This window comes from Chaetodon trifascialis, chromosome 21 (genome assembly GCF_039877785.1).
Source record: "Chaetodon trifascialis isolate fChaTrf1 chromosome 21, fChaTrf1.hap1, whole genome shotgun sequence".
Taxonomy (NCBI): domain Eukaryota; kingdom Metazoa; phylum Chordata; class Actinopteri; order Chaetodontiformes; family Chaetodontidae; genus Chaetodon; species Chaetodon trifascialis.
In genome coordinates this window covers 9,234,023-9,304,879 of record NC_092076.1, presented here as the reverse complement: position 1 = coordinate 9,304,879, position 70,857 = coordinate 9,234,023, and the positions used below count along the sequence as shown (strand labels likewise).

Below are 70,857 nucleotides of genomic sequence, written 5' to 3'. Positions count from 1 at the left end.
TCTACAGTGTTCCGACTGCTGTTTCATGTTTCTGCGCCTGTTGTTTGCAGGTCCCCGGTGTACGCCGGCTTTCTTGCCATGGCGGAAAAGCCTGTAGCTTTCCTGAACATGGCCTGTATGTTGCAACATGTTCTGCGCAGTTTTCTTGAATTATTGAACGGCCATTGTGGCAATGAAATGAGAGAGAGACAAGATTTATAGGAATGGGCCATGTGAATGGCCTCTGTGTGTGTGTGTGCTGTTTCAAGCTTTTCATGTACCTGAAAATGATAAAATGCTTATAAGATAAGGCCATATTAAAATATTGCGGTAGAATATAATGTAGCTGTTACACTTTTTTGTGTGCAGTGGTAAAGGTACATAAAATATTTGATGATTTGGTGAAACAGTCCCTCTTGAATAGAATGTAATGGTGTCGCAGTTCGACCTGCAAATCAAACCTCAAAGCTCAACATGTTTTGTTCAATGTGCTTCTTTTATCCTTTAACCAAAAAGCCTTTTATGCAGAAACCAAAAGATGCCACATACATACATTAAAATGCAGCAAGTCCTCACAGGTGAGAAACTGAAAGTAGGGTAATATTAGTCTGCAAAGTGACTTGAAAATTGTTGTTAATTTTCTGTTGATTGACTCATTAACTCTTCAAACTAATTGTTTCACATGCGTTTGACATTTTGGGCACCAATCAGGACCAAGCTCGCGGTGGTTTTCCGTGTGCTCACAGTATGAGGATGATGTGTTTATAATGTCAAAATGGAAATTAAATCTAGGCACCACTCCTCAGAAAAGTACTGTTGTCAAAATGTTAGAAACAACAAAGCACTTTCATATAATCCCAAATACTTTCCACAATTACACGCTTATGGCAAATTGTGAGTTTTAGTCTGTAAAGAAACAAAAAGAACATTTGAGTTTCATTACATGCTCCTGCTTTTAATATATGGGTAAGAAATCAATGGCTGGCTGTGAAGCTTTGAGAGAAATAACAAGGTAATAAACAGAATTCGGTCGTCTCGTTCTGTATAATTCTTCACTAACAAAAACACATTTCGCTCTAACGAAACGCTGGAAGCAGCACAGATATGCTTCTGAGGAGACGATCTACACATCTCATCCCATTGTAAACTCAGTTTGTGTAAGTTCCACTGCCTCCTCTTCCAACGTTCACTGCTTTCAACTCTTGCCTCACCGGCTCCTATCCATCTCTATCTTCTATATTTTATTGGAGGATCATTTTCCAGGCGAAAGATTCAGTCTAACTTAGAATGTGGTATTCAAGCTCTGTGACATTGTGTAGTTAGGCAGCAGAGTCATGCTGTTTCAGTACAGTTCATTATACACCGAAACTGTCGGGGCTTTAGCTGTTATTATCTATCTGTGTACACTGAAATAGCATGCAATGACCAGACTCTTGGCTCGATTGATAATACAATACGAAGGTATTTCTTACTTCATTGCAGACCTCGTACAAGTTTGAGACAGTGATAGTGGTAAAAGGGGGATAGATGACTTGCCAGTTATGTATTCTCATCTATGTACAGCTCTGAACATTTGTTTGATAAAATGGGAAATATATTTACTTGCTTTCTTGAAGAGAAGTACATGATACAGCTGCAGCTCGATACAGCTAGGAGAGTGTTAGCATAGCTTAGCATAGGGGCTAAATGGGGAAACAGCTCGCCTGGCTCTGTCCAAAGGTCTAATAATCTACCTCCCAGCACCTCCAAAGCTCAGGATTTCACGTTTTATCTTTTGTTTCTTTTTGTTATCTCTATCTTTTGTTTAATCTGTACAAAAACATGTGTAGCATGTTAATCATTGAGCTTTACAGGTGCTGGTAGGCAAATGAATCAAACTAGACCTAGATGTAAATGTCACTGTTTCATTCATGACTTCAGATCTTCTCTTCCACTTCCATGAAACATGAGACCACTTACACTGTGTCAACCGTGTTTTTTTGCATGCGGAGAACATGCCACCTAAATAATATATGTTTCTAATTATAGCGCTAACTCAATATCCCCGCGTATGCGTTGGTGGTTTGCACAGCGGTGATTATAATCTATGCAATAACCAGAACTGATGCTGAGGGGAAATCATATCTGCAAAACCATAACCGATTGAAACAATGTGGAAATGAGTGAGTGAGTGTTTGAAGGGCAGAGAAACATATTGGTCCTGCAGCTGCGCTCAACTTTTCTAACAGAATGAGCTTGGAACAATTATGCCTCAAGGACATGAGTCAACTTGAATGACTGCACCCTATATCAACCCTATAGAGCAGATATTTGCTTGAAGGCCAAAGTGGTGATTATAACCTCTTATGTTTTGTTATAGTGCTGAAAGAGTTGGTCATTTTAAATACATCTGCTACAGATAAGGTTCTTTACCATAGCACAAATGTCCCTCCAGATACACGAACACATTATTTGCAAGACTTTGTTCGTTAACTGCAGATTTTATTCATTTGAACTCCTCGAGAGAGCATTTTTATGCTTTCTACGAGTTAATATCAATGGCTGTTTTGTGTGTCAGTGGCATTTGGTTGCAGGGTAAATACAAATGCTGCATCCAGTGTCATTCATTGCTATGACACAACAGATAGCAAAAAGCAGGTGGCTGAAAATAGAGAAAGAGCCCACACGAAACAGTAATGTCAGCACGTTTGCTTCGAGGCCTTTTGAATGCCAGATGTGTGGTGCCAGACGCCGGAGTGTCAGGACGCTGCTTTCCTCCAGTCAGCTGATTTTTCAGTGCTGAGCTGCAGCGGGGCGTACATTCAGCTCGGTTAGTCTGTATGGGAGCTGTGGTTACAGCATGATACGGAGCAGAGGCGCACAATGCAACACTGTCTTTTAATGTACAATTAGCTGAATGGTATTAGCCTGAGTGCTTTGTTGGTTTAATAAAGACACAAGGGCTCGTGACCCTGGGAGATGACAAAAGACTTGTCAGCACAGTGTCAACAGTGACCTGAACCCATGTCTAACAGTAATTATAACTTAGATTTTGTCACTTAAAAGTCAGACTTCTGTTCACATGACAAGACTAATATTCTACAGCAATGCTTGCAGCTCTGTGAGCTAAATGCTAATGTTTGACTTGAAGTTAGGATGCGTCCTATGGGTGCCATGAATGTTTGTACCAAAATTCTTAGTAATCCAACCTAAGGTTTCCAAGATGTTTCAACCTCATAGGTGAGGAAAAGCTAAGTGAATCATCAAAGCTGATAGCTTTCATCCTCAGGGGAAAATGGATGTCTGTACAGGATTTCATGGCACTTCATCCAAACATTGAGATATTTCAGTCCAGACCGAAGTGGTGGACCGACCGACTGACTGACAGCCTGACATCCGTATAGTAATGGCACCAGCATGGCTGAAAATAAAAGCTAAAACTTTTTAGTGGCACATTTTAGCCTCTTCATAAAGGCAGAAGATTGGTATCAGAACTGATCCAACAAAAGTGTCCGTAATCACTGAGGGTATTTGCAGTACTGGAATAGCCAGTTTAAATGTAATTTACTGGTCACAAGGTGTACTTCCTCTGCTAAAGACACATCTCTGTTAAGGCTCTTCACCAGTAGCAGATTTATGGCTGCATCCCTGTGTAGATCTTTGTGTGAAAAGTAGGTTACTTGTTAGATGTCTGCAGTTGTTGAGTCTTAATGCCTCAGCATGGACTGGGTTATCCCTTCGTGTATGATATTTCTGTTCAAACGTTTCACTTGGGAAATTAGCACAAAACAATCTGCTTGGCCATCTGGAATGTTTCGACGCGGTTGCCTGTTTGCAAAGCTACACATCTGCGTACGTGTATGCAAACATGTACAAGCAGATTGGCATTTGCTTCAAACACCTGAGGGCAGTCATTTACCCCCCAGATAAATTGGGGATAAGCAGAAGGATCGGTATTGTTTTTTTTACAGTGGTACAAGAATGTGTTTGCTGGGGATTGTTCCACACCTGCAAGAGCTGAAACAACACTCACAGACTGTGCTGAGGGAAACTATCAGAGCAAAAGCACTGGAAAGACCCAGATGTCGTGTTGTCCTTTCTCTTCTTAGCATAATCATTCCAATAAAACTGCAGTAATTAGTCCATTCGACGGAAAATTAGCCTACAGGGACTTTGATAATCAATTCTTTAAGTAATTTTTAGCCACATTAGCAGTTTGGCTCTATGCTTGGCAACATCCAAAACTCTGGTCCCGACTGAAATATCTCGATAGCTATTGGATGGATTGGCTTGAGTTGTTTTACAACCCTGACTCCAAAAAAAGTTGGGACGCTGCGTAAAATGGAAATAAAACAGAATGTAATCATTAGCAAATGAACTATGTTTACTGACAGCAGTTTTACAAAGTGCTCCTGAGTCCATGTTGTAACATCTTTTATACAATCATGTGTTCACAAAGTGGTGAACCTCGCTCTATCCTTTCCAGGATGCCCCTTTCATACCCAATCATGATACTATCACCTGTTACTAATGAGCCTGTTTACCTCTTTAGTTGCTCCTGTCCCAACTTGTTTGAAATGTGTAGTTAGCATCAAATTCAAAATAAGCTGAAGCTGATGTTTTTACTTATTTAATCTTTAATTGGGGTTCTAAGTTTGGTCATCAAATGTAGTATCAAACAAATAACTCCCAAACTAATGACATTCCCATTACCTTTTTATTATTGCTAAATTCTAAAGCTAGTCAGCAAGTTTACATGCTAAAATAAGATGGTGACCACAGTAAAGGTCATACCTGCTAAACATCAGCATACTCGCGTTGTCAGTGCAAGCATGTTTGCATGCTTACATTAATATTTAGCTCTGCTGTGCCTTAGTGCAGCCTCACCGAGCTGCCGGTGTGGCTGTAGACTCTTCAGGCAAAACATGCCAAAAATTCCCTGTTATGGCATCTCTAATGTGAAGATTTGCTGCTTTTCTTTGTCTTTTATGGCAGAAAAGTGAATGTCTTTGAGTTTTGAACTGACTCGTTTCTCACTGTTTTCTGACTTTTCATGAGCCAAACGACTAATCAAGAAGCTGAAAAGATATATGGCAGATTTACTGATAGTGGAAATATCTGTTAGTCCTAGGCCTACAGTTCAACCCTTATAGTTTATTGATATGTTAGGGTCATCACAGGTCACTATTGTACAGTGGTGGAAATGCTAAAACTGACAGTGTGAGAGTCTTTATTCTAAATTCAGAATTATGTGTTTTTTGCAAGAGAAAAAAAATAGTGTTACACTTGGAAAAGCTAACAGATAAGAAGGCACCAGCTTTGTTGGGTAGAGGAAGACTTAAGCTTTTGTTCAGATCTTGTTGCTAACCATCATTCAGCTATTTTAGATATTTTTGATTGTTCGTGTGCACATCACATACAAGCACATGTCAGCTCTCTGTGGTCGAGCTGCTGTGAAAAATGAGTCCACTTGCTCATGATGACCCCAACTGCTCTCACACTTTGCTGCTGTGATCCTCATTAGCTGCTGGCCTGAAGCCTCCAAAAGTATTTTAACAGTATTTTGGTCGCACCCTTTGGCTGCAACCCAAACACTGTCAACAAGTGTCTCTTCAACAAAGTCCTTAAAGCCGGGTCACGAACTTCACAGTGAAACTATCTAGAAAATGAACCGGTTAGGTTTCCTCACAAGCATCGTGCCTTCAAAACTTTCTCCCTTGTAGAAAGAAGGGCACTGAATTAACATAGTTGGAACAAACTGTATTTTTAACAAGTCAGGCCCTCCAGTACAAGCGTTGTTTACTCCTGGTTAAATTTGCAAGAGTTCCACCGCAGTAAAAATCCAATTTCAGAAACATGCATGCTTGTATGCGCAGCTGCGTTTTGTTTTGTGCATGCGCTCCCTCTCGTCTTGGCCCCACAAATTTGCCGCCTTCATTGTTGCGCAGAGAGAACAGAAGGAGAAGCCTTAGCCCTCATGGACACAGGGCACATATATTTTTAATCTGCTCAATTTTACATACTGTTTAAATGGGTCCTGCATTTTTAATGACTCACTCTCTCCCACTGACACGGCAACCATTATCATGACATTGCTATTGTGTTGCTTGTATTGGGTGGTTGATGCTTGTTGCCAGCATTATTTCACTTAATTCCCTTTCCTTGTGATGTTAAAAGCGGGGATTTGAGTAAAACTGAACTGATAATAGAGCAGTGCTGTCAGCCATCTTCCACCCTCAGAGCATTAGGGTGCAGTTTTATGGCTGCTGACACTGTGCAAGCAGGAAGGGCATTAAAGATGCAGAAGGGTTGAGCCTCGGTGGTCACTGATCAGTGCTGCTTTATAGTGGAATTAAAATGAAAAATGGACCCCCTGCATAGTGTGTTTGTATCAAGATAATGGTGCATATAATAATAATGCAGGAAAAGCAGTACATTCAGATAGACTCCTGTCTCCCTCCAAAGTACATAAACAACGTCTCGTCCTTTGCAGGAAAAAAGCACAATAAATTTTACATATCCGAATTTCCATAATTGCATGTGAACTTTTCACATGACCCTGCGTGACTTCACATTATTTTACACGTGGCCGGCCTGTCTCACAGGGGACTTATGATGCAGGTCGCACACTGGATTCGAAACCCCGAAGTTGTTGCTGGAGTTGATTGTCACTTCTCTGTAAGACATTCATTTCGTATTCCAGGTAAATGCTTTGTGATTAGATGTTTAGATTGAAGAGCAGCAGGGCTCTGAATCCTGAGGAACAAGTCTGAGAACCGCTTCTCTAGTTGTTGCTGGCGTCGTCCTCTCACCTGAGAGCTGTGATTCAAATCCCGCTGAAGCCGTAATTGCTGAAGTGCCCCAGAGAAAGCTACTTAGGTCTTAGCCAACATCCTAACCACAGGCAAAAGGAGAATATGCCCCTCGGGGAATAAGGCATGCATTAATGAGGTACATTCAAGTGCCTTTATTTAGGAGATGCACATGTCACATGGTAACAAGTCATTTGCTGGATTATACAGACTGTCACCATTATGTTGGTCTTCAGTACTCTTCTGAAGATACAAACCACAGTATTGCTATCATGAGACCCTTTAATTTTTTTTAATTTTTTTTTTGAGACATGCATGTCTACTTGCCTTGCTGATATTTTCGGGCAAATGTCTCAGACAGGCTGCTATGCTACTTTCATGGCTCCAGAAATGGCAAAATCAATCTTACAGACACTCATGTGTCCCGGAGGATGGAGTATACTGACTTTACTCCAGCAGCACAGTGAGGGTGAGATTTTTAGTGAAATGTCTCAACATGCTGCAGCTGGGACTGATAGGGTGAATCAAAAATTTGACCTAACGATGCTGGAAAAGTTATGGGACCACTGAAGTTACCGCAATTCATCCTGGGGGGAGCACGGATGTCACTACCAAATTTCATGGCAGTTCATCCAATAGTTGTGGAGATATTTCACTAAACTTCAAAAATGTCTGCCTTGTGGTGGCGGTAGAGGAAAAGTCAAGGCATCACCAAAATCAGTAGCATCGATCCTCTGGGATCCATGAATATTTGTACAAACTTACATGACAGTCAGTCCAATAGTTGAGATATTTCAGTCAGGTCCAAAGTGGTGGACTGTCATCTGTAAAGCTACACTATTACTTTGACTAAGAATGCAAATGCTCAGTCATTCACATGTTCACCATATTGTGAACACATGATTGTATAATGGATATGACTACGTGGGCTTCATAAAACCGTTGTCGGTCAACACAGTTTCTTCACAAATAGTTTTTATTCACTTTTTGCACAGCGACCCAACTTTTTTCCATCACGGTTGTACTTTAAGGCCCTTCAGTGTTTTGAATTGTTGTCTCACTTCAGACAGTAAAGTGATGTCACCCACCCACCCTGCTTTATTGACTCAACCCTTTTCAAGGACTTCATCACACTAACTTTTTCCGAGTTGCAAAATTCTCTCTTTCATCTTCCTCCTCCATTTGCTCTTATTTTGAATCCACTCTGCTTCTCAGGACTCATCCCTGGTTGCTTTTATGCCAGAACCGCACTATATTTTTCTGAATGTCAGCGCCTCTGGCTAAAAGTGATATCTAAATGTGGAAAACACTATAACCTATCCTGTCTTATTTAAACTGACCAAACTTTGAACACTCTTGGCTGTACTTTGGTGGTAATACCGGTACTGTACACGATACATAACCTGTACACACAAAGATAAAATGTAAAGCTGTGGTCCTTTGTGGTCCTTGACAATTGAAAAAAATAGAACAAAATAGCAGAGCGTTGTGCATGTGGGAGTCTAATGGTCTTTTTCTCTCTGTGGTCTTACATCTTATACCTTCTGGCCCATTCGGAGTTCATTTTTCCACATATCCACTTATACTGGCTGCTTTTCTCACACAAATCCCCTCGACTAAATGGGAAGCATCTGACAACCGCTGAAAAATTGTCCCCATTAATACACTAGAAAGCTTTAGCTGTAGCATGCTCTGCAGTCGCTCCACAGCCTTACTTAGCTGTTGAGTGGAATGCCATTGAGCCAGGTGAGGCTGCAAGGACAAGAGCGATGACTGTTTGCCAAATATGTTTGCTCACTTCAGCCGGAGGCCAAAGAGACCGCAAAGTGACATCTTTCACATTCTCTGTAGCATCAACAAACATTTCTTCCACCACAGCAGAGGCTGACCCAGTGCCTGAGGCTGAGGTTATGCAAGTTTCTCCCCTAACTGGATGTCAGTGGTCCTTTACAGGGCTGCGGCGGATGTGGAGTATCAAAGTTGCAATTTCAATTTCAAGTCTAATTCAATTCAAGTCTAATAATTTGCTCCTATTATGTCAGCAGAGCTAGCCAAAAGGCTTATTCTTTCTATGATAATGATAAACGAGAATTTGACTCTGTATGTGAATAACAAACTAGTGTTTCATGCAGTGTGTTCAGAATAACACCACCCTACTGGGAGTCATTATCCGTGCATCTGACCAGCCATTATTAACCACCAGTAGCACTTGTGATAAAATTACTATGCAGACGTTGTCATATACTGTTACGGAATTGTTGCTTCTCCCTGTGTGCGGACGTCCTCCCCCCCCCCCCCCCCCCCCCCCCGACTGCAGGCCTGCCTCGGTCTCTCCTCAGGCATGTGGTGCGACCTCGCACTGCCTGCATGGCAACGTGGCAGCGATGCTGTGAAATGTCACTTTGCCGTTGCTCACAGAGGCAGCGAGTTGCCGCAGGGCCTCATCCATGCTGGTGGGAAACAAATGGAACAAGAGTCACAGTTAAAGGTCAGACTGCAAGGCTCATGAATACAGTCCACGGCAGCTGTATTCGTTTTAAATATGAGGGGAACATATTCATCATATATGTGATGTCACTGAATAGTTTTGAAGTGTGAAAATAACAGCAATGTGAAGTTGATCATTTTTGTTCCTTTGCTGACAAATGTCGGCTGGTTCTGTGGACATCAAAGACAGGAATGCAGAGAGCCTTTTGAAGAGGCATGGTTATAAAGCATCCTCCTCCCTTCGCCAATTCAATAACAAAAATATGCGAGTGTTATAAGTTCCAACACAACATGCCCGATATATTACCGCTGGCCCCCTTTCAAAAACAATTACTCAGATGATCTTCTGAACGGTGAAAGAGAATAGGTCAGGGCAGATGCCTCAAACAGATGGAATACACTGCCAGCTTCAGAGCTGCATTGTATTATAAGCCCATAGATCTAGAAGACTTCACAGGACTGAAAATCAGCTTGAAAATCTTATTGCATCGCAGACATTTTGATCGGTGACTGATAAATTGTAGGATTAAATAAAGTTTAAGTAAATCAGCTGTATGTGCAGCTAATCTGCCGCAGCCAGGCAGTGGCCAACAGTTGCAGGTGGGAGAGACGTTTATTGATACACAGTGAGACGTGCCAAGAGTGTGATGAGCGTTCCTATGGAAGCCCGGTACTAATGTGAAATGATGTTTTGATATATCATCAGGTCCTGCGGTGGGTGTCAGACTGTGCCATCATAAATCTACTCCGCCTTTTTAACTGTCTTTGAATCCTACCCTTGCTGAAGCAAAGAACAGACACCCAGCTCATTTAACCAGGCCCTCTAGTGTATCCACACTGTCTGCTTTTATAGGCCGTTTCATCATAAAACTTAACCTTTGAAGTGCAACCTTTTGCTGAAAAGGTGTATGGACATTTTGTTATTTCCATGTCATCTTCCTTATAGTCACAAATCATACAGGTGTGAGCACGCTGATGTGGCACCACGAGTTGCCAAAGAGACATTAGATGACCTGTAGGCGTACATCCCAGCTTACTGTGATGTAGGCAGAGCCGTACCTGTCCAAGCATTCACGCAGAGTAATAAGGAGCGAATGTCTTGTTTTCTTTCATACTTGAAATTCATAACTTACATAACAAACATGCTGTTTGTGTTCATTAACAGACTCTTTTTTTCTTTATCTGTGATAATCCAGTTGTCTTCTTCATGTAGAGCCGAGTCAGTTCCTCATTGCTTTGACGCAGTTTAGCAGTTCCAGATGTGTTATTTTGTCTTCTTTTAGTCTCTGTCTCAAACACTTCAGTGACTTTAATGGTGTATCTCAACAACTACTGGATGAGTTGCCATGAAATTTGTTTTACACGTGCATGGTCCCCAGTGGATGAATTGCAGTAACTTTGGTGATAGATTTCATCTAGCACCATCCATGATGTCAGATTTTTTATTCGTCCAATATTGTGGTTTATGACCAAATACCTGGAAAGCTTAACCCTACCAACTCAACCCTAACCCTGTACCTTGTGTTTAGTGCTAATCAGCAACTTTTGCAATTCTAAAATGCTAAACTTAAAGGACTAAAATGATAAATATGCTAAACAGCATGTTAGCATTTAGCTCCAAAGTGTCACTGTGCCTATGTGCAGCCTCACCGCCGTGCTACAGCTGCAGCTCTACTTAAAGAGGCAAGAGCGTGACATGTAAGATTCACAAGTTCAGAGTGTGTGTTTCTGTTTACCATTATATCCTATTGGCCATCTACTTTATTTGTGATAATGTGTCATTTTGTCTGAAGGTGGGCTGTCTAGTGCACAATGCTGATTTACAGCAAAGTTATTTGCTGTCACTATTTCTGTGCTTTTGAGATTGGAAAACTTCTTCAAGTAGAAAGTGATATCTTCTGTTGTGTTCAGAGCTCAAACTGCTTTGCTTTCAGCTCCACTGAATTCAGACGCAGAGAGAAAAATTCTGGCTAAGACAAAAATCTAACAAATCAAAGATTTCTCATTAATACGCTTCACTTTTGCGAGCGCAGTGATTCAGGATCAAGGCAAAATTGAATCCCATACGAAAGATGTTCCAACACTCAGCAGATGAAGTTTTTTTTATTTCATTATCACATGTACAACATACTGTAACAGTCACCCTCTTTGCTCCCCTGTGACTTTCCTTCCCAGTGAGGATTATTAGAACAATATTAATTTCACAACACTTCAGTAGTATGTGGTGAGTGATTATTCACTTTTCAATATTTAAAGCACTTGTGGTTTAAGAAAATTAGTGTCATCTCAGCCCACGAGTTTTTTTGTTTTGTTTTGTTTTGTTTTGTTTTTTTTTGTCTGTCTAGATTTTCTTTTCAGCTTGTCATATGAAGTGGAACAGCAAAGTTCATTTCCTGGCATTTGCGAATGACTCAGAGCAGTTTGCGTGCATCGTATTGTGCTTCAATTTACTTACACTTAAAGAGAGAATAGCATTTCAAAACAGGAAACAACACAAAAGAGGTCAGGACCAGCACTGTTGCTGCTGGTTCCTGCAAGGTGATCTTTCCAGTTATTTTTTTCCCTTTAATCTCCAAACTCACTTTTTTCTGTCCTTGCGTTTTATTTGCTAACCAGCCTGTTTGTGTCCATGACCATTGTTGTCCACTTGGTCAGGTAAAAGCGTTAAAGAAAAATAGCTTTTGCCACAACAATGACCTCCCCTGATGAGAACACGGCCACAGAGAAAAATAACAAGGAGAGTTTTGCTAAAGAAGGACAAACAATTCCTCAAAGAAACTCCACAGGATAGCATTCATTCTTGTTTTCATCATATTGTCCTTTATGCAGTGCAAAGATCTGACAAGAATTCACCAATAAATTAAGTTCATGTGCAGTATGGTTTCATGTCCATCAGCACACGCCGGTCAGGTGGCTCGCAGACTCTGGTCCTACATGAGCACGCAGCTTTTGGCCCGGTCCTTTCTAATGGCAGGTGGGTGCTCATGAATCTCAGTCCGGGGCGGCTGCTGGGAGACCCGCTTGAGGCCACGACGTGAGCCAGCACGTTTGAGCTGCGGCCGATGGATGCGGGACACAGATGAGAGGGTGGTGACGTGGAAAACGTCGCGGACGCTGTTCTCCGAATACTTCGAGGTGCACTCTGCGTAGGCCACGGCACCAATCTGCCTTGCCAAATTAGTGCCCTGGGAACAGAGAAATAGAGAAAAAGGGCCCGTTAAGAGGACAAATAAACAACGAGGACTTAAACCTGCATTCATTTATTTTAGGGGGGGAGTTGGAGGCAGTGGACCAAGTTGTAAACACGACACTGACAAGTTATGACCTCATACAGGTAGCAAACATGCCTGTTTACACATTATTCATTTGGCACAGTGTTTTCAATGTAACACCAGTATTTACTCCCCTTTTGAGCTCTATTTTTGGTCTCCACCAACTCCTGAGGGAAACTAGCACTCCACTGTGTTCACCAGCTAGATGCTAACTGTCTGTACTGTCTGCACAGCTGTGTGCTGCAGCAGGAAAAAAGGTTGATGAGAACACTGAGACTGAACCAAAACACTAAATTTGTGGGTTGTAAAACCAAAACAATTAGCTTAACAACCCTAAAATGCTTCACAGGGAGGAAAATTGCTGCCTGTTAGTAATTCTGGCCATGACCACCTTCTGAGTTTTCAGTTGTTAGCATAAAAAAAGATTAGTGCTGCCTTAAAATTCAAACATTTATCCACCTGTATGCTTCAGTTTCTGTTTGTAGTCCAAAAGCAGGTGACTCACAGAGAGAGCGAGCTGCTGAGAGCTGGTACTTAGAGTGTGTGTGTGTGTGTGTGTGTGTGTGTGTGTGTGTGTGTGTGTGTGTGTGTGTGTGTGTGTGTGTGTGTGTGTGTGTGTGTGTGTGTGTGTGTGTGTGTGTGTGTGTGTGTGTGTGTGTGTGTGTGTGTGTGTGTGTGTGTGTGTGTCGTGGTGGAGGGTCGTGTGGTGGAAATGATGCTTTTTGCATTCTTAAATGTCATGTCAAACCCCTGGAACACTGTTGACGCCTCCTGTAATCCAGCAAAGTCAAAGTTAAGCGTTTATACAGCATTACATTTGGTTTTTGAAAGCAGCACTATGAGCACATTAACGCACAAACAGTGGACTCTCATCACTGTTTGTTACATGCTGTTATATCATCCCTACCTTGTCCTTTTGTGTATATCAGACCACTGGTCTCAGTCATGGACAGTAAAGATTTCCCACTTAATAAAAGCCTACGCCATCAGAGGCATAATAGCTAGCTGGTGCATACAGAAAGCTGAGATCCTCCACAGAGCTATGAAATATTCAAGGCCTATCTGTGCAACTGTAAAACTTAAGCGTAAAAGCTCAGCTTATTCCCAGTAGTAGTTGGCACCATCTTAAATCTCGGCTGGTTGAACCTATATGAATATGTTGCTTTCATTTTGCTTACCTGTCCTTCTTGGGTGCATCTTGTAATAATGTAGATTTTGTTTTGCTGAATAACACTTCTGCTCTGGTGCCTTTGTGAGTTTGTCTCTTTATTGCAGTGTGTCATCAACTGGATTCATCAACTTCTTTGGCAATGAAACATCTACACTGTGCGACAGCGTAGGTGTTCAGACATCAGTGTTAGAGATATTCCGTATTGAGGGAGCATCAAACAGCAGGATGTGCTGATATTGTTCCGCCTCTATAAGAAATATTACAGACTCGGGCTGTGCTAGCAGGGAGGCTGCATTATTTTTGCATTACTGGAAATGTTCCAGCACTTCAAGTCCTTTTTTTTTTTTTGACGCCCATAAGCTGATTACAGCAGTACTCACACAGTTCATGTGCGGATCATTGTGGTGAATGCATTTCTCCCTGGGGATCACATCAGTTGGTCAAGTGGCTGAAATGAAAAGGTCCCAGTTTGTGGCCGTTTGCGCCGCAGCCGTCTGAATGTTGCCCGCTGAGAAAAGCTCAACGGCTACACTTTTCAGCACAGCTCACTCCCAACCTTTGCTCTGTTTTCCATCTTCTTCTCTTATATCGATAAAGTCAGGCCACAGTGTTGTGAATTGTTTGACCACAGAGTTTCTTTTCAGGGCTCTGTAAAGCCAACAGCCTCATACGTATTGTCTTGTGAGTGTTTCTCACTGTTGATTGTTCACATTTTGGCAAAAACAGGTAATTAAAATGATGTAAAGTCACAGTTTTGATGCAGCGAAATTGGACAAATATGAGAGTAAGCTAAAGACATGCTTTGGGCGCCTTTGGGATGGTTATTTTAAGTGTTCTTCAATTGAACTACAGTGAACAGCTACAGTACACGTCCAGCCAAACAAGGTAAAAGCAGCCTAACTGAGGAGTTTAGAGTGGATGGAAAATAAGGAAGGAGTTTCAAAGTTGAAAATTGCTGCTGGTACAGTTTCAGGAAAACATTTGTTGTGATCAAAGGTTTCTGTTAATTTGGAGATGAATCATTTCATGCAACTCATCGGAGATCTTGATGAACCAATTTTGATGCCATTACTGACGGGAAAATGAGGGCGGTTACCTTTGCTTTGTCGTAGGTATGAGAAAATATTAATGTGTTGACAAAAGGCTGCCAAGAAGTGGGAATTCAAATTTACATGAAAATAGGCTATTAAAATTCATGTGTGCCACTGTTCATTGCTCCAAGACACAAAGAAAAACAATTGTATTATCGCACATCCTGCTGTTTGTCTCCTTTGCTCCGTCCCAGCTCTTTTATACTCCTTGTGTTTCTGTATTTATGGAAGTTATGATCTGAAGCAAATGTCACCCTCCAAATTCATTTTCAGAAGTTTTGTTTATGTGCGCAAGGGAACAAAGTAATGGCTGTCATTTGTCTGGGATGATACTATTAAATTTGTACGTAAATCAGTGTTACTGTAGGCAAATGAAAGTCGCTGCAGTGGAAAATTACCAAGGACTGGATACTGGAAACCATATGTCACGCATGTTACAAATATAATGATGTTAAATAAATACAGCTCAGTTATTCACACATGCTGAATTACTGCTGGCGCTGTTAGGCTTCGGTAGCGGGGACGACAGTTAATTCCAAGCAGGTTTGATGCTCACAGATGCTGGCTGGGCTTTCGTGGAAAAGAATACAAACACGTTCAGAAGTGGCGTTTTCTCTGCGCTCCTCACCTGTTCGTGGGTGACAGGAATCAGCCTGTGTTTGGCGAGCTCTCTCATGACGTTGAGGTCCGTCCTCATGTCCAGCTTGCAGCCGACCAGCACCACTTTGGCATTGGGACAGAACTCCTGTGTCTCACCCTGCCACTGTGTACCAACAGACAAATACATTACATGTGAGTACAACGTCCTTTATAAATCAATATGGGCTGAATGGAGGATACTTCACTGTGGGGCCAAAAGTATGCAGACACCTGGACATTGCATTTTGTTTAGCCTCTGCTCTTCTGGGATAGGCTTTTCACAAGATTTTGGTGCCTCCTGCAGGGATTTGTTCCCTTTCAGTCACTGATGATGGGATAAGGTCAGTGTTTCATTTAATCCAAAAGTGCTGGATAGGTTGAAGGGAAGGCTTTGAGCAGCAGGTCAAGTCAAAATGCTAGAAATATCATGGTATGTTGGAGCATTTCCATAAACTGGAACCAAGAGGCTCCGTGCAAACCCTGAAAATAGCCTCAGTTAACATAAGGATATGCACGTATTTCTGGACAGGTGTATTTATTAAATGTCTCACATAAGAGGTGCAGATCTGAAACCTCTTCAACATGGAAACTGTTTCTTTCAAATTCCAGTCATGTCACAAACTCTGAGCTCTGTCTGAGGAGTGTAACTTAAACACCCTGTGAGAGTCTGCTGCAGTGATGTACAGGTGTTCTCCAGGACACTGTGACATCACTGTTGGGTGTGGTAACAGGTGCCCTGTGCACTGCCTCCCAGCCTGGTGTTGAGTCACTCTTATGAACTGTCACCATGAATGTCTTGTGCTAGAAATTGAGCTTCAAACCTCAGTACTTTTTTGTGTATTGACAGAAATGTCATCCATTCAATGCTAGGTCAGATTCTTCTCATTTAATTGTACTTTGATCTTTGGTCATTTTAGTATTTTATTGAGGTAAAGTGATTTTACAGCTGCTTTGTGTCAAAAGATTGAATTAATTTCGGAAGCGTTTGAGAGCTTTTGGCTCATTATCTGGCACCAGTAGAATAATACTCAGCCCCGGTCATAATGTTGAAATATGTAGTTTAACAAAGTTCTTGCACGTACAACCATTAACAGCAATTATTTTACAGCATAAAAACCCGGCCTCTCTATTCAAACCCTCATACTGAGTTAGATTTGAAAGAAAATTCAAGCTGCTTTTAGAAGAAAATCCTGATGATCAAATTCCATAAATTTTCAGTACCACAAAACGGTGTAAACGTTAAAGGACCGTGCCAATGTTTCTGCATATTTTGCTGCCTTGATAATATTTGTAAAATCATGTGTCTGATATGCTGGACTTCCTGCTTTGTCGTACATCTTCTCACCTGTAGCCTGGAACCACAGGTCTTTGCATTTTTTTGTGGCTCATCTAAACACAACCCAAAATATAGAGAAACACTGGTATGATCCTTCAGGCTCTGAGCTCTCAATGTGCACCATGCTTCATCCTACAATGGGAATTTGACATAACAGTCTTCAGATGTGCAAACATGATGAGAAACAAATCCTTGAGACGGTATATGTAGCTGTTTTGTTAGCTACAACGTGAGCTCTCAAGAGCATGATGCTCATGGTCATATAAACGCTGAAAGGAGACAGAGACAGACCCCTCTGACATGACTCAAACTATTAAATTCCTTCTCTCTATCGCTGTCTGTCTCTCTGCGACTCCAGTCATTATCTCCTCACACCATGGCACAGGCAACCACTTCGCACAGTCGCTCCATTTGTTCTCCCTTACAAAGAGATCTTTTCTCCTGGATGTCTGCGTCGCTGCTGTTACGCACTCCAGTGTGTTGTGCTGTTGTGCGGAGCGAGCTGTTGCCTTTCAATAGGCCCCTCCGCCAAACAGCGCGCAACCAGTGAACGGCAGCAATTTAGATGAGTCACAAAGGCTCCATAGGCAGGGCGGCTTATTGTTTGTGTTGATGTTCAGAATTGGTGAGTTTTGTCCCACATAAAGAGCAGAGTGCGAGCTGTTGACGCAGAGAGTCTGGTTTATCAAAAGAAGAAAATGGAAGCTGGGTGTTTTTTAACTTCAGCTGACAGCTGAGTTTCAATGTGTGTGTGCAGCTCAGGTAACTCTTTTACAATCCACATATCAGAACCACCAGGAAATGCTGTGGCTATAATTGATGTAATATTCCTGGGAATTTAGGGGGGTTTAATGGCCTGAGGAGGAACATTATATGACTGCACACATATTACACATGTTGGGTTTTTGAGGCTGATGTGGATATTTTTAGCTGTTTCAGCAGCGTGGCTCCGGAGATGGCAATTTGAGGGTGTTGGTCACTCACCACCATTGTGGACTGAAATATCTCTAATGACTTTAATGATCCTCCTCCTCTAGTGCCATCGTGAGGTTGACATTTGTGGTTGTAAGTGGAATGTCTATTGAATCAGATGAGATTTTGGACCAACATTCTTGTTCCTTAACTTTTAACACCGTCGTCATTTAAAATTTCTCTTTATCCGATACGTTGGTCAATGGCTAACTGAAAAATGTGCTAACCTGCTAAGCTAAGATGGTGAACAGACTACATGTATAAACATTATACATGCCAAATATCAGCATGTTAGCACTGTCATTTTGAGAATGTTAGCATGCTGATGTTAGCATTTAGCGTTAGCATTTAGCTCAAAGCATCACTGTATCTGAGTACAGCCTTACAGAGCTGATAGCGTGGCTGTGGACTCTCGTTCTGTTTAGACAAAGTATTTTAAAATGTGTTTTCAGGCAAAGACTTAACTGAAATAAGAGATTTAGTGTTCTGCAATTACATACTATACTTTGCATAAAACATGATTTAAAAGTTCGAATTGAAAAAGACTTTTTGTTGACTACCCAAAAATTTCTGAGGTTGTGCTGGAGAATTTGAACTCGTGATCTATCTGTGACATATTGGCTTCAGCTGTGCCACCGGGTTCCTGAGATCATGAAACGTTGTTGCCGCTGGAATTAAACTGACTGACCCCGGGGTGCTTTATTCAGTTCCACCTCAACAGTGGTCGGTGAAACCAGTGATTACAATCACAGACCTTTGCCTTTGTGCTTGTAGTTTTTGTGCAGCCTTTGGCCTTCGTAATGACCTCACATGTGCAAGCTGAGCGCTGTCGATCGCAGCCTTGAAGGCTGGATGAAGAGATGTCCTCACCGCAGCTTTCGTAATCTCCTTCATTTCCTTCACAAATAACCTGATACTTCAATCCAAACAGACAGGAGGTAAAAAAAAATACTGAAAAGACATCGAAAAGGCTGCTAGTCACAAAGCGAGAAAGCGTTGCCAGGTGCAAAACAAGGGTTGAAAGCATTAACGAAAAAAAGGTGATAGCCGGGCAGAGACTGGGATAACATCTTAGGTCGGGTAATGCTCTAACATGGGAGATGTGAATGAGCGTTGGACTGAAGAAAACAAAGGGCACAAAAAGGAAAAAGAGAAGTGATGATAAGGAATCAAGGGGTATTTTTGTAGCTTAGCAATGCTGAGAAAGAAATAGTCCCTTCACAAGGAAAATTGGAGGGTGCCAGAATTGGTTAAGCAGAAGGCTGTCAGAAAGGACAGGAGAAAAAGTGCTATGTACTGCAGGGGCGTTACTGGAGAACAGAAGCTCGCAGATGGAAAATAAGCTAAAAAATATACAATACGGAAGCACTTAAGTTCGATAGGGTAAGGATTTGTTTCGTCTCTAAACTCTGAATAGAGTGAGTCCTCAACATGTCACTTTGGCATCCCGTGCATGCATTGTGAGATCAGCTCATTCACCACCACGACTATGGTCATCAGATAAGGTCAAAGTTCAAGTTAGTTCTCAAGTGGACCCCCTGTAGATGTGAGAATTTGTCCAACATAAAAGATCAGTGTTTTGTCCTGTATTGATGAGGTCATTGATGAGCGATGGTGCGGACTGCAGGAATGTCAGCGGACTGAAAGGTCAAACGCACATTTGATGTTCGCGGCTCACACAGCTCGTTCGTTAGTGGCCAAAAGGCAGATTTAATAGTCCAGCATATTTAAATACCTCCTGTCATAAGGATACTAATGCTATGGCTTTACAAGTTGTTTTCCTCTGTTGCTTACTGATCTCTGCCCTCTCCCTCGCTCCTCTATTGATTCAGTAAATTAAGGGTTTATTTCGACTCAGCCGGAGTTGTTGGTGATAGTTGGATCAGTGAAAAAATGAACCAGGAAGGTTTTGGTGAGTTTTATTTTGGTTCTGTCATGTTTTAATGAGGTGTACGATGATAAAATTACCATTTCTGTAAACGGAGTCTGGTGGCTTTGGCGAGAGTAATATAATGGCTGTTTCTGATTAAACAAAAGTTATCCTTTCCAAAATGTTGTCAAGCACTTAGAATACCAATCTGAGCCTGTCAGTGACAAATACAAACTCTTTCAGTGGATGTACATTGACGGCCGGAGGCATCACATTGCAGCCTGTTTGCAGTTGCCGGCAGCAGCGCTGTCATTCAATATTGGACCAATTTCAAAAATTGGTGTCCCCATTAGTCACTTATACTCAAAAATGTGGGAAAATAGGGTCCAGTAGTAGTCATTAGGAGCATCCGTAGTACACATGGCATGTGAGCATGGTAGTGACATAGACTTGAAAATATCACTCTATCCTTTTAGGCTGCTTGGTTGTCTGCTGTCCTGATGAGACAGAAAATACCCCCAAAAACCTGTCTCAGCTTTTTGCTCCAAAAAACAATTAAACAGTACACATTCACACTTCTGTTAATGTGATACTGACCTTTTTCAGCACGCTGTCCAGCGTTTCTGGACGGCTGATGTCAAAGCAGATGAGCACAGCGTCTGAGTCAGGATAGGCCAATGGCCGCACGTTGTCATAGTAGGCTGAACCTGCGGGCGACAAAAGACATGACCAACGTTTCCAGGTGGAATATATATAATTCAGTTACTTTGCTGAAGAGTTACCTTTTTTTATCACAAAATGAGTCATTACAGAGCACCTTCGGCAGTAATAACTATGATTAAATGTAATTACCATGAACTAAGCCACAGTGCAGATGACAATGAGTGGGTGTGATTCATTGCTTTCGAAAGGAAAAAGAGGGGCTTCGTCCACAACCCCTGGTCTGTGCGTCTGACAGTCTTGAATAAGCCAACAGACGGACGTGTGACAGTGTTATAATGAATGGCTCACACAAAGCGTCACCTGGTATTTCAGAATGGCATGTTTTTTCGCCGGGGGCTCAGCCTGAATTGAGCATTGTGACCCGAGTAAGGGGACACATTCCTGTCCAGAGGGGACAACATTCCGTCTCCGTTCGCCTCATTGTCTCCAACACTACGTGCTTTTGTCGCCGTACACAGGGCAACTTCACAAAAAAATGTGTTCAGCAGAAAATTCCCACTGCCACACATAGAGCACAATCATTAAAACAAAATGTTTACGTCTCGCACAAAAAAAGTTGGAACTTTTAATTTGAAAAACTGAAGGAGACTCTTACTTTTTACTTCGATCTGTTACTGTTATTTGCTGCAACTTATCAGAAGAGTCCACGTTCTAAACAAATGCCCAATTACACCTGATTATCTGTATGCAAAGATTTGGAAGCTTGAATAAAGAGGAAGGCACCACTTGTAGGCATCGTAACAAATAAAATACAGTTTGAAAAACAAGTCTTTCACACACACACACACTGTATGTACTACTGCATTGAGTAAAGAAGACAAAGTAACAGGATTTGTTAACAGCCTGTCAGTTAAATCAGAGGGTAAAATGTCCGGGAAAGAAAGGATTTTTCTTTAAGCTACCAAGTCGTTTTGAATTTAGATTACACAACATCAACATACCTGGAGGACAATATACAGGTGCAGCATGTGTGCCCAAAAAAGCAGCCATATCTATCCTAATTTGTGTTTGGCCCCAAAGCAAAACACATGTTTGTGCGTGTGTGTTGCCGTGGTCAAAAATGTCAAACTAAAGGCCACAACCATTTTTCCCCTGTCTGTCTGACTAATTCCTGCTCCTGGGTTTCACACACACACTGTATTCTCTCTCCCTCTCTCGCACACACACTATCTCTATTTTCTTGGTGCATATCAAGTCCAAAGAAAATGAGGCTGATTAATTCAATAAAGGGCGATGGAAGCAGGGGAGAGTGGACGTGTATCCGACGGTCCCCATAAGCCTCCCACAGGTCTCCATCAGCGAGCTGACAGCTACAGCTCAGCTTCAAACTGCCGGCTCTCCACCTCTGCATCAGACGGCCGCTGTGATGAACCATACTGTTAAAAACTTTGAGCCTTTGTCTCAGTAAAAATCCACTGTTGCTCCTCTGCTAGACAGTTCAGGAAAAGCAGACATTTCTCTTTTGATTGTTACCGACACTGTTGTCCCATTAGTTTGTGCAGACGTATGGGAAAAATATGTGCAGTGAAAACACATTTAATGTCAGAATTAGTGACGTTCTCCTACAATAAGTCTGTGTTTCTGTCTTTTGTGTATTAAAACAAGAGATCTTCATCTCAGCCCACCTGAAGCCATGCAAACTGTATTTATGAAATACTGCTGGTCCAATCTCGGCAGCAGGATGGGACGCTGTAAAAGAAGTCATTTGCAGAGCTGCTTAGTCAGCACTTTTGCTAGTACACCGGGCCTATATAGGCTACAGCTATGCAGAGTTATGTCTCTTGGTCAGCTGCTATCATTAGAACTCATACAGACTATTGCAAAATACTTGAAGAAATGTGTTTTCCCACACACCTAAAATGATTACGCATACAGAGCCAACCAAAACAATGATGGGCACATTCACATTCAACAATAATTATAACCTCGTCTTAAAAAACAAATTTAAAGGATCCTCATCAACAATATTTATGTTTGGTTAATGTAAAATAAAAATAATGGAAAAATGATGGCCAATATATCATTGCTTGATTTTTCAAACTCTCAAATATCAATATGGGTGTAAGTCTACAATAACAACACTTAATAATAACTAATGTTATTTACATCTATGTTAACTCGCTAGCAGTCTTCTTCTCTGCCTTTGCTGGCATATTACTGTACTTCTTGGCAACGTTACCACCACTTGTAGGCATGCGTGACTTGGACCCACACATAAAAAACATTACCTTTATGGGGAACCTTTAAAGTGGTTAATTAACAATGTATTATTCTCATAATTAACAATAAAACAAGGAAGGAATTTTTGCAGGCATCATCGCGAAAGTGCAACTCAAGCAATTTCTATATAATCTGTTGAGAGAAAAGGCTGAAAAATAACTTCAATGAGGATAAAATGTGAGTCAACAAGGGTGAGCGACCCAGTTTGACATCACTTTTTTTAGCGTTCTCAGTATGAAAACCTAAGATACAGACAATTAAGCTTCAAACTTTTCCCAAGGCAAGATGCAGAGTAAAAAATAAATTAAAAAAACAGCATGGCAGAATGGTGAATAATAACATAATGAAACTCCATTATGATTTAATGTAATCTTAAAATGGCATTTTACAGCCTTGTTCTACCCTTCTACATAAAGCAGAAATAGAGGAGGTGGAAATCTATTCTCCCTTAGAAAAGTTGGGACATGAAACAGTGAGACAACAACACGGCTGGCAAACTAGATCACAAATGTTTTCAGATCAACTGTCCAGAGGGCTGATCGGGTGGTGCACTCTGCATCTGTCACTGCATCAGGGGAGTGTAATCTCCTGCAGGGAGGTAACCAGGGATCAGTCTAATCAGCAGAAACATCTCCCAGCGTTATCTAATGCAGCTATGCGGTACCCGCTCTTCCGTCTACTTCGTCTTCATCTATAGAGTTTAACTGACTGATTTTCTCTGGCGTATAGTTGTTTGCTGTTCTGCCAAGTCCTCCTCTGTTCAGTCTACCCACTGCTGCCAGAATAAACAAGCATCACGACTCTCCTAAGATTCATGTCGCTCAGCACTTGAATCCTTTTCCTCCTTTCGTCAGTGGTTCCAAAAACAGGTACTTTCCAAAGGCAGCTTTGAATAAAGGACCTGTTAAATTAAGCTGTCTGGTTTGTGTCATCAAGCTCCCAGAAAACATACAGGAGGCTGTACAGATGTTACAAGTGTTCTTAAAGGAATAGTTACATACACATGTAATAGGGGGAAATAAGGCAAATAAGGTAATTTGCTTTCACACTGTTAGTTAGATTAGAGGATCAATACCACTTTCATGTCTGCAGTTAAATTCAATTCAATAAAACTTTATTTGTCCCCTAGGGGCAATTAAAAAACGTAAAGCAGCTATAATCATCACAATCAACAGTTTTAACCCTTTTGCTTTTAGGGTTTTGTGGCATGTGATTTCATTAGTTTGGTTCACTCTCACGGCTCTTATCAGCATTTTCAGTATTTTTTTTTTTTATTTATTATTTTTTTGCAGCTGTTTACAAGAAAAAGCACCAATAAATCCATCGTGCACGACAAACTCAGTAACAAATGGCAGACAGACAAAATTAGCAACTAGCTACAGTTTAGCATTTGGCAGTTGAAGGGTGCAGATGTTTCCCTCAGGAGTTAGTGGAGAACAAAGACACTTAAACGAGAGTAAATACTGAACTTAAACTCATCCACGGCTCTAAATGAATATGGAATATGGAATATCCATTCATATCTGCAGGATGGATAAATAGATAAATATTTGCTAACAAGTTTGCCCCCAAGTGGCCAGAAAATTAGTTATTGTAGGTTTAGGTAAAGAGTTTGAGCCAGGGGGTGACTGACTTAGCTTAGCATAAAGACTGAAAGCAGGGTTTTGTTTGTACCTTGTTTGTTCAGTCTGCACAGTAACAGTAAAATCAGCAATGTGGTTATGTGCTCTAACTATCACTTAGTGTAACTTAGTGGTGTCATTTTTGCTGTACGGTTTGTGTCAGACTTAACAAACATGATGCAGGGTGTAGTTGGTAAATCTTTATAGCTACTTGTAGGTTTAGAGAGCCAGGCTAGCTGTTACCACTGATTCCAGTCTTTGTGCTAAACTAAGCTAATCGCCTCCTTTCTCCACATTAGTACACAGACATGAGAGTGGAATCAACAGTCTCATCTATCTCTTGGAAAGAAAGTGCACTAGTGTATTTTCCAAAATGTAGAACCAAGGTCTATCATGTGCAGAAACATGTAACCAGTCATCCTCATTTTGATGCCACTAAGAATTGAGAGTCTGGGAAAAAAAAAGAGGCTGAGCGTTATTGCACATTCATTATTATCAAATGTAGGAAATCAGGAAATCATTCAGGCTTATAAATGAATTCAGCTGCACTACTCATAAAACGGGCATTAGCATAATCTTGGATAATGGCGGCGCTTACTTGACTCCTCATAATAAGAGCAAATTCACACCAACACACACACACACACAGACTGCAAGCCTCAAGGTTCCATGATGTCGACTAATCCTTGTTCAGCACTTGAGCAGCAGCTAATGTGTATTGATCTATGGGCTTTCTTTGACCCTCTGTGGGACCTGTAGCATGATGCCCCTCATGGGAAGATTCCTGCTGTTGCAGCAGCAGCAGCACAAAGAAACTTCAGCCCATCTGTCTCTGTCTAAAACACTCTGATCAAAAACAAACTCAAGAAGACACTCAGCCTCTGGAGTGCTACATGTTCATTCAGCTATCTCATAGGACAATAAGAGTCATTTAAAGTGCTTTACAGCTCATTTACTTCAGTTTTTGAAACATTTACTGGAAAAAAAAAACGGTTGGTGCAGAGAGCTTGAAGTTGAAATAACCTGCCAGAAGTCTCTGTAAATGAAAACTGTGAATGTGACAGATCACACTCAGGTATACATTTAAGTTTGACTCAACAGGAGCCAACGAAACGTCAAATGTGTGTAAGATGTGAGGCTGCTGTACAACGTTTGGCGCAGTGACGCACTACAGGCCGGGGAAAAAGCAACACCATGCTGCGACTCCACATGGGGTTGTCGTGCTTTTGATGTTTTGAAGCTTACAAAAAGCTTTTTCTCTCGTGTGTTTGGTGGCTCACGACAAAACACTGCTGTAAGCATGTGAAGTCCATCCCCGTTTTATGTAATCCACTTGTGTGCTGCTATGGACAGATAGGTCTCTTAGATTCAGTGGCTGCTTAGAGAGGTTTGTCCTGAGTTTTATCTTTTAGGAGCTGCACCAAAGTTTCTTACAGTAATGCAGCCACATGCTTTGAAAATGTAAAGCTGGTATGTAATCCACCTTTAATGCCATGAGACTGGGCCTCCTCACAGGAGTGGCCAAGTCTGTATATCCTCTTCCTGTTGCTAACCTTTAAGTGAGATCCTTTAATTTTGCACCCACCGGTTGCATCTTTTGATGTCAATTGACGCCCACCGGATACACCGAACATGCCACACAGACAAAGGGAGTACTTAAGGCACAGTAGGCAGGTGTACCAATCCAGGGAATGCTAATTTATTCACATTTATTTTCAGCGTCACAATTTTCTACAGCTGAAAGTGACAAATTGCTTATTTAGTTTGAGTCCAAAATACAAAGATTCAGTTTACTATCATAAGAGACACAAAAAGCAGCAGATCCTCACACTTGATAAGCCAGAACGAGAGAATCCTTCATTTCCTGACAAGCGACTAATCGATTAATTGACTCATTGTTTCAGATCACAGTTTTCAATACATAAATCCTCTGAATTCCATGTAATTCTGCTGAGAGCAGCTGCAGCAACCAATAACATCTAACCAGATCAAAAACAGCTCAAACACTGGTTATATTAAAATCACCAGACTTGATTCAATAACTAGAAAGAACATGTGATGTACTGATAGATTAAAACATACAGTATGTCATCCTCATGGAGAAAAATGGGAGGTCACTGCATTGTACATATGACGATATACAGTGTATGGATGAATGGAGTTCTTATTATTTAGTCATGCATATATATATAATGTGCTGAGCCTGCAGGGCCAACAACAAACCAGACATTACGACAAGCCAGAGTCAAAATGCAGCTCATGCTTCCTCAAACATAAAAGATACGAAGAACACAAAAATAAAGGCAATCAATTTAAATCATTGTCACCGTCAGATGTTATTTTATGTCAGCCTGTGCTGTGTCTTTATAATAATGGAGGAATCTGAGAGAATACTAGTTAAAAAGTCCAGTTTTGCTTATTTTCCTGGCTTTTGAAACAAAGTTTTAACACATCAAAATTGAACATCTGTTGCCGCCGTCTGTACAGTAGAATGTTTCAGGGTTTTATTCATGGCAAACAGACGCACTTCAGCACTAAACGGATGCAGATAAGAACTGAACATGCATCCCCGGGTGTTTGGTTTGGTTCGGGGTTGGTGACTGTGAAGGCCGAAGCCGTTTGATTCACATCGTCTTCATCAAACCTTTCAGTGACACCTCATGGCTTGAGCCTTTTCTTACGTCTCTACACTCATTTATTCCAGACTGTACTGAAGGTGCAGCTTTGAGGAACACAAGCTTTTTATGAAATAAAGTTTCTTAATGAGCGACCTTTAATGAGCCCCACTGGGCAGGTTTCTTAATTATGAAATGAAGCGAGGCATATTATCTATTCTATGTTAAATATGGTAAATCTCGTTAGTGATTTTTTTTCATGCTCCGGAGATATCTCCTTTTTCTCGTTTTGTCTGAACTTGTCGGACTCATTATTAAACATCCACCGCTGTATTTTCGGAAATATCTTTGGTTAGTCAAGCTCAAAGCTGTGAAGTGACTGATAAGAGACAAGCAGACAGCATGTCGTATCTTTCAGTATTCATGGCTCTCTGTGATTCAGACGGCACACAAACACACCTTGAGATGTTTGCACAGAAAATAATTATTAATCCTCTCTTATGACATTTTTGTCTGCCAGCTTCCATTACGAAACACTGATGTTCATTCATTTCAAAATCCTGTTTGTTCCAGTCATGTCCTTGTGAAGACATAGTGCCTTTCTGGGTTTTCATCCAGGTCTGAATTCCTGATATACATCCAGAGAGGAAATGGCAGTACAATTCAATGCTGCTGATTAATGTAGTTTTCTTCCACCACGTGAACATATAAGTAACACCACCCGCAGAGATTAAGCATTACTGCTACGCACTCGTGCTGTGCGAAATGCGGGGACAATACAAGTGCCTGGTAAATAACAGAAGAGAAATCAGCCTGTACGTTCAGATGATTATCATACAATAATAGAGTCCACTCGGTAGACACACACACACACACTCAGCATGGATAATCACTCAGTGCATACGCATAAACACTCTGAGACATCCTGCAGAGCAGACACTGCTCTGTCTCTCACTCCCTGTGCAGAACTGCATTCAAATTTCCCATCACTTTAACATGTAGGTGTCACTGCTGATATATTTCCCTCCATTCTCAATCTGTCCGCCATGTGATTAAAGGAGCCCACCCTTTGAGCATGAGAGATCAGATCCTACAATGGATGTCTGACTGATGTTGATGTAATTACTGTTTTTTTTTTTTTTTTTTTAATTCAACGCGGCTGTTTATTATCTTATTTGAGGTAATGAGTGTCTTGATGTGTTCATCTCCAGAGTGACTTCTCATTCATACAGGCAGTCCACCAATTGTCTCATGTCTTGTGTGGCTCTGAGGGGAGCTTTTGATGCAGTATTTTAATGTGAAAGTCTCATCAGAAAAATTATATGACATTGCAGGAGGTGATTATTTCTGATTCACTAGTCTTTATACATTCCATTAAATGCCTCAACTTCTGCTATGTTTATGCGGTTCTATGATAGAAGGTGCTGGTATTAGTATTTATCATTAGGAAATGCCAGCAGTATTTTTCACAATGTGATCAAACTGTAGTGTCGTCAAGAGGACAAGTGATGAATTTAACTCAAAGTTTGACTGACCTTGTGGTGATTTTGAGCCAGCTCTCATCTGTGCTGAGCGTGGTCCATTTTAACTGTACATAAATCATGGATTCATGCAACTGGAATACGCTGTGCTTGTTGCCATGCTCACTCTTCTGCTTGAATAGCAAACAATAGTCTGAAAAGCAGCGTGGAGGAATGAGTGATGCCGGTGCTGCCGATTATATCAAGAGGCAAACAGTCTTTGCACAATGCGCTTGTCAACAATGTGACAAAGGATTTTGATTTCCATACCACACACACGCTTGTATATGTGTGTTTTCTATATGAAATAAAGAAGTCTATGATGAATGCAGCTGGTCTTTGTTGGGAATCGTCAGGTTATGATATTATTGTTCAACCATTCACTACACTGATAGTGAAATGTGCTTCCTGACTGTCAACAGGCAAAGCAATCAGGCTAACTTTCATTCGTTCCTCAAGTCTGATGAAAGTTATGACTTTTCATTTAGAGTCAGACTTGTAACAGAAAGCTCGGCTGGATATCAGTGAAACCCAAAGTGGAAACCTCCAGGGCTGAAAAATGAAGCCAATGCAGAGGTGCCAAAAACTGCAGTTCCTCAATTGGCCACTTGAGGCTGGCTCTCTAAAGCTAATTATCCTGTTCATGATAACTGTACAGGGAGTGAATTTTTATACAATTATTAAATTAAGGCTTAAAGTTGTGCATAATTATGGGCATGGCTGCTTTGAGTGACAGCTAGCTTCTAGGTTTTAGTGACCAGGCTTCATTCAGCCCACCTCAGCTCCACCCACACTCCAACCATCGGCATTTTTGCCCAGGCCCTGCCTGCCAATACGGTGATGGTTGGAGCCACAGTGAGCGAGCTTCACAATGGCTCTTCAGAAACCTCTGAGAGACGTCACAGAAACTGTGTTTTATGCAGTCTATGGTGAAAACTCTGCATGATGTTTCTAATTCAGTGTGCACAGAGGGAGGCTGCTGCCAGTGAGCAGAGTTTTGCCTGAAATCAGCAGTAATCCTGCAGGATTCCTTAAAATTAATGACAGAGGGCAGAGACTGACATCTGGGCATCTCCCCATCACATTAAACCTCCCAGCTCCTGCTGTGATTTTATATGCTGTCTGAGCAGCCTTATGTTCCTGTGATCCCGAGCTTTAAAGCCCGAGAATACATAAACCTCTGATCCATACGTGTTGTTTAGTGAAAGCAAACATTTTGTGCAGCTTCTACTGCATTTCACCCCCAGACAGGAGGCTTCAGCGTGATACAGCCAATGGAAAAGAAGAAAAAATAAGGACATCTGCAAAAAAAAAAAAAAAAAACAACCTTCACATTGAGAGTTGAAGCAACAATATATGTGCCTGAAATGTGTTTAGGGTTTCAGAGAAAGGATGGAGGGAGACTGGGTTCACAAAATGAAGAAATTAACTTTTTGAAAATTAACATTTTTATGAACACAACTGATACAAATAACAAACAATGACAGGCTGTGCTAAAATGAACAAACTCTAAAGTGTACTGGCTATTTCCTGGAATTTTGAAAGTTTTCTATTGTGTTTGGTTTAATAATTGGGTGAAAAAGCAGCAGAGTGCCACCTTACCTTTGAGAGTATGACTGTGCTCTCATAGTTTGCCAGCTTGTGAATTAGCAGATCTTGCACACAGCCAATGCTGTTAATGAGTTGTGAGCACAGAAAGTAAAAGGAGTTGCTGAAAGTAACAAAAAAAAAAAAGATTATTGAGACATCCAGCCTCTGCCACTTCACATAGTTTGAATGCAATATGGGAAGAAAAGAGACCAAGCTGAAACGAGACAATTATAGGATCACTTCAGTCTGGGTGTTACGTTAAAATCCACCTTTACGTAATCAACAGTGTTGAATAACAGCAGGTTTAGATTCCCTTTATATGAACATGTTTGGAACATGACAAGTGGTGGAGATGAAGGGGTGCTTGAGCTAATCTGATCATGTTGTGGGGGTGCAGACAAACAGGTTGAGAGCCTCTGAACTACATTATATGACGTACCACTCCAGGCAATCATCCTTGTAAGGTAACAATAAATAGTCTAGCATTTTTATCTGCACTGAACTCAACTTCATTTTACAATTTAATGGATTCTTCTGTTCAGTGTTTCCGGGATCTGATCCACCGTTATGAACCATCATCGATCCTGTGACGTGGGTTTGTCGTGTTCAGCGAAGCCATTCTCACCGCTGTGATGAACCGAAGCCATTAACAAAACAAAAATACAGAAACGAAACCAGGAAACACGAGGACTGTGCAGTAGAAATTACAGCATATCGCAGTGCAGTAGGAATAGGGTCACTGCCAGCCATTCGTCTCAGTAATGGCTGAGGTGTTGGGGGTTGAATGGAGTGGTCATAGCTACGTCTTGCATTATAGATAAGGGCTAGAGAGGGTCTTAAGTGGATGGATAGACCCCTTGAGTGCCCCCTGTGTGTTTTTGTGTCTAAACAGAGTGCACTACAAAATCTAATTACTTTTTTCCAGCCCCATAATGTAACAACTGCGCCATTGTGGTTTTAAGCCACTCTTTAAAAGTCTAAAACATGACGAAAGACACTGAGTGTGTATGAAAAATACTTTGGTCCATGAGGTCTTCAAGCCGACGTCTATTTCACCCACTTTACCGTCGCAAATGTTCATGTTAGCAAGGGAGCCGTTGCTGGCTGCGGAGGCGTTTTGTTTGGGTTTTCTGTTCTTTTTTGGTTTTGAGTTTGTTGTGTCTGTCTTTTGTCATGGCCAAACTTTTACCACATAAAGCAGACACATTTGTTCCAACAAAGACTTATCAAGCCTTGTGACAGGAGATTCAAAAAAAGAGGGATAATATGTTTGCAGGTGTTTCTGAAAAGAGATGTTTCCTCAAACAAAGATTATTTAGAAAAATGCACTTGAGAAGGTAAAGCAAAAGCAGACATGGCGCCTTATCACCTGACAGTAAACAGACAGTCTGAATGAATGGGAAAATACAGAAAAAGGCCTGTTTCTGTATCGATGGAACAAGCTGATTATGCTTTCCAGCTAAATTATGCTTTACAAAATGAACCACTGGCATAAATAAAGACATCTTATTAACAATGAGAAAGAGCTGCTGCAGCTGACATATAGAATGATGGTTTAGGAAGACGGAAAATGGACATTTTTGTGGCTGGTGGATATTTTAACATGCCTTTACATGATGTGTTGTGGGACATGTCAGCATTGGCTGCTTATTGTTGGCTAAAAATCTGCAAACTGCCAATTAAAAAAACACAAAGATGGTGATGACGGACACAAGACAGCACCTCTGAGCACGACAGACGAAGAGGCTGAGGCTGCCTGGGAGAGTTTGAGTAAATAAGTGAATAAGTTTAGTTGAAAATGAAACGAAAATGAATGCTTGAAGTGCAAAAGTCTTATCTAGAAGTCAGCGTGAGTTCATCCAGACTTGCCGTCTCTCTTAGACAGACTGCTCAGTTACACATGCACCAGCAGCTGAGAGACAGACCGCCTGTCCCTCGGGAGTGAGAGTGGAGACGCATCTAGGCCATTGATTTTCAATGTACCCTTGGTCGTCTAATGGGCTGCGTGAGCAGAGGAGAATCAGACCAGGATGACTGGTGCTCAGGCTCGCACCATGAAAACCTACTGACACTCATTTAGTCCGTCCTCGGCCTGCTTTCTCTTATACATGACTGCGCTCTTAAAACCCAACACTATATCCTTCTGTCTCCACACTGCCTCTATTTATATGCTTTCCCACTCCTCTAATCTCTCAGAGCACTTACTCACGCTCATACACACAAACATACACACCCCTGCACATGTTAAGTAGAGAAAAAAAACCCAATAGCACTTGCACTAAAAACCCAGTTCCCCTGCTATCTGCACTCCTATCCAAAAAGCCTCTGAAACGCTTCAACACATCAAGCTATTTTCTCCACTCCCGCCACGGAGCCAGGTGCCACTCACACACAGATGCTCGCTCAGAGCACATCTGGGTAGTGCTTTCAAAGAGCCAACATGTAATAGGGGTCATAAAAGCTGCTCATGAATGAATGATGGATTGTTAAGGCAATCTCAGCCACAGACTCCGTCGACCTGGGAAGGATGGATGGATGGATGGATGGATGGATGGATGGATGGATGGATGGATGGATGCAACAGGGTCTTAAAAAGGTTTACAGTGTGCCTGCGATGTTTGCACAGTATGTGACAGAAAGAACAGCATGTGTATAGCGAGCGTGTGCACAAGCAAGCATCCGTGTGTGTTTAAAAACGGATTTGTTCTTATTGACTTGCCAGGCCCTCGAGGAAGTATCACACAGTTCAGGTTACATGCCTCTGAACAGGAAGCTGCCCGGAGGACAGTGTTAAAGGCGGCAAACCTCAGAGCATTCCTCCGTTGCTCACCGTTTCAAGGTGTGACACTGCAGGTTGATCCAGTTGCTTTATTGACTCTTACCTCACACTTTCTCAGCTGTGAAAACTGCGTGTTTTGGAGGCTTGCGTTTGTGCGGCAAGAGTATCCCGCAGGCAACAACAATTTCTCTTTGTCGCCAGCCCACAGAGGAAAACAAAATTCAGCCAAAGTTGTATTTCTTTGCAGCAACAGTAAAATGCTCAGGTTCAGCCGAGACAGCTCAACTTCAAACCCTAATTTCAAACCCTGTTATGTGTGCATCATGAACAAAATGGTTATGTTGTGGAGAAGTGGCTAATTATTCTGCATAATTAGCCACCATGCAACTGCAATTAAAATGTGAATTATGAAGCTAAAACCAGCTTCATTAAGAGGAGTCCTTTAAGCCTGCAATAACAGATTTTTTGGGAAGCAGTGGAAACATACTATAAACATAGCACTGACATATTATCACTTTCATTTGTCAAACTTATTACTTCTTCTGCCTTTTTACAAATCAGGCAAACAGAGCACCAGTTTGGAGTTATGTTTCTGATGAATGTAAATCCAGTATTCACTCTGTTTTACTTTCTGCCAACTCCTGAGGGGAATATGTGGCTCTTCAGCTGCTAAATGTTCCACTATGTTCAAATATACAGTTAAAATCTACACTTTCTCATAACTCGACTCGTGGGTGGGCTTGAGGCTACCATCCATTTAGAAATAACCTCGCTGTGGCTCCCTTTCACCACATTTTAAATATACCCCATCTTTTGATTGAGCAATGTGAAAAAACTTGTTTTACCACCTCTGTACTTTCATGCTTGACAAGTCATTCACATGTGCTCTCTTAAAAGTTAGAAGGTGAAGCAGGACAAGGTCTATTTTAATGCCAAGTTTAACATTATTACATGATATGTAATTAACTTGGATCCGAGAAAAAAGGAGATTTTAGAGCATATTCATAATTAGCACCAGATGATTAATTAAGAATCGAAAGGTCACCCCTGGAGTCTACATATTAAATCTAATTTATGACCTTTTTAAGCCTTCTATTGGCAAATTGGTTGATAATTGAGCAGATGCTTGTGAGCAGCGAATTTCTCTGGGCTCACGTCAGGCTGGCTCTGATTTGAACAGTCACAGAGGGCATTCAGTGCAGGAGGAAAGGAAATATATGACTAAATAAACAACACTAAGAGACTGAGCAGGACCAGTGGCACTCAGTCGCCCGCAAACCACCTCATACATGCATGCTGGATAAAGATCATTTGTTGCTACGTTGCAGGACGGCCACTTGAAACAGATCAATCTGCGGTGAAACTAGACGCGGCACCAAGTCTTTTTCTTTTTTTTTGCCACAGAGGAAATAAGGGAGAGATTGAGCGAGAAGTGGAGGAGGGCCATACAGTAAAGACAGATAGAGAAACGGACAAAGAAAACGCAAGGTAAGCTAATCAAGTGCAAGAGTGCTGAGAGGGCAGTGCCCCAATACAGTGGGACTCCTGACCTTGACTTGTTGGAAACTGAGAGAGGAAGAAGAAACTAGCCAGAATGGATATCAGACAGAATGAATGAAATTAAAGAGAGGGGCAGGAAAACTGCAGAGAAGGGCAAATCCAGACGTGAAACTGTGTTGTAGCACATGAGGTCGGCTGGGATCAGATTTTAAGTCCTCCGTCTTCGTATTTGGAGAGCAAAGTTCCCTCAATACACAACTGCTGTATCATCATAACCAGCGATGCTTGCATTTTGAGACTAATTTGTTTCTTTGTTTTATGGTAATCTGAGCTAACAATTGCCTTTTGATGACTCCACAAGGTCCATTACACATTAAAATATTGCAGAAGCTGCTTTCAAAAGAGAATTTAACTTATTGCTTTGCTAATTTGTAATGAGGAGAGATGATTTTGTTCATTTTACGTGTTTCCCAACAGGCTTTCCATTTCAAATACGCATTTGTTTTTCAACATTGGCACCATACAGCACAGAAAAAGGAAGACTTATAGGCAAATACAAAGTATAGGGGTTGAGTGTCTGATTGACGGACGAGTGTAATTCAAGACCTCTGAATCTGTTTTAGTTGTTACGTCAACATAAAGAAATGAACAGCAGGTCAGTCTAGTCTGCCTGACTCATTGATCCTTTATCTGACTAAGGTTTGTGCAAGTTAAAATCTATGACCACGACCACGGCTCTGAAATATCAGTAGCCTAACTGAGCTGCGTATTGATAAATCCATGGCACTGTCTGCGGTGCTGAAGCAGCACACGGATTTCTGAACGCGCCTTTTTTCTCTCAGTCCCGCCTTTCTGTTAGTTTCATCTTGGTTCTATAATATTCTCCAAACTTTATCCTACAAATACTCATCGAGACAGGATCATAGAGACACACTGTATTCCTATAATATCTCTATGATCATTCAGTACCATCTGTGCTGAGTTAAGGTTAGGGTATGGGCCATCCCGCCTGTTAAAAATGAACAAATCACCAACTGGAAATAACAACTCTCAAATCAGTGTATGAGCCCGCTCAATATAAACAAGGTTAGTATGGCTGCTGCTTGCTGCTACAGCTTCCCTGTTTACCAAAAATAACATCGGCAGGATGGACATGCCGCTCACTGGAGATACAAAAACGGAGCACATGTGCAGTGGGCCGAGGAAAACCAAACAATTTTCATTTGAATGACTGGACATCATCTTGAGTATCCAGCTCTTAAATTACATCAGTGTTGCATTATAACAACCTCCACCGCAGCTTCGTCGTGTACTGAAAAGGACGGCAGAAGGACGGATATGTCACCCACTACTGATTGGTTATGGCAACCACCCAAACTCGAATTGGCCAACATGAACACGATGTCAGACTGAATAATGAAGTGAAACAAAATGGCAATTCAGTCTGATTATCAGGCCTGGGAGGAGTGTCACTTCGAGGCTCAAGTACCAACAAGGCAAATCAGTCAACTGCCCCGAGATCCCAGGCCCTCAGGGCCAGGAAGGCTCTAGATTCACCATGAGGCCATTTTTGGTCATTTCATTATTTGCAAATTAGTTTGCTTCAGGTGACACCAGCATTAGTGCCTAATCTTAAGGCTTCGTCTTGTAGAGGGGAGTCCAGGCCTTTCTTGTTTAGTTCATATTGTGCCTGCGTGATGATACTCCTACATTAATTAGAGTTTAATCCAATTAGCACAATTACTAATCTCAAATATTTATGCAATGCATGCAGAGTGGTAGATACAGGAGGTCCCACTGGTGCCCACAGCTAATTTTTGTCCCTCCCAAACCATTTTAACCCCTTGTTGCAATGGCAGACCACAGTGATTCTCTTATTGAGTCTCAAATTTTAAACCAACTCAAATGCAAAGTCCTTAAAGTGCTCAGAGAATTGGACATTTACACATCTTCAATTCTATGACAGCTGTGCAGAGGAAGATCATGTGATATGATCAAAAGCTCCACAGCAGCTAAATAAACTTTGAGGGGAGGCTGGAGGTTAGTCAACTGCTGTTTCCAAGGCCAAGGGTGCACTTTCAATCTCGACTTGACTCGCATTGTTCTGATCTTAATCTTGACTCTGTGTCACTTACAACACAGCGTGAAAGACAGCCATGGAGAGAGATTAAGATGGCAGAGAGATTGAGGTAAGACTGAAGGCCAACAGAGATGTACACAGAATAGACCGAGGGGGGAATTTAGTTTGGCAGCGAGTCTGAAAACAAGCATGCAAAGATGTAAAGGAAAGAGGCAGGAGGTTGAAGAGGTAGTGGGTGGTGGAGCAAGATGAAGAATGAAGGAGACAGAGGGCAAGTGTTTGGTCACACAGCAAGTGCCTGATTAATTAAATCCTCTGTTTGTTTCTGCACAATGAGAGGGCAGCTCGGAGGCTCGCTCTGGCACCTTGCCTAACACTCGTTCCTTTCTGTACGCCTGAACAACACTCAGCCTGCTCCTCCTCTTATCTGTTATCCACACCGGAGCTCTGGCCTTATGCTTTAAATTGGGATGAGTTTGTGCTTTTTTTAACATCTGTATTTGCATCCTTTGGTGCTCTGAAGTCACTCAACAAATCTGTTTTGTCACGAGGCACTTTCTGAATGAACTTGACATGTTATTGGTGCCATTTCCCTGCATTCTCAGTTAAAGTCATTTGATTATAAGTCTCAAACTTTGTGGCTTCATACCCTGTCTTCTCCCCAGCTACAGCCATTTCAACCACTCAGAATTAAACTGATGTGATACTTGGTGACAAAAACACAACAGATTTTTCTATAAAACTTGTTCGACGTCTGAGTTCGACCCACTGTTTACTGCTGTCAATGCAAACTGCACACACTGGCATACCGTGGACCGGCACATACGCAGACAAACTGAACGCTACAACAAACATTTGCCAGGCTGTCTCTTACGCATGCCTGCACATGCCGGGGAATACACTCACTAGCAGAACATACTCAAACAAAGCTATGATTGCATAAGAAATAGCAAATGTAAGTAAGAACAGAAGTTCAAAACCCAAGGGTATTACAGCCACTGTTACAGCAGCACACGCACACACATCCTTGTATGCACGCCAAGTAACTGTAATTCCCCCCTATTCAGTCATTAGTAAGTAGAGGCAGGTACCAGGGGGAATTGTAGTTATACTGATGTAGCTGCCAAAGCACCTGTCTCCTGAGACAGACCCAGAATAGCTTGCAGGGACGCTGCAAGGCAACGCGCTTGTCTCTTCTCAGTGGCTTATAGAGGCTGAAGGGAGTGAGCTCAGGTCAGACATGGATCATCTACGACAATCCAGATCAATGTCTGGATTTGATATTGTCGGAAAGACACTTATTTGTTTCTCTTGCCCAGAATTAAGAAGTTTGAAGCAACTCAACGCTAGCTGTTTCCCCTTGTACGATAAACATGAAACTACAGCCAACAGCCAGTTAGCTTAGTTTAGCTTTAAGCTAGCTAACCTGGCTTTGTCTGTACAAACCAGCATACCAACAGTTACTGTTACTGCAGAACACTGCTCGGGCACTGATAATGGTGGTTCAGTTAAAGATTCTGTGTTAGAGATTGGTTTGTAAATCTACTGAAGACCTCAACTCAAGTTATCTGTTGTTGAACAGATGTTCTGACCATAGCTGTGGTCAGACACATTTACTGCTAACATCCATTTCTAGCTAGCTAGCTAGCAACAGACATAAGATGTAGCTAAAATAAAAAATGGACATTCACAGCTAGCTCACAACAGGTATATTGACCATATCTTTGGTCAGATACATCTACAGCTAACATCCATTTCTAGCTAGCCAGTAACAGACATTCGGTGGTGGTTAGATTAGAAATGGACGTTCGCTGGTAGCTAGCAACAGATGCAGTGACCATATCACTGGGAGTGTGCCTCCGTGTTTGTGTTATGCTTAGCCTCCACTCTTTTCTGTTATTTCCCTCCAGACTTTCCTCTGTACGTTTATGAAGCAGGCTCATACATCTCTGGGACATGCTTGAATCTGTTGCCGAATTTGAGATATTTTGTGCCTTCACAAACTCAAGTCTCATCGTGTCTTTGCCCAATTTCTTTGTATGTATTCATGCCACCTCTAAAATTTGCTTTGTGTTTTGTCACTTGTAGCTTGTTGGTTTAGTCCGTACAAAACCAAAAGTGTAAAAATTTTATGGTTTATGATTTATGGGTGTTTGTGTCCTGAACCATTTCTTTGCAGAGATTAGTGACTTTCACAAATTGCTGTTCTCACGCTTCAGTTTTTTGTACATATGAAACAAACAAGAAATAACGTGTTAATTGATAAGCTTTAGAGGCGCTGGTAAGCATATATTATCACCTTTGGCCAGAGCCAGGCTAGCTGTTTCCACTTGTTTCTAGTCTTTAAGCTAAGCTAAGCTAAACGGCTGCTGTCTGTACTGTAGCTTCATATTTACTGTACAGTTATGAGAGTGGTATCAATTTTCTCATGTGACTCTTGGAAAGAATGTGAATTTATGTATTTTCCAAAATTATGAAGTATTCCTGTAATCCCTGATGCTACTAAGGTCCTTTGTTTACTTTTATCACGACAACTGTCACTCAAATTTGGGCTTCTTTCTAAGTCATAGCGAAAAAGGTTATATAAACACTTACAAATCAGTAATTATTGCTTGACAAATCAGCCACTAATGAATTCAATATTTGTGTTGCCAGGTTTTAAAACACCTCTTTGGCTACTTTATATCCTCCCATAAAGCATTTTTAAAGTATCCCTTATTAAAAAGTCATTTTTCTTTCACGGTAGCACGTGCATGTTCAAATTATTTATGGAGAAGGTTTAGCAAAGCTTTGCTGGGTAAACACCTTACATCGTACTCATACAGGTATTCACATTCACTATGTTCAGCGTCTATTGAAATATTGAGATGCCATTCATATGATATAATAAAGTCCTGAATGCCATATGTTTCACACAAGAAGATGGTTTTTTTTTTGGTTTGGTGGAGTAAATTACTGTTTAAGCCTTCCCTTAGTGTAATTGTTATCCACCACACAGCTCAGTGAGAGAAAGGGGTGTGTGTGTGTGTGTGTGTGTGTGTGTGTGTGTGTGAGAGAGGGAGAGAGACAGAGAGAGAGAGAGAGAGAGAGAGAGAGAGAGAGAGAGAAACAACCAGCAATTTCAGAGGGTGTTGTTTAAACACTGTGGAGTGGCCTCACCCACTGCAAACCAGCAAGCAACGCCAGTCTCAGCAGCTGCAGCTCTTAATCTCCAGCTTGTCTAGCTGGTCTGTCTATACCTATGCCTGCATGGGTGGAGGTTAATGGAACGCTGCGCGTTAAATCTGCTCTCTGTGGATGTGTGAGAACAAGTTTTTGGGTGTTGTTATGTAAGTGGAAATGAAATGCAAAAGGGCCTGAAGGCTGTCAAAAGGGAGAAAGTTATTTTAGACTGAAAGAATCTGACTGTTCTTCAAACTCTCATCTGTTCATGTCCGGCGTGGAAAATGCAAAATGACTCTGAGATGCAAAATACTAACTTTGTGAGCCCAAAAATCAACATTAAGACATCAGCCCTCACAGATTAGAGTTAACTTCACAGTTTTGAACAGCTGCCCGAGAGCTATATCAGTACCACGAGCATACAAACAACTCTGCGATCAACACTTGTTAACTCAGTCTAACAAAATCCACTTGCTTTATCACTGGAAAACCTGTCATGTTGAGTGGACTTGGTCATGATGTCTAATTGTAAATAAAGACATGCAAGCAGCCAGTTTTACAGTATTCAAGTGAAGCCATGACAGCTACTTGGAGCAGGCAAAGTGTTGAATGACAAGTTGTTTATCCTCTCACAGGGATGATATAACTCTGAAGCGGCTGTTCAGATCAAACTACTGTCAAATTAACTCTTAAAGGGATGATAGGAGTGACGTTATTCAAATTGTGTATGAACACAGGCGAGATCAGTGTCTGCTGATGCTGAACTGACATCTAAAGGGGAAGTCAATCAGTTTAAAACACACAGCAGTACTCGGGCACACCATATCTGGTTGCTAACATTTCTGATCCAACCTTCCAAGGAGTCATCTGTTTGCCAGTCTGCAGATACAGTAGCCCGTCATGGGCTGAGTCACATTGGCATGATAATCATGCCACACAAAGGACGAAACCAAACCCCAAGCTCGTCTTACCTGAAGTGTCCCACATGTTGAGCTCGATCCTCTGTTTGTCGATCTCAAAGCTGGCTGTGTAATTCTCAAACACCGTGGGAACATAGTTCTGAAATGAGACACATGCGGCTAAAATTAGATGAAAGCTCAGAGGGGTGTTGTGTACATTGTAAGATTTAAATCAAGATAATGTAAGGTAGGAAAGAAAAATCTTAATTAGGCAGCCACGGTGCCGACGATTGAACATCAGAGGCATGAGATAGTGTGTGCGTGTGGAAAGTAGATGAGGCCAATTCTGAGCTTTGACCTATTTCTAAATTCAGAAATTTAGGTCAACAAGCTTTGATTTCATTATCCTTGACGGTTCAAGAGTTTCAACTGAAAAATAAACTCTACAAGTAAAAAGGACGTTTCAGTCCATCACATTCTGGTACATTTGTCATTTTTAATCGAATATCCGCAAATTCATTATATTTCCTGCTGTTGTTCATTTATTGAAAATGTCACGAGCATGCTGTAAGATCAAGCAAAACCACAGCACAGATCTGATGAGTATGAGATGAGGTCTGTAACATCAATTGATTTTTCTCCAAAAATGTGCTCTGCTCATGGAACAGTGTATGTTACCCGCAAAATACTGAAGCCAGATTGATTGTGCTGTTATTTATATGCCCTAAACCACTAAGATGAACTAGTCCAGAGGATTATTTTGTGAATCGTTTTATCTTGATTAATACCAGTAGACAGTTTTTAGCCCAATATGAAAACACTGTAATTGCACATTTCATCCTTCATGTCTCACAACACGAAAAGCAGAGAGACAGCCGGTGGTTCAGTGTGTTGCTGTGGGTCCGTTCGCCTCACTGGTTGCTGCTGTGGTCAAACCAGTATTTACAGACCAGGCTGCTCCCACACCGACAGTCGGTGACAGCCGCTGACGCGCGCGATGCGCAAAAGCGCAAAAGCGCACGGAGCCCGGATTTTCTGTGGCAACTGTGCGACCGAATGTGCGCCAGTGTGAAGCCTGCACATGTTTTCAATGAATCTAGTTTTTACGTTATGATAGATCACACAGATCGAGCAAAATCCTGCGATAACGCAAAACACCGTCTGTATAAAGAAATCACCAATTTACAGTTCGCCGATAAGAAAGAAGCAAAAGCGCATTAAAATAAATAAGTCGCATATAAATAAATGAAATATTATGTGTCACCGGTGATTTCCAATATTTTAGATGATATACGCGGGTTTTGAAGTTTTTCTGGAAATGTCAGGCTGGATGGAGACCTTGTCGTGCCGTATGGTTCCACGGACTTTACGCACCTGCGCTGCAGTCATCACTCACGCGTTATGAAATACTGTGTCTTACCTCTGGGTACGAGTCTTTGGCAAAAACGTGGAGGAGAGCCGTCTTGCCACACTGCGCATCGCCGACCACCACAATCTTACAGCGAAGTAATCCCTTGCTCTCCATCGTGGCCCGGGTATCACTGAGTGGCTCCGTGTCGCTGCCTACTTGTCATTTAGCTCCAAACAAGTTAAGTGTCGAAGAGGAGCTCTAAAGGTTGTGAATGTTTCTCCAGAAGAAGAAGAAAAAGAAGTCACTTCAGGTCCGAAACAGACAAAAACTTCAGTACCGCAGTCTGCTGTACTTTCGGCTACATGCTCTGCGCAATGCTGAGCTCCTCTGCTCTCCCGGACAAGTGAGACGCTTCAGTACCTGTGAAGGAGCGTCTCTGGGAACTGGCTTCCTGCGAGGTCTTTCAAAATAAAACCACAGATGGTGCCAAAAGTTCACTATAAATGGTTCTTTCCATATGGATACACCGAATTTGTGGTCCCATTGGCTACTATGTTAAAAACAAAACTTTTAACCCATATTGTGATAGTCTGTCTGCATCCAAACTAATCAAGAGCAGCAGAACTGGTCTTTTGGCCATAATCACCAAACTCTAACCATATTGGCTAAGGCCAATGTGGCCTGAAGAAGGAGATTAATATTGCTTCAATATTATAAGTGTAGGAATAGGTGGACACACGACGATTAATAACGTAACGCTTCTTTTATTTATTTATTTATTTAGCTGTTATTTTGAAGCCATAATCCTGAAACTTCCGGTATTCCCGTAGACGACTTGGTGAACTGTGAATGTTTTTCAGTTCATTCTCTTCAGCCTTCTATTCCAAGTCAGTATCCGCCTCTTGTGAGTTAGCCTAAAGTATAAATGATCCAGATTCACATAGAGGAGAAAATCTGACATGTTTTGTACAGTGTGAACAATGTGCCTGGTAAAGGGAATATTTGCAGTGCTTTATTATTATCAATAACTTAATCATACACTTCATACATACAATCATTTTCTCACACTTTAATGTCTCCTTCAACTACATTATTCACTTTATTACAGTCTTGTTGTCATAGAGCTGGCGCTACGCAGCAGAGCTAGCCTCTGACAGGCCTGCAGCTCCATCTGCTGGCCAGATTGAAGAAGGCAATTTATTTTCCACAGGCTACATTGTCAATGAAGGCCATGATTGACAGTCAGCTGTTTGTCAGTTCATAGTTCATAAGGTCATCACAGGTTTTGTATGTAAAATACAAGTTACTATAGAATTATACAGTAGAATTATACAGTCACAGAAAATGGAAATCCTTAAGTTTCACTACCTCGCCATTGTACTTATGCTGAGTAAGTGTATACACCATTTGAATGTGCTTATTATATTCCACCGCTGTGTCTTTTATTATATAAATTGGGTGTAGGTTACAGCTGTTAACTCTAACAATGGCAGAAATGCAGATAGTGTCATGTTTTCCTTTCATGGGTTGAACTTCCATTTTAAATTCATCCACAGGGAGATTAGAAACCGACCTGAATTGCTTCTTTCTTTCTCTCCTTTTTTAAAAAATATGTCATATAGGCTAATAAGGCTCCAGAAGCTTTGAGGCATTAATGCGGTTGACAGCAGCTCCAACAGGATGTAAAACATCTATCATCTATTCACCAACAAGTGGCCACATGGTGCATTCATGGTGTGTGTGTGTGTGTGTGTGTGTGTGTGTGTGTGTGTGTGTGTGTGTGTGTGTGTGTGTGTGTGTGTGTGTGTGTGTGTGTGTGTGTGGCTATGTCTGGAAAATATAGAGCATCTGAGAACACTTACCTCGCTCATCACAGATTACCCATCTAACACCATGTTTGCAGCGGCTGTGTTATGAGTTTCTGTGTGTAAAAGCTGATGGATGGATGTGCATGTGCAGAGTTTCAGTCGCAGCCTCCTCTGAACTCAAATGGGGTCAAAGGACGCATAAAACTGCAACTTCAACATACCTCTTCCTGTCCCGTCTGACAACCTCAAGCACTATAACATGAGAAGGCAGCTCTGTGCACAGACTGTGTAGGTATATGGATGGAGGAAACAAGTAATTACCATCATACAGGAAGCTATGAATATTTTATATGAGTGTATCCTCAGAACAATTGTTGTAATATTTAAAAACAAATCCTTAGACACCATCAAGATTACATGGGAAAGTTGTTAGAATATCGTGGAAATTTATTGGAATACATCAGGATTTTTCTATTAGAATAATCAAGTACAATATTAGTTTATAAAACTTTCTGGCTATCACTCCAAATTAAAGTGATTATAGAGACTAAACCCACCTCAGATCGGCTCCCATATTTGCGAAACTGACTAAATTTACATTTTATAGAAGTTTTATTGCAAAAGAAAGTGCTGATTTATTTAAATAGTTTTACTTTAAGTGCAAGCAACTGGAGAGCATAATTCATCCAAATCTGTATATAACAGATTATCATAACTTTGTTGAGTTGCCGAACAGAAGAGGGGATCTGAGCTGTTTCTGCATGTTTCTCCTCCAGCTGTGAGCTCAAATGATCCCTCTATCACTCCAGTGTCCGGGGTTTGAAGCTCACCGCAGCTCCCTGACATTTGGCCAATAAAACGGAACGGTCACTTTTTCAGATGCGTCAAAACAGCCACAGGCAGGTAGAAGAACACCGGAAGTTACGATATTTGACACTTAAATAAAAGCTTTTTCATGGTGTAACATCACATTGGTGTTTGTAAGTGGAATCTTATCTATGATAGTCCTAAATATTGAGTACATCATGACTACAAATTATTGTGGTTCACTTGACTGAGAAATTTTATCTTTATTAGCCATCTAAGTGACATCTGAGTGTGATATCTCGGCTGACATTTGGAGTCTGCTTTATGTCCATTTCATCAAAAAGAACATGTTCGGTTACATTTGCCTTTAACATTTACTTTAACAGTTGGAAACAGTGCACCCACACATAGACAAAATGTAGCCTAATTATTCAACTTTTGCTCACATTTCTTGTACTTTTTCTGTTGTAACATTTCTTGTAGTACACAGAAAATTCTATATACATTCTTCTTATTGTTGTTCGAAAGTAAACACCTTTGACATTTTCTCTCATCATTTTAATTGGTGAGATATCTACAATCAATTTGGCTGTAATAATTAACATGTACCTCTATTCACAGTATATATGATGAGTCCAAAAAAAAGTTCTAGTTTTATTATGAAAAGCCAAACCGGAATCTATGTTTCAAATACGTTTATCTTGACGTTGGTCACTTGTTGAGCGGAGCGCACACACAGGAAACCACGCACGCAGCAATAATCTCATTTTTTACAAGGGATAGGAGTGTCTTGAGTGACGGACACTTACTGTATGACAGTTTCTGCTAGAAATATTTGTTTATTTCTTATAAGAAACGCCCAAACAGGCAGAACTATTGATCTGGACTGAAAATCTAGAAGGACGCTCATCACAAGTGGTTTATTATGTCTGGCGAATCGGCTCCAACTCAGCAACAACAACCTGAGCAGGAGAAGAAGCCCGACGAGCCTCCGCCAGCTGCTGCAGATGCACCGCAGGCGTCGGCCAGCAGCCCCGCAGCCGAGGAGAAGCCTCTCCCCTGCAGGGCTCTGGTCCTGACGGGGTACGGCGGCTACGACAAAGTGAAGCTGCAGGTGAAGGCGCAGGGCGAGCCGCGGCTGAAGGCTGGAGAGGTCCTGGTGCGCGTCAAGGCGTGCGGGCTGAACTTCGCGGAGCTGCTGGGCAGGCAGGGGCTGTACGAGCTGCTGCCCGCCCCGCCTGTCACGATGGGAATGGAGGGCTCCGGAGTCATCGAAGCAGTCGGGGAGGATGTGAAAGACCGGAAAGTGAGTAAAGACCTGCTGCGTGCTCATACGACCTCAAAATAGGCTACCAGAACGCGCACGAACAATGTGCAGCCGTGCTGTGGAGCTGCTGGGGATCCTGATTTAAACCCGCATCAGCTGAGTTCATGACAAGTGTTTCTGGACTGGAAATCCGCATCCCATTGTTTCTCAGTGGCTCACGGGTTTTACTTCCTGACCAAGACGCGTTTAGTCATCTTTTTCCAACACTAAACCAGATTAGTTCCACCTCCTCTTTTATGAAAGATGCAGAGAAATCAAGAGCCATGACTTCACTGATCATTTGAAGATCAGCCTATAAATAAGTTCCTCTCATTTCTCTGTAGGACCATAGTGCAAAAATGTTTACATTTCACATTATCCACACAGCATGAAGTGTATCTAATAATCTCTAAGATTCATTTTACTATCGATCAATCTGCAGATTATATTCTGTTTGGTCTACAAATAGTCTGAAAGTAGTTAAAAACACCTGTTGCAACATGCCAGAGACGATCTCTTCAAATTGTTTGTCAGTCCAAAATCCAAAAACTTTCAGGATTTCAATGATACAACACACAGAGAGGCAGACAACCCTCACAAGTGAGAGGCTGGGATCATTAAATATTTAGAAACAGTACCTTAAACCACTGATCGATTATTGAAACAGTTGTTTCAGCTCTATATCTGACAGTGCCGTCTGTTTGCACAGAGGTGTTTTTTACTGATTTCATGTTGCATATGCAGGATTTGAAAAGCAGCACTCCTCGATAAACAACCTCCCTGTAATGTGCGGTCTTCATTTAAAACAGAGCAAAGAGGCTTTCTGGCAGCAAAATTACCATCCTGGCATTGTGACTAGTGAGTGTTTGATTTAGTGTGTCCTTGAAGTGTTTTCACATTTTTCCCTGCAGCACACATTTACATTCACCTCCTCCCTGATAAGACTTTTCCAGAGGTCGAGATTTGCTGGATATTAGACTGAATATTGAATATTTTTGCTCTCTGTGTCTGTGCCCCCTTCAGATTCATAAAAACAACCCTCTTGCCAATATCTGCCCAGATTTGAGAGCCTTAAATTAGTTTTTCTCTGTCTGTTTCTGCTTTCTGAGGTGTCTGAAAGAGTGGAAATTGGTGGTAGGGCCTGATATTGCTTGTTGTGAGTGCCTTTGATTTATATCCAGCCAGCTGCAGATCTAATTGAAGCCCACAGATACCTGTTCCCTGCAGGTAAAGCACATTTTACAGCGATACGGCAGAGCTGATCTCACAGCATCCACAGGCCAAAGCCTCCACTGGTCATACCATATTTATTTTTACAACAACATATCGAGGATAAATCCATAGTGACTCATTGCAACATGACCTCCGTGACTTCTTGTCGCAGCTTTTGCAAAAACTCTCCAGCTCTCACTTGGAGGTTCAGACTTGTTTACTTGCGCTGGCACAAAGGATCAAAGCAGGAGAATGTTTTACGCCGTCACTGTTAGTCTTTAACCGGAGCCTCATGAATGCACTCATGAATATGGAGACAGAAAACACTCACATCTGAATGAGTAACAGGACTTTTCAGCTGTGTCATCGGGTTCATAAGAGTTGCATTAATTGTTTTGACTGCCAGGCAGAACTCTGATGTTTTTCGCTCGTTTCCCTCTGAGGATCTGAATAAGCTGAACCATGAGCTGTTTCCTCTTGCCAATGTTTTCAGAAGGAATAAAACATTCACGGAGATTTGCACAGTTGTGCAATCATTGTGTACGTCCTATAGCCCCCACGCGTGCCCCTCATGTATTCACAGTAGATTTGAGTTACAGAGCTGTGCCTCAGATTTTCTGGATAATACATATCCAGATGATCGCTAAGAAACACTTTCCCAAGTCCTCAAAGACTCTTCTACTGTAATCATCTGGATGAAAAATACTTTCTGTTGAACAATTAAAAAAGATTCAAAAGAAAGATAAACTCGTTTATCAAGTTGCACCTGTTTTTCTAATCCAAACATAGGCAGCAGCTTGGCACCATGTCTCCCTGCTCTGTTTGTTCACCTTGAAACAAAATTAAAATGCTATTATCAGCTACACAGCGATATGTAGATGTTACATCCACTGTTTTTCCTGCAAAATATCATGTTTATATTCAGTGCAGCGAGGACGTATGAGTGTAATTTCTGGCTCCCTGGTTTGGAAACGCAGTGGCAACTTGAGAAAACTGCATGAATGTCTTTTCTATCGTGCAGCAGACAGAATGTTTTCATCTAGATTGTTGGAAGAGCCTTAAAGGATCTTGTAACCGCACTCAGAGCGGCGATAAGTCTCGTAAACAAACCTTTTCCAGTGTCACAGGTTGGGGCTGTGCGCACCCTGACATGCACCATCGAGCTCATTTCACAGGACTTCAGTCAGCTGTCCTGACTTGTTTTAAAGAGGATGTTTTCCTGCTGGTTGTCGCTCCCATTTGTAACCACTCTGAGTGCGAACTTGACCATGTTAAGTACTGACATGAGGCACAATAACCATATTTAGCTGTGGTGTGAACGAGGCCTTCAAGTGCTCTGATGCTTCCTTCACTGACCTGTCAATCTAAATGAAACTTCGGGGTCAGCTCTCGTTCAGACACGTCTTTTCCAGGCTATCATTTATTAAGTTTTACATGAGTGACTTACTGAGGCTCCTCCCCGCCCCTCTGTGTCAGTATGGAATTTCCCTCCTCCTCCTCCTCCTCCTCCTCCTCCTCCTCTTCCTCCTCCACATAGTACACTCCTATCTCACCCTCCCCTCATTCCTGCCTTCATCCTTGTCTCCATTTTCAGAGAGCAGGAATCCTATAGTGGGAGTGGTGCGTTCCTCCTTGTTGGGAAGAAGCAGCAAAATACCACATGCAACAGTTGCAGGAGGCGGTGTGTGTGAAACAAGGATAAGACAAAGAATTTGAAATGTGCCAGCACTGAAATGATGTTTATCTGGAAAAAAAAAGGTCTGGGTGGGACTGCAGTGGGATACATGGAGCCCGATGGAGCTGATCGGGGCTGCAGCAGCGAGGCCTCTGCAGACGAGGACGGGAGGGAGTGGCTGTTTCATAAGACGCTTGGAAAGCAGACAGGGCAGATGTGTGATGCAGGATCCCATTCACAGCTCGTCTTTCCAGATTCCAGATTCAGCATTACCTCGTCGCAGATGTCTCTGCAGTAGATAAAATGCATTGACAGTCAATGTTTTAGGCCTCACGACTTGATTGATATTTTGGAGGATGGAGCTTTGAAGGAAGCCCGCCATCTGTTCTGCAAATACACTCTTTAATCAACATAATGTGATGAGAGGCTGTGGCCATGTGTTCTGTATCAGCTCAGGACGTCGCACGCTGTAGATTGAACGTATGATGAGGAATCCATGTGTAGCCGTGGAAAGTAACACATTTATTCAATATTTAGGTGCTTTTACATCACGAGTATTTTCATCTTCTGCCGCTTTATACTTCTGTTCCACTGCAGTTTAGAGAAGAGAAATGTTGTGCTTTTCACTCCACTGCTTTACCAAAAATAAGATATGAAAAGCTTAGAAAATACAACACATTATTAAACCAGTGGGTCCCAACTTTTGTGTCTTGTGACCTTTAACAAAAAATAAAAATAAATCAGCATGTAGTTGGGGGTCACAAACAACTTATACAAACTTTCAGATGCCTTTGAGAGGCCCAGAATTATCCAAAGATTAGAGAAAAGTCCTAAAAATGATTAGAACTTTTCATCTGTCTGACCCCATTAATCATCTGGACCCCTCAGACTGGTCTCGTGTCTCTTTGGAGGGGCCCAACCCATGAGTTGGGAACCACTGGTCTAAACTACCAAACTGTATATGAAGAAGTTAAAAGTAACTCCAAAAGCACATCAGCGCTGCATTAGCATTAACAATATAGCAGGACAGGGGATATTTTTCTCCAGAAGTACTTTTACTTTTGATACTATGAGGTACTTTTTTCATGTATTACCTACAGTATCTGAACGTCTGCACCTCCCAGTTTGGAGATGGCGGCAGGAGCATCGACTCTGGGGAGCTGAACCTCTTCTATCGCTCTCTTCAGAGCTACCAGACTCCTTTGACAAAACCAGAAACTTTACATCGCAGGACAGGGGAGCTGCTGGTACAGCTGGCTCAATCAGTTTGCGTTATCGTGTGACTTTTGTTGCTTTAACAGGTTAGTTGGGATCTGAACTAAATATTATGACACCAACAAACTAAAAACTCCAACTAACATGCTGCTGATGATGCATTTGTGGTTTTAATTAAGCGGGATTTTGGATCCAGTACGTTTGCTCGTAGCAGAGTTTGTTTTTTTCACATTGTGTTAATGCTACTTTTACTTAAGTAAAGTATCTGAGTACTTCTTCCATCACTGCCCGTTTGTGTGCAGAAACAGCAGGAAAGCTGCTGTCACATGGACTTTGTAAGCTTAGGTTTTGCAGTGAGTAATTTAAATAAGCAGCAGTTTTCCACATTAACTTCACTGTCCCACTCCGAACATCGTTTCAGTTGCCTCAGTTCGTGTCATCTGTGCAGGAACTGAGCTCAGCCTTTTTCAAATTGGCTATCATGCATTTTTGAGGTCATCCGGCGGGTGTTTGAAAGTGTTTCATAAGACGAGGGTTGAGAAATTTAATCAACCCGAAAAGGCGCGTGTCATCTGAAGTGGAAGTCAAAGCATCAAAACTGGACATGTTGGAGTTATCTCACTGCGGCAGACGTGCTAAGTGTGTTTGTGGGAGCTCCTGTTTTCACTCTCTGTGAATGTGTAAATATTTGTGTGTGTATGTGTGTGTCGTCTGCCTATTGTCAGGGGTTTGTGTGTGGCAGGAAGTGGGTGTGGCTCAGAGCTTTTGAGGCTGTTTTGACAGGAAGCACAATCAGATCAGGCGTCTTTCCTTTGCCCTCCACTTTTTGGAAAGTTTCGCAACGCCAGTGATACTCTATTAACAGCATTTCACTGTTAAAGAAAGCAGCACATGAAGCGGGAACAACATTTCCCATAAGCCCCCTTGTCTGAGACAGTTCATGCACATGCAGCAGGTTTTATGCAGCCTCATATGTATGTGATATATATGATATGTGAATTAGTTACCTGCCATCTTTTGTACAGGTGAACAGTGTAATAACCGTCCTTCATGTCATTCAACAACAAAGATATCAGAGGACTTCCCGTCTGCTTGACCTCAGTTTCCTGATTGACGGCACTGTGTGGAAAAAAAAACCAAAAAAACAGCCCCATTATCTAAAACTCAAGACGGGAGCGAAGTGATGGAACAGGCAGTTATTTGATATGTCAAAAACTGGACAAATTTAACCAAAACTGTCTTTTGTGGCTGGATATCACAGAGGTCAGTGAGAAATATGCCCTTTAGATTTCCATGTAAATCTAATGTCAAGAACTGAAACATGAAGAAACAAACATGTCTGCTTCAGTGAGTTACTCAAGTGTGCCCCCCCCCCCCCCCCCCCCCCCACACACACACACACACACACACACATCACCCAGTAACCCGTTTCCCTCCGTCTCCTCCTTTGTTTTCTTCCTCAGGTCGGGGATCGAGTCATCGTGATGAGCCGCAGTGGCATGTGGCAGGAAGTTGTTGTCGTGTCCGCCGGCCACACCTTCCTCATGCCTGAGCAGATGAGCTTTGAGGAAGGTGCCGCTCTTCCCGTTAACTACCTGACCGCCTACATGATGCTGTTTGAGATGGCCAACTTGAGGCCGGGCAAGAGCGTTCTCGTCCACATGGCAGCGGGTGAGACACACAGTGCATGCTAATGCACTGAGCCTTATTTTGCATATTGTGTCCTCTCCCCCAGTTTGGTCTGAATACAATCAGGGGTGTCTGACACACACATGAGCAAACATGTTGAAATATTGTTTTTTTTTATGTGAAAGCAAATAAGGTGCAGAATCAGTGCTGTTTAGTCCTGAAACCACGAACCAAGTCATCAAAGAGATGCTCCAAAGAGATTAAATTGACAATAATTGTGATGATTTGATCAGTTTGTCATTTTATTAAGCAAAAATGCAAAAGCTTTGCTGGTTAAATATGAGGATTTGCACTTTGTTTTTGTTTTATGTCCTTGTAAACTTAATATATTTTAATGTTAGACTCTTAGTTGGACAAAACAACCAATGTGAAGGTGTCACCTTGGACTAATGAAAATTGTTTTGGGCAATTTTTCTGCTTTTCTGACATAAATGGTGACAGAAAACGAGTCATAATTGTGATTTCAAACACGATTCATCCCCGGTGGTCTCCCCCATGATTGAATTATGAAGTGAGGAGTCACACAGCTCATTCACTCCGGGTCACTAATCACTTCTCTGGATGCAGCCGCATTCCTGTCCTGAAAAATTATCAGCTAAGAGACCGTGGGTCACTGGTGAGGATATAGTGTGTGTGTGTGTGTGTGTGTGTGTGTGTGTGTGTGTGTGTGTGTGTGTGTGTGTGTGTGTGTGTGTGTGTGTGTGTGTGTGTGTGTGTGTGTGTGTGTGTGTACACGTAATGGTCTCATAAGAACTTATCAGCATCGTTATCAGGCATGGTTGCTTTGGCAACACCTGACATTTAAAAAGGGGGCCTCACCAGCATAACAAGCAATTATGTCTCATTTACTGCTGAGGATTGTGCTCACATCCTAGTGGCATTGCATTAATCGCAGTCGGATGGAAGTATACGCGTCTTTAAAGGACCTAAAAACAGATTTCTTCAATCAGCTTCTCAGCATGAGCGATGGGATCCAGCATGAGCTCACTCCTATCTGCCAAAGGTTGAAGACTTTTACTTATTTCACGTTAAAGATTTCTGTGTTTTTGTGTTTTTTGCTCCTCTCACCGGTTCAAAGTGGGCGGGGATTAGTTGGAAAAGAGTGATGTCACATATGACCAATCAGGATTTAGCAGTGTTTGAATCAGGAATCAGGTGACAGTTGGAGGGTGCTGTCAGTCAAACCGGATCAAACTGCTCCCGCACAGTCCTGAAGAGTTTTTGACTGTTAAACTCTTAATAAATAAAACCAAGAAATTGTTTTTTAATTGTTGTCTTAGTTACTTTATCATAAATATTTAATGTTATATAGAACTTCATGTTTACAGGACTTTTAACCACTGGACTAACGTGTCCACAGAGAGTATTCTGCTTGTTTCTGGTGTTGACTCACGCTTCAAATTGGCTAATAAATCCTCATGATGCTTCCCGAGTGTGGATTTAGGAAATGTTCGGCACACACAACCATTTTTGAAGTTTGCGCTCGGACATCCTTCCTGGTCAGTGATGTAAGAAGCATGCTGAACCATGTCGACATCATGCTTTTCCCAGGACCTGCGTCACGCTGCTAGCTCTCTTCTACTTGCAGTCATGTGATTAGTTAAGAAAACAACCTCATCACAAGATGTGTTAAGCAGCTTTTCATCACATCACATCACATGACCTTCATCTTCAGGTGGAGTTCATCCAGCTGCCATATTTTTCTGATCATTTAAAGGGCCTCTCATCAATGTCACCTTAACAGCTCAGAGTTCAGTTGAGAAAACAATCGTCTGCGTACCAAGATCGTGTGATACAATCGAAAGCCCCGGAAAAGCTACTAAACAGATCCTGCGGTGGGATTGTTTTATCAGCAGTGTATTTGAACGTCACCTTTGCCGAGAAAAAACCTCTCAGACAGGCACTGAGACGTCTTCAATATCCAGTTCAGTTGTTTAATTATGGTAATTACGAGCACATCATGTAATATCAGAGTACAGGGAATTTTGACACAGTGTGTACCCAATAATTGTGAGCTCGGATAAATATTTCAAATTAAAAGCTTGCTTTGTGGCTGTTAGTTCAGACAAGCATTGTTTCTCAGCACATTAGATGGTAGTGGGTGGACAGATGATTTTAATCAATAATTACATGGCAACAATTTACCGTGTGCTCAATACGCCGGAGCTTTGCACATCAGCTCAACTGACGGCCTTTTAAAGAGCTGCAATCCTTCGTGTCATTTTCATCATCTGAAGCTTTTGTTTGTTTTGAAGTTACTTATTACAGGCTGGTTTCAGCATTAAAGGTGTAAAAGATGTTAACGCTGCAGTAACTCAGATCGCTCAGCCACCCTTCAATCCACATGTACAGGTCAGTTACCGTCAGAGTCCGCCATCACGGTCTAGTGCTCTTCTGCTCCCCCCCCCCTCAAAGGCCAGGCTTTGCCGTTGAGTGGGCGGGTGGCTGTCAGCTGACCTGCATGAATCAGCCACACGAGGCCAGGGTGATGGAGAGGGCAGGCACACCCAGGCAGCCATGATGGTGAAAAACCTTCCACTGTTTAACAGCTATTTGTTCTTCCAAGCCTCCATAAAATCACATCACCCACCACTGTGGAGTAAAATGTCAGCACTCCCTCTGGCGTAGAAATGAATCTAATCCCACCACTGCTGAAAGTTTAATCCACCTTACATGCATGGCCTTTTAACCCCTTAAAATCAAGTTTCCCCCTATTGATTTCCATTAAGTAGCTCTAAGGCGGAAATATAATCTCATTTTGTCTGACAGAAACATCCACACTATATTATGTATATACTGCATCAGCTTGTTCCAACACTACATTATGTTTACACAGAGTGAAACACATCCATGTTTTTATGGCTGCATCAATCCATCAGATGAAGATATTATATTTTTGTGTGCATCATTGTAATTCAGCTGGATGTGATTGATATCTTCAGAGAGTTGGGTGTCTCAGCTAGAATATAAAATAAAGCTCTGTGCTTTCGAACAGTATCTGGCTGCACAGTTCTGAATGAGTGAGACACCGGGGGATCAGTGGGGTTGAAGACGCTGTTTAACTGGCATTGCACAGGCTTTCCTTGCACGGGTTTACGCCTGCACAGCGACTGCAGTCCACAAATATTACTGTAAAGAGATATTTTGGGCCCAACTGATCTGATAACAATGGATCAAAACACTGTCTGTCTCCTAATACAATAAAATTTGTGGATTTAGTTGAGTTATTTTCTGCAAAAGGACATTACAGACTATGAATTTACAGTAAGAGAACAGAATATCTGATTAAAATCTGGGTTCATCTTTAAGCTTTAAGTTGTGAAAACCTCTTCTATTCACAGTGTATGGGTGACATATTGAACTGCACCGCGTTGAAAACTTAATCTTCAAGTTGTTCCGATCCTTTGAGGAGAAATCTGAGTTGCTGTATAGTCTAGCAAAATTGTACATCATGATTCACAAGATTGAAGTCAGGTATGAGTCAGCCAGGTAGTAGATTTATTCAGTCATTCCTTCAATGAGATGAGCACTTATGAGTTCATTGTTTGATGAATAAATGAATGTGTTTCACGCAGAGCTTGAAAAGCTTTCCTGTGAAAAGTGAAACACCTGCAGTTACTGCCGTTCTCGCTTCTCTTTGTGCCGCTGCTCTGCACATCGATAGGTGGCGTCGGCATCGCTGTTACCCAGCTGTGTCAGACCGTGCAGGACGTGACCGTTTTTGGCACGGCATCAGCCTCCAAACATGAGACCATTGCCCAGGGTGGGGTCACTCACCCCATCGACTACCGCAGCAAAGACTACGTAGAGGAAATCCGCAAAATCAGCCCAAAGGGTGAGAAGACATGCACAACACTGTCGTCTAAAAGCACAAAAAACACACATGCCTACCTTTCCTGCATGGGCCATGTTTTCAAAATTCATGTTAACCATATTTCAGTGTTTTTTCCTGAATACTAAGTTGATGAAGAGACATAAAAAGCTCATCGCCTCTTTTTTCTGTCCCCTCTATTCCCCTTTTTATTCTGTGTCCCTGCAGGAGTGGACATCGTCCTGGACCCACTCGGTGGTTCAGACACTCAAAAAGGTTTTAGTTTGTTAAAACCTTTGGGCACACTTATAGTCTTCGGTAAGACGTTCAGGAACAGAAAAACATGTTTTAATGCATTTGTTGTGTCTGTCTTCATGTTTTAGCTTCATATTATTTTAAGGATAAAGTTTTCTAATGAGACACACACATTAAGCTTAATGTATCCCTTTGTCCGTCGTTCAAGGTGCAGCTAATTGTGTGACAGGCCAGAAGAAGAACCTGCTGGCCATGGCAAAGACCTGGTACAACCAGCTGTCTCTCACCACGCTGAAACTGATGCAGGCCAACAAGGCCGTCTGCGGCTTCCACCTGGGCTACATCAGCGACGAGCAGCTCCTGAGCACGACCATGTTCAAGCTGCTGGAGCTCTACAAGCAGGGGAAGATCAAGCCCCGCATCGACTCATGCTATCACTTTGAGGAGGTCAGTTGGATCACGTTCATCATGAAAATGAGATGCAATTCTTTAAGCATGCACGATAGCACTGTAGGCTGAGGTGAAACAGTATCTACCACTGCAAATTAAATAAATTGATAGTAAATCCATTTATGAGTTCAACATGTTGGGAAATATGTTTTTTCACTTTCTTGCTGCGAGTTAGACGAGAAGGCTCTCATGTCTATAAACTGTGACGCTACAGCCAGGAGGCAGTTAGCTTAGCTTAGCATTAAGACTAGCATTAATGAAAGCTAAAGAGAACGATGAAGATCTCATTTGCTTAACCTGTAAGAAAATAAAGTTAACACATAACTCCCCACAGATTAAAAAGATAAAACAAACGAGAAATAATTTTTTTGAATCAGTCAACTTTAAACACGCTTGCGTGCAGATTTTGCCACCTTTGGACAGAACCAGGCTAGCTGTTTCCACCTGTTTCCAGTCTTTATGCTAAGCTAAGCTAACTGGCTGCTATAGCTTTATATTTATCCTGCAGGCATGAGGTGGTGTTGCTTTTGTCATCTATCCCTCAGAAGGGTTTTTCGATTATCTTATTATTTCACAAACTGTTATGTCCTGACAGACATGAAACTTGAAACCAAAGTGTTGTTATTTTACATGTTAGCACAACAGCATGTTAAATTAACGACTAAATGAACAACAAGATCAGCTTTGAGCTTTCAACTGAGTAGAATTCAGTATTTTTTAATAACATTAATACAGTAGAATCCAATATACGTATTGAATAAGCATAATGAGCGAGTGTCCATGATATGATAAATGTCAATTCTCATATCGCTGTATACCATGAAACCAGTTCACCAAGTCAATAATCACATTTCCGGACATGTCGAACCATTTCTCAATGGTTTGACTGCCAGCATGTCCTTAATGTTTCTCAGCTGCACACACGAGGTGAATGTAAATCCACCTCAGCTTCCTCTGTGTCACAACCTTCAGAAAAACTCCTTCTGGTGTTTTCCTCATTTCCATCTCTCATATGTAGACGAGCAACCCCCCCCCCCATCATATGAGTCGGTACTTAAGGGCTGTTGCTAGGTGACATCCAAATTGTTGCCGTGGCATCCGCGACATGCGGCGATATCTTTGTTTTGAGTTTCTCCGGCTGGCTTCAAGGATCTACGGCAGTGTGATGCAAGACAATCCTGGCTGTGGGTTTGAAACAGGAAACAGACAATAGCTGAGGAAGGAAACGATAGGAAGTGCAGATGACTTACGGCAGAGATGTGCAGCACCGGTCGCCATTGTTTTCATGAATCTTGCTCCTCGACTTCGGGAGATGATCATTTAAGATTTATTTACCCAGGAAGCATGCTGCTGGTTTTGATGCATTTGATTTATCTGAGGATCTACAAGATATATAAAAAAGTTTGCTGCATAAAAAAGCAAAAAAGTTTGTGACTAGCTGGTGAATATAGCAAAGCTATATTAGCTAAAACTCCATATTGGCTTCATAAGGTAAGAATATGACAATGTTGTGTTTACTGCTTGTTTTCAGATGCTCACAAGTGTCCCATAGAAACAGCTAATGCAGGTTTAAGTGTTCTGCAGGGGTTTAAATGACTCGGTGTTGGAGGAAGAAATACCTATTGTGCACATCCGTTCTGTTCCTCTGTCTTCTCTCAGGTGGTGGATGCCATGAGGCGCATGCACGAACGCCAAAACATTGGGAAAGTCATCCTTCTTCCCGAGACCAAGAGGGAGGAAGAGAAGCCAAAGTCCAACCCTGAGCCGGCAGAAAACGTGGAAAAAACTGAAGCTGCCATCAGTGAGGAGAGAGAAGAGGCCACAGAGGAAGTTAAAGCAGAGGAAGATTGAGTAAGAGTGCTTATTGGAATGATATTTTCAGGCACGTCCTCAATGAGTTCCCTGTTTTTCAGAAAAAAGGAAAGAGAAAAGAGGCGAGGTGCCAGGAATTCTTTGACCTTGTCAGTATTTTCAAATGTTTATGAAGAATTTGTTGTGCAATATGTCTAAAGTTCAGTGTCTGTTGGGGATACTTGTATTTGAAATAAAAATTCACTGTATTCTGTTACATTACAAAAGGAAAAAATGTATTCTGATTACAGATGGTTGTTAAAACAAAGTGAACGGGTGTGGTTTCACAACTGTCGAGTCGCCATGATAACAGCTCAACAACAACTCTGACGTAGTATTTATAACAGTGAGAAAGCAGAGCCGGTATGTATGATACTTCTGAGAAATTATCCTAAACTTTGACCTCTTGGTGAAAAAATTACTAGACTAGACTACCCATCATGCTTTGCAGTCATCATCTAGGCTTAATTGTATCGCAGCATGCGAGAGGAAAGCTTATATTCTGGAAGACATTTGTCAGAAAGCTCTTTGGGATCTTGAATGGTTAAATCTGTAGAGGTGCTATAAAATGTATGTGTGTTATTCAGTGATGTGGTTAATTGAGTCTTGTGTCAAAGGTCGACCCAAAAAATTAAGCATTTCCATGATAACTGGCTGCAAAGTTTACATATTAGGAATCATTTTGACTCTTCGTTTTCTTGAACATTATCTTTCTTCTACTTCACAGCTCTCTTGATGAATTTGGGAGCTGATGAAAGGCAGTTATTTTTAACCTTAAATGCCTTTTAAATACTTTTCGATCACGTTAGGTCACATTGTGCACCCACTTAACTATATATATATAAAAATGTAACATCAAAATGTCAAAAAAAACAAAAAACAATTAATTTCTATGCTTATAACAAAATCCAATCAGATTTTCTCCTGCAAAACAAAATATGACATGTTCTTCCATAACTTTGAACCATTTTCGAGTACCTGGACTTTAAGAATAAAAGCATAATAATGTCATTCGTCAAATTTTTACATATTGAAGAACAATAGAAATCTACTTTGAGTGGCCCTTTTCGGCAGCAGACCTCAGATCAGGCGACGTCTTTTGAACGTAATCAGAACACATTACTGAGCTTTGGTAACACCTTGGATCCTGTAACAGACTATTCATTTGATGGAGTGTTGAATAAGTGTAATCAAACCAAACCTGTTTTATCAGTAAATATCAGTGTCGTGATTGTTAGCCTGGGTTCATGCATCGTGACGCACGGCTCTGATAAAATTATGAAAGTGTGTTTTCACATCCTCTCCTCTTTCATGAGTGTTGTGAGACCAAAGCCCAGGTCACTGTTGTGTTCTAGCTAAATTGCTCCATTTTCTCACATATTTGTGCCGGATTTAAAGCCAGCTTTCACCACTGCCGTCGAGCCAACTGTGAATAACAATTAACAGGGCTTCCCTGCCTTGGCGCCCGTCACCTCTGAGTTTTCTTCCAAACTTCCTGACGCTGAACTTGAGCTAAACTTGTTTGGCAAGCCACATCTCTTGCCTTGACTTTTGCATCACTGAGCTACAGCACAGTATGTGTTTCTGTGATTCCTCTCATACATGCGCACAGGGAGTAGGTTAGATTAAGAAAAACTGGGATGATGCTTCGCTGCGTCTCGCTTGCTTGTATATCTTTGAAAGGCTGACCTGAAACAGTGGAGTTTGGGCTCAGTCAGTCAGATGTTTTGTCCAGCTGTGGCTGTAATTCAATGCTGTGACGCAGGAGACGCTGAGGAGAAGGAGTTTTCCCTCCATGGCAGCAGAGCAGCTCCTCACATTCCTCTCCCCTCCCTCTCACTCCTGCTTTGTCTCTGGAGCTGAACGCTAAAAAGCTCTCCAGCATACATTGTTTGGATTTTTCCAAAGTGCTTGTTACGAACTTCCACAGATAATACTTTATGTTATTTACATTGTTCTTCTTTTGGCCACTTGGACAAGTATTGTTAAGTTTGGCCAGGTTTCCATCGCCTGGTATGAAGTAAGAGCTGATGTGGACTTTAAGTGGGAACTGGAGTCGTCTCAGTGTGACCAGAAGAAGTTCATCTGGTTAGAAAATTCCCAGGTTATAATCTTTCAGATGTTATTTTGGGGATGTTGTTCTGCTTATTCGTACATCTGATGTTTGCCTGCGTGCAGATAGACAAACCTGGAGTGATGATTTAACTACTGAACCAGACAGAGGAGTTTAACTAATGAGCATGTTGGGTTTTAGCAGATATTAAAGCAGTTAGTGAAGATAAATCATATAAAGAGACCTTTGAGCCTGCTTATATTTCTGCATGCTGCAAGATTTGACACCTTTAACATGTCTGATTGCAGTGACGGGCGGAAAATAGAGCAGCAAAACTACACATGTGCCAAAATGTAACCCTCTAAAGTGGCGTGAGATGAGTGAATGTGAGGAAAATGTCATGTTTCCTATAATGATTTTACAGCAAACATTAACTGGTACAGTATTAACTCATGCATTGAGGGACCTCTAGTGGTCAGTGAGAGATCATGCATTAAATAAGTAATTAAAATACTCTGTTGCCTATGAGCTAAATGTAATGTGGCCTAAGGTGTCAGATGTAAAACAAAATTTCAACAAAGCCTCTGAAATCCTGGAAAGTGTTTTTTGTTTTTTTTTTAATCTTTTATTACGTGCATGTATTAGTGAACTTTGTTTAATCCCTCACCTTATTTTCTGTCTTTTGATGATAAATGTATGAAATGCGACAGGAAATGAGCAGAGAGATGAAACAAAGGTCATTCATACACGTTAAATATCACCTGATGGGACTCTTTCATTTGGTCGCTGAATGGAAAACGATCCTAATTACAACTGATCCTCCTCAGTTCGACCTCGACATCCAAATCAGACATCATGTTTGTTTAATGGTCCTTCAGGTAAAAAGAAACCACCACAAACCACATATTCTGCTCTATCGTTTAAAAAACTCGACGAAAACTAAAAAAATAATAGCTGTTACAAGACATTTATAACCCACTGTAATGATAACCTTTGTATTGCTCATTCATGCTAAACGTGTGTACAGTAACCAGTGTGTTTACTTTGCAGTATAATAAATGTGATGATGACCGTTCTGTGTGCTGTTACTGAGGGATTTCATGTGTTAGGAGGGCGTATGGTACATAGACATCCTCTATGGGCCCCTCTGCACATCCATGGCTATTCATTCTAGTATCTTTGAGGAGGGTCCTGCATACTCAGTCCCCTTACTCCCCCACCCCCACCCCTCCAATCCCATGCCCCAGTGTGTTACTGTATTCTTGACAGTGATCGAACAATGACGCCTCTTTTCATTTTTACTCAAACTTTATTCACACTTGTCCTCAGTGTTCATAACCCGTCTGTGCTATTAAAGTGTTGTCACGTACGTTCTTCTGAGCGTGTGAATTACTAAATTGATTTCGTATTGGTTAAAGGGACATTAAGTGGAACCAGTAAGAAAAAAGAAAAGTTACTCAAGTAAAGTCCTGCACTGAAAAGTAAAAGTACAAAAGCATTACTATCAAAATATACTTAAAGCACCAAAAGTAAAATTAATTCCTGAAAAATCACATCATTATAATTACTGATGCATTAATCTGTTCATCTGTTCATTAATTACTTCATATACTGCTTGTGAATCAATGAAGTCTTATCTTAACCTATACATTATCATTTATTTGTTGATTATGTTTTGTGTTACGAATCTGAGCCTGTGAAGTAACTTGTAACTGAAGCTTTCAAATATTCCCTCTGAATTCGAGTAGATTAGTAGTAGTAGTAGTATTTAATAGTAATTTGGTTGACCATTATTCTTGACATGCATGACCACCAGCAGGGGTCCTTGTGCAGATGCTGACAGCTTAAAGGACCATGCCTCTGTGTTTGGCCTGTTTTAAAGCAACAAGACTGAATGCAGACAATTGGATTAAGAGGCAGTGCTGCTGCTGTCAGTACAGAAGAATCAGGCCTGTCCGGACCATCCTGAGAAAATACCTCTCGAGCATCTCTGATTCAGCGTCCTCCTCCGTCCAAGAAACCGAAGCTTGTGAGGAAGTTCCCATGATCACACGCCCGGAGGTGCTCTTTAACTGTGGCATAGCTAATCAGGGCTGGCATTATTCTATCAGGCTAAAATAATCATGTGATATAGTGCAGGACAGAAGTAGTAAGACTGCTTTTTTTAATTTGGGAAAGATTAGCACAAAAGATATGAGTAGATTTATTTAAAGTCTGTTTGAGTATTATGGATTGAGGTTTATCAGCTAGTGTGAAACACAGGGAGATTTAGCTTTTTACAAAAGCCAGCAACAAAATTTACATCTCAACTTCTAACTTCTTGCTAAGGTAAAGGTAAAGATCTGCATTTACTGAAAAGAGTCAGATGCCTCATTTTACTGAAGTGAAACAGTACATGCAAATATGTAAAGTACATGTGCCATAAGAAATGAAACACTGTGCTTCAAGATGAGGGGCTGACAGTGTGTTTTTAAAGGTTGGAGAAGATGAGTCGTTCTGATAGCGTAATAGCATTATGCTTACTATCTCCTGTCTGTATCAGTACTGAATGTAACTCAGAGTGCTTATCTTGTTCTTACCTCACTATGACTTTGTTCAGCTCTTTGCACAGCAGATATTTTACATGGTCTTGGGAAACTGGAGGATGTCCTTTGTTTAACCCTCAGCTGTCTGCAGCGGATGACACTCTCATACTTGTCGCTGACGCAGGCCAACAGAAATGCTTCCATTTATTTTTAGATGAACTTTTCCAGCTTGCAAGTGACAACTTCTGTTTTTCAGAGCTGCAACATGTGTCTCTACCACAGTGTAACAGCTGTATAAACGTCAGTTATTAGTAGGCTGTTAGTATTGTCTTAAGAGTATCAGTCTAAATTGTACTTTGAATGCAAATTCAGCAAATATACAGCACTGTAGATTAGGAGACAGTTACATGACTGTTACTGAAAGATGGTGTCCAGTTACAGGAGGAAAGGCCTTGCTCTAAATGTGCCCAAGGAGAAACGTTATGAAGACAGCTGGAAGCGTCATGGTTGCAAAAAAATAAGGATATCTGTTGAAGCTTTGCACAGGTCAGCAAAAGTTTTGTCAGAAAGGTATGATTTATTTATTTGTTAATTATTTGTTTGTTTCGACTATTGACGACATGAATTAAATGAAAATTGAGGATGTCTATGGATGTGCAAAAATCTGTGTCTTTTACGACTACTTGTGCCATTTTTAAAACGACCAAAAGAGCGGTATTCTCTGGAGCCTTTTAATCTGAAAGGCTTCGGCGGAAGTTCTGTGCTCACGCTTTCTGACTTGACGCAACGGCTTTAAATGGGAATACCCTCTGTGCTGCTGCGGGAGTCTCCTTTAAAAAATCCTGCCGTGTCACTGGGATGCGGTCGCCGGAGCCGGGTACCTCGTCTACCATCCCTGCTTATATGCCCACCCCCGGTAGGCCTGATTTTCTGTCTTATTCCGCTCAGGGTTTTCCTTTTCAGAGTGTTTGTGTGTAATTTTACTGTTTGAATTTGCCTTCAAATCTACGCCGCTCGGACAGACCCGGTCAGCCTAATGACTCCTGACAGAGCCGCGCTAATGACTTTCAGCGGTAACCTCCCATACAGGAATAGCGCTCCAGGGTTAAAATTAGACAGCTTAGTGTGTAAATATGCCCTATTAATAATGGAGCTGCTGAGGGAGAGCAGGCGGACGCTCGCTTGGCACAATGCGTCGCTGCAGCCAACCTGCAGGTTGCAGGACATTTAGATGACTGGGCACCAAACCCGCTGGTCTGATGTTATTACACAGTCAGCTGTGGTGGAAAACGGTATGTAAGCATTTCGTCATGTCCCGGCAGGCCAAGGTTTCCCGCAAACCCAGGGTATTCTATTAAAACATATAATTTAGAGTGGACTGCAGATTTTTTGCTATTTTAAATGTAACATTTTAAAATGTAAGAACTGCATAAAAATGGACATATTCTATTCAAAGTGGTTTTTGGTCAGTTTAATCATATGGCGCCAAGTTTCATTCCAGGCTATTGATAATATTAAAGCAATGTCTTCTGCCACAATAACAGTAGACTTTGCATACAGGCTGTGCCAGCTGCCAGTTAAATACTGGGCATGGATATTCTGGCACATGACCTTCTTAGATCATAATCTTCAACTCATCAGGGTATGCAGTGCATGTTCTTTCTCCATTATTAACACATTGCATTGGATTACTCTGAATATAGCTGCGCATTGTTGCCAGTTTGTGCCATATAGCTGGACTGTCAATGCAGCTATTCACATGAAATTGAGACCAGACGTTGGTATGAACTCTGCGAAACTGTACAGCTAAAGAAATTGCAATTTTCCAGTCCATTGAAAACGTTATGTGCAATAAAGTGGGACGATGCAGGAAAAAAGTGTGGAACAGGTTCACTGAAATGTATTTAATACTTGGTGGAGAAGTCTTCGTTTGCAATGACAGCTTCAAGACGCTTCCTGTATGCAGACCCTAACCTCTTACAGTGGTCACGGACCATCTTTAAACCTTGAAGATCAGGCTCCTGTTCCATTGGGTTTAAGTCTGCTGCTTGACTGGGCCTTCCAACACCTTTATTTCCCTCCATTGTTGCTTAAAAAATGCTGATGCAAAGGTCTTGGGAAAGCTCTTTGCCTCTAACCATCATGAGATGTTTCTTACAGCTAAGCCTTTTCCAAAGAGTGGAAGCACTAATCAACCACCACGCACCAACCCAGTTCATTCTCATTGCCTCATGTAGGAGAGCTGACAATTGGGGGACTGACTAGCTTTTGGAGCCAGCCTCAAGTGGCCATTCAAGGAACTGCAGTTTTTGGCACCGCATTGGCTTAATTTTCTTGCACATTTCTTCACCCCCACATTACAAATTTTAATGGGGGAATAATGTTCACATGATGAAAAGATGTCAAAAACTCTGGTCTTGACTCGATTTTGAGCAAATTGATGGTTAGTTGTCAAATCGTGGTTAGCTGTCATCTCATAGTAAGTGCAGACTAGCATAACATGCAAATACAAACAAAAGTAATACTTTACAATATTTAACTAGACTTCCTGTTTTACGTCTCACTACTGCTGGTTTGTCAAAACCACTTATATGCTCATATATGTTCCACATATGGTAAAGGTATGCTGTAACGCTTTTCACTCAAGTTACCACATGCCTGCAACACTGGAAGCCCTGTGCTAGAAATACATCAGCTATGTAAATATGGAATCGGCTCTGGTCTGAGATCTGGCATGCATTAATTCACATCTGACTGAGTTTGTTTTCCCTTCTATCCTAAAGGAATGAAAGAATGTCTGTGTGGAAAGCTGCCGTGAGATTAGGAAGTGCCTGACTGTGTTGCATATGAAAGGCGGCCATAGTGATTCAAACAAAGACAGTTTTTGCCTTTTCTGGAAAATGAACATGAGTTCCTTCGAGGCTGTTTTCAGCAGTGTGATGAGCATCCTGTTTGTGTGATGTTTAATTTAAACCGCTCCCTTCCTGTCTTCTTGTAAACATATGTTTCCCCAACAGCTTATGGCCTAATTAAGAGTATTTATGCATTCTGATGTTTCCTCAGCCCTGTGCGGTTCAGTGCTGTGGCTTAATTGAACCCTGGACACAGTGTGATGTCAAACTGGCATCCTGCCATTGACATTTTATTTTTAGAGTAAGATGTCATAAAACAGCAGAGAACTCCTCGTGACAAAGAAAGAAAAAAACCTACTGACAATTTTTCATTCTTCTTTTCTTAGAGAGGAACCACTCACCCTTTCCTCCACATACTGAAGATGACAGCTCCATCGAACCTATCACGCGCAGCGCCGCCGCAGCCGCGCTTCTTGGTGCTGTTCGACTTTGATGAGACCATCATCAATGAGAGCAGCGATGACGCTGTGGTGCGTGCGCTGCCCGGCCAACAGCTTCCCGACTGGCTGAAAAATAGCTACAGGGAGGGGCACTACAATGAGCACATGCAGAAGGTCTTGCTTTATATGGCGGAGCAGGGCGTGTCAAAGGGCTCCATCCAATCAGCAGTGGAGAAGATCCCACCCACACCCGGCCTCCTGAACCTCTTCCAGTATCTGCAGAGCCACCAGCAGGACTTTGAGCTGGCAGTGGTCTCCGACGCCAACACGTACTTCATCGAAACGTGGCTGGAGCACGCAGGGGTGCGTCACCTTTTCCGGAAGATTTTCACGAACCCGGCCAGTTTTGATGCGACAGGCCGGCTCGTGCTGCTTCCTTTCCATTCCCATTCGTGCTCTGGTTGTCCTGACAACATGTGCAAGCAGGCGATCCTTCGGGAGTATCTGGCAGGCCGGCAAAAGGAGCGCAGTGGTGCTCCCTTCCAGAGGGTATTCTATATCGGAGATGGGGCCAATGATATCTGTCCCTCTCTGGCTCTGGGGCCCCAGGACACAGCCTTCCCCAGGAGGGACTTCCCCATGCACAGGCTGCTGCAGTCCCAGGCAGCCATGTTCAAGGCAAACATTGTCCCTTGGGTTAGTGGTGAGGACATAGTGGACTGCCTGAAGAAGGTAATGGAGGAGAGATGAGATTAGTGTTTGTGTGAAAGAGGGGCAAATACAGTAAAGGTGCACCAACCCCTGTCCTGGTGAGCAGCACGATACGCGTGATTTTTACCCCGGCCACACTTGGTACAATCCGTAAAGATGTAACCAAATCATGGGCATTGAGTTGAATCACCCGTTTTAAAGAGATCATTTTTGGAAATACCCCTATTTGCTTTCAGATAAGAAAACAAATGCCACTGTGATGTCTGCACAATTAATCTGTAGCTGGAGTCAGCAGCAAGTTAGCTTAGCTTAGCATAAAGACTGGAAATGGGGGAAACAGCTCACCTAGATCTGGACAAAGGAAACAAAAACTGCGACTTTTAAAGCTGACAAATTAACATGTTATAGTTCACTTGTTCACAAAAAACCAAAGTATAAAAATTGCAAAAACATATTTTACACTTTGGTTTTTGTCCAGATTAATGAGAAATGAGATATAAACATGTTAATTAGTGAGTTTAAAGCTGCTGAAAGGTGGATTTTTTTTTTACTTTTGGACAGAGCCAGGCTAGCTGTTCCTCTTTGTTTCCAGTCTTAATGCTAAGATGAGATAACCGGCAGCATATTAACCGTCCAGATGAGCAGGAGGAGTCAGTCCTCTCATCCAACTCTTGCCAAGAAAGCGAATAAGCATATTTCCCAAAATGTGTGACTATTCCTTTAGAGTATAATTGTTTTAAATGTGTATTCAGTATTAGATCTTGACTCTCATTGCAACAAGCTCACTGGTCAAGGTCATCCTGATCAACAGTGGAGAAATGCAGCATTGATGATGCACTAAGTTCTGGTTTTCCAGTCTGATCAAAATGCTGAAGATCTTAACCAAAGTTGTGTCTCGTGTTCTCTGGATTGAACTAAATCCGATGCAGCCAGCTCATTCAACACACCATCCCTGTCAATATGAATGTAATTTACATTTGAATATCTCAGTGTATTTGACATTTCTAAGCAATCTTAACCGTGAACTTTTGTGTGAATGACGAGGGAACCTCTCAGAGCTATTCCATTCATGGGGGTCTCTGTGTCGACAGGCTTCTTTTTAAAACACTTAACGCTGCATTCAGGGCCTCGATGATGGACACATAAGTAGGATCAGGTGTTATAGCACTGCCTGGGACAAAAGACCACACATGTCGTGTCAGGCAGGGACAAGGTCGGCATAGAACAGGTATAAAGTGACGGTAGCTGTGCTCTCTCCACCAGTCATTACTGATACCTAATCTGGGGCTTGATTATACAACGGTAATCTACACCAGCATGAGATCCAAAGGGAACGTTGCAGCCATACGCCCGCTCTTTGGCCCAACATTTTACCAGTGAAACAGTGGAGGAAAGTGTCATGCAAAGTACCTATTGGAAGATTTTAAACTCTCGTTGTAATTCTATAAGCACTTAGTGTACTTGTACCCTATTGAAACTCCCAGTGGATATTAGTATTGATAAAGAGCTGTCTGTTAAGGTTGGGGATGTTTGAATGTGTTCCCAGTAAACCGCAGTGTTGTGAGTGAATGACGTCGAGGGTTTCAGCCTCTTCAGTACGTTTGTGTGTTAACTCAACATGTAACCTCATTTTAAATTCATGACAGGGACTAGAAAATACATTAAGAAATATCAACAAGGAGCGCTCGTATTCATGTAAATGGTGCACAGGGACATTAATATTCTGTTTAAATTCAGGAAATTGTGAAATATATCTTGTTCAGTCTTTGTGTGAAACCATTTTTCCATCCAATAAGCTGTCTAAATTACTAATAGTACATGTACTGTAATGTGTCCTTTACATTTGTTTACTTCTGCAGCCTCTTTAAGGTTTCCATGTCAGTGCGCACCCACTGATTTTGGTACTGTCTAGTAACCAGAGGTACTATGGATAATTCACTGTATGACTGCATTAATTTTGTATTTTAGATATTTAAAAATGTTTCATCCATATCATAGACTGTACATCTTGTTCAAGCCATTACAGTTAACAATAAGAGAGTTTGGGTGAAAAGCAGTAAAAGAGTAATAAGTTTGTTAATTGATGAAATACTTCTAGCCTTAAACATTACAAGCTGTATAAGTGCTGGAAATTTCCTTTAACCAGTGTTTTCGTTTCTCAGGGAGTACAGAAGAAGTGTTAATGAGCAAACGTAATAATAAATGTTTTTTTTGTTTTTTTTTTAAGAACTGCTGCTCTAAGAACAAAATGTTCATTTGTGATTAAAGTATAAATGTGGATGAGACGCAGCTGGAGTTTGATCCTGACGCTCTCTGAGATCAAAACCTAGTGCCCGAATGCTTTGTGATTAAAGTTCTGAGAGTGAGAAACAAGGCTATTTTAATTTGTTTTAACTGTCTGTGTACCTGTAAAACTCTGCACCCTGAGTTTTTTGCAATAATAAAATAGTGTGGTTTTGATTTGATGTAAAAGAGATTTAAGGTTAAACAGGAAGAAAAACTTGACATTTTCAGGGATGTGAATTGACCCCAGACCGCCAAACTAAATTGTTTTTAATGCAACTTTAGAATCACGGCTTGATGACAACCAAATAAAATGATGTGATGTTAGGACTCTGCTTGACTAAAATGCTGTTTTTTTCTTTTTTTGTGGTTTGCTGTATCTTGGGTGTGTGTGTGTGTGTGTGTGTGTGTGTGTGTGTGTGTGTGTGTGTGTGTCTCTAATCAAAAATCCAGTTCTGTGTGTAATGCATCACTGTAACGGGAACATAAAGCCATTATCTAATTAATCTGTTTTTGTTGTGTGTTTCACATTCACGCCTTAACAATCTAGTTTCTTCTTAAGGATGAGTTTGGTTCATCATAATTTACCATCACCAAAATTGTCATATTTCTTTAAGGACTTCAAGGACGAGTGTGAAGTATAAACTAGATATGAATTAAATATCTAAAAATCTAAACAATTAAATATCTGTTTTTAAATATCAATTATTATCTCATATGAATAATATTTAGTAGATTAGTAAAAAAAATCAGCAACTATTTCAATCAATTAATCAATTAAGTAATTTTTCAAAGCAAAAATGCCCCCAAAAAATCTACTTCTCACATGTTAATATTAGCCACTTTTTTATTTTATTTTTGTTTTATTTCACTGTAAGCTGAATTTATTTGGGTTTTGTACTGTTGCTCAGAAAAAAGAAAGACATTTGATCACCTTGGATTTGGGAAGTGAGATGGACATTTTTCAAAATCTTTTTGACATTCTACAGCTGAACTGAAAAATTGCTTTGAACTGAGCACCGACTGTTCCTGGACCAAGAATTTTTGGACAGATTTATACTGGTATGCATTTGTTGACGTCTCTTGTTTTAATTTAATGCTTTGGGAGAGACAAAGTCAAGCCGGTGTCAGAGAAATTCTAAGAGAATGGGGGAGTGATTTAGGGAAGGGACAAGGAGAAGAAGCCTCACATGACGCAATGTGTCCTCTCAAAGTAGGTGACAGGATGATTTTGCAGCAGAGGCAGAAGCAGAGAGAGGAGGACAGAAAAGACCTGGAGTGATGGAAGTCATCCAGACCGCTTTCTCAACTTGCAGGGCTTCAGACAGCCAAAGGACAACGTGAAGACAGAAGGGCAGGAGGTCAGTGGGTAGAGAGTCAGCAGTATGGAGGGAGGAGAGGACAGATGGACAGTAGCACTGAGCTGTGATGACATGAGAGGACATCAGCAATGAGATGAATAGATGTGCCACCACCATGGACAGGACAGTGACCTTCAGTGGACGCAGCAGGTTGGGTGTAGAAAGGGGGCATGTGGCTACATTAAAGCCAAACTCCACCAATTTTACGCATCAAAGTCTGATTACAGGTCTCAGGGAGCATTACTGTGAAAAAAAAGGCTTTTTTAAAAAAGTCTGACAAATTGCCTCGAGTGATGTCACTTGAGTCGTTTGGGACTGACGACTACAAATATGAAAGTGAAAACAATCTGGGGGTATGTAGTCAGAAAGTAGTGAGATTACCAGACCTCTGAAGCCCTCAACTCACCTCTGCTCGAGGCTAGCAGCTCAAAGCTACATTAGCCGATGCTAGCATAACACACTCAAACCTCTGACAGAGCTGTCAGCAGTCGAGTTGCATTGTGGGTAATGAAGGCGCCAGGTTTTGAAAAGGAAGAAGAATGCTTGGATTAAAAAAGACTCTGTCTCTTTTTTGGTTGAAAATCGGTGGAAAGGGTGATTTTAGCAGTACGAATGTGAGCCAGAGGAGGAAACCGTCAAATGTTTGTGACTAATTTGTGATTTCAGCCTAAAAGTGGGAATGGGAGAAGAGACAATGAGGGTTTTGCTGGGTTGTCTTTAAGGAAGGGCCACATCAATCTGTTTCTCATTGATATCTTGTGTTTGTGTTTAGCAGGCTGTGCTGAATTCTGGCATTTAAACCAACATCCACCTCAGCCTTGACTGGATCCTTAAACGCCTTATTTACATCCTTATTAACTACATGCCTTGTACCACCAATCATC

General features: G+C 41.6%; 3 protein-coding genes across 4 annotated transcripts; 2 read left to right on the top strand and 1 right to left on the bottom strand.

Annotated features, from left to right (window-relative positions):
- Nucleotides 1–11,334: 11,334 nt before the first annotated feature.
- Nucleotides 11,335–42,091, bottom strand: LOC139350081 (rho-related GTP-binding protein RhoN-like). The gene is made up of 5 exons (XM_070991177.1): nucleotides 41,739–42,091; nucleotides 40,391–40,478; nucleotides 20,206–20,315; nucleotides 15,420–15,554; nucleotides 11,335–12,442 (listed from the first exon to the last, which is right to left on the bottom strand). Exons 1-5 carry the CDS (start codon nucleotides 41,841–41,843, stop codon nucleotides 12,188–12,190), a joined length of 693 nt encoding a protein of 230 aa, XP_070847278.1. The 5' UTR covers nucleotides 41,844–42,091; the 3' UTR covers nucleotides 11,335–12,187.
- A 2,899-nt stretch (nucleotides 42,092–44,990) lies between these two features.
- Nucleotides 44,991–58,150, top strand: LOC139350085 (synaptic vesicle membrane protein VAT-1 homolog). Its single transcript, XM_070991182.1, has 6 exons — nucleotides 44,991–45,590; nucleotides 51,156–51,363; nucleotides 55,046–55,216; nucleotides 55,421–55,510; nucleotides 55,656–55,894; nucleotides 57,557–58,150. Exons 1-6 carry the CDS (start codon nucleotides 45,210–45,212, stop codon nucleotides 57,746–57,748), a joined length of 1,281 nt encoding a protein of 426 aa, XP_070847283.1. The 5' UTR covers nucleotides 44,991–45,209; the 3' UTR covers nucleotides 57,749–58,150.
- A 5,003-nt stretch (nucleotides 58,151–63,153) lies between these two features.
- LOC139349249 (probable phosphatase phospho1) lies at nucleotides 63,154–66,632 on the top strand. Of its 2 annotated transcripts, none has more exons than XM_070989845.1 (2): nucleotides 63,154–63,242; nucleotides 65,565–66,632. In XM_070989845.1, exon 2 carries the CDS (start codon nucleotides 65,601–65,603, stop codon nucleotides 66,366–66,368), a length of 768 nt encoding a protein of 255 aa, XP_070845946.1. In that variant the 5' UTR covers nucleotides 63,154–63,242; nucleotides 65,565–65,600; the 3' UTR covers nucleotides 66,369–66,632. The 2 variants fall into 2 exon arrangements, with proteins under 2 accessions (XP_070845946.1, XP_070845945.1); XM_070989844.1 differs by having other exon boundaries at nucleotides 63,160–63,242; nucleotides 65,569–66,632.
- Nucleotides 66,633–70,857: the final 4,225 nt, after the last annotated feature.

Coding starts and splice junctions, on each gene's coding strand:
- LOC139350081 (XM_070991177.1), bottom strand. CDS start 41,843: ATGGAGAGCAAGGGATTACTTCGCTGTAAGATTGTGGTGGTCGGCGAT. Junction 20,316..40,390: donor CAACATGTGGGACACTTCAG/GTAAGACGAGCT, acceptor TGTCGCCCGCAG/GTTCAGCCTACTATGACAAC. Junction 12,443..15,419: donor TTCCTGTCACCCACGAACAG/GTGAGGAGCGCA, acceptor CTCTGTTCCCAG/GGCACTAATTTGGCAAGGCA.
- LOC139350085 (XM_070991182.1), top strand. CDS start 45,210: ATGTCTGGCGAATCGGCTCCAACTCAGCAACAACAACCTGAGCAGGAG. Junction 51,364..55,045: donor TCTCGTCCACATGGCAGCGG/GTGAGACACACA, acceptor GCACATCGATAG/GTGGCGTCGGCATCGCTGTT. Junction 55,511..55,655: donor GGGCACACTTATAGTCTTCG/GTAAGACGTTCA, acceptor CCGTCGTTCAAG/GTGCAGCTAATTGTGTGACA.
- LOC139349249 (XM_070989844.1), top strand. CDS start 63,185: ATGCGGTCGCCGGAGCCGGGTACCTCGTCTACCATCCCTGCTTATATG. Junction 63,243..65,568: donor TGCTTATATGCCCACCCCCG/GTAGGCCTGATT, acceptor TTTCTTAGAGAG/GAACCACTCACCCTTTCCTC.